Below are 72,089 nucleotides of genomic sequence, written 5' to 3' on the forward strand. Positions count from 1 at the left end.
GGTAAGAGCACTGGGGGGTAAGAGCACTGGGGGGTAAGAGCACTGGGGGGTAAGAGCACTGGTGGTAAGAGCACTGGGGGGGAAGAGCACTGGGGGGAGAGCACTGGGGGGAAGAGCACTGGTGAGAGGGGGGGAGCAGCACTGAGGGGAGAGCACTGGGGAGAGAGGGGGGAAGAGCACTGAGGGGAGAGCACTGGGGGGGGTAAGAGCACTGGGGGGAGCACTGGGGAGAGAGGGAGGAAGAGCACTGAGGGGAGAGCACTGGGGGGGTAAGAGCACTGGGGGGTAAGAGCACTGGGGGTAAGAGCACTGGGGGGTAAGAGCACTGGGGGGAGCACTGGGGAGAGAGGGAGGAAGAGCACTGAGGGGAGAGCACTGGGGGGGTAAGAGCACTGGGGGGTAAGAGCACTGGGGGGTAAGAGCACTGGGGGTAAGAGCACTGGGGGGTAAGAGCACTAGGGGGGAAGAGCACTGGGGGGAGAGCACTGGGGGGAAGAGCACTGGTGAGAGGGGGGGAGCAGCACTAAGGGGAGAGCACTGGGGAGAGAGGGGGGAAGAGCACTGAGGGGAGAGCACTGGGGGGGGGGGTAAGAGCACTGGGGGGGAGCACTGGGGAGAGAGGGAGGAAGAGCACTGAGGGGAGAGCACTGGGGGGGTAAGAGCACTGGGGGGGAGAGCACTGGGGGGGAGAGCACTGGGGGAAGAGCACTATGGGGAGAGCACTGGGGGGGGGAAGAGCACTGAGGGGAGAGCACTGGGGGGGGGGGGTAAGAGCACGGGGGAGCACTGGGGAGAGAGCACTGGGGGGAAGAGCACTGGTGAGAGGGGGGGAGCAGCACTAAGGGGAGAGCACTGGGGAGAGAGGGGGGAAGAGCACTGAGGGGAGAGCACTGGGGGGGGGGGGGTAAGAGCACTGGGGGGGAGCACTGGGGAGAGAGGGAGGAAGAGCACTGAGGGGAGAGCACTGGGGGGGTAAGAGCACTGGGGGGGAGAGCACTGAGGGGAGAGCACTGGGGGGGGGGGGGGTAAGCGCACTGGGGCTGAGCACTGGGGAGAGAGGGAGGAAGAGCACTGAGGGGAGAGCACTGGGGGGGTAAGAGCACTGGGGGGGAGAGCACTGGGGGGGAGAGCACTGGGGGAAGAGCACTATGGGGAGAGCACTGGGGGGGGGGGAAGAGCACTGAGGGGAGAGCACTGGGGGGGGTAAGAGCACGGGGGAGCACTGGGGAGAGAGGGGGAAGAGCACTGGGGGGAGAGCACTGGGGGGGAGAGCACTGGGGGAAGAGCACTGAGGGGAGAGCACTGGGGGGGAGCACTGGGGAGAGAAGGGGGAAGAGCACTGAGGGGAGAGCACTGGGGGGGAGCACTGGGGAGAGAAGGGGGAAGAGCACTGAGGGGAGAGCACTGGGGGGGGAGAGCACTGGGGGGGTAAGAGCACTGGGGGGTAAGAGCACTGGGGGGGAGAGCACTGCGGGGGAGAGCACTGGGGGGAAGAGCACTGAGGGGAGAGCACTGGGGGGGGGTAAGAGCACGGGGGAGAGAGGGGGGGAGAGCACTGAGGGGAGAGCACTGGGGGGGTAAGAGCACTGGGGGGAGAGCACTGGTGAGAGAGGGGGGAAGAGCGCTGAGGGGAGAGCACTGAGGGGGAGCACTGGGGAGAGAGGGGGGAAGAGCACTGAGGGGAGAGCACTGGGGGGGAGCACTGGGGAGAGAGGGGGGAAGAGCACTGAGGGGAGAGCACTGGGGGGGAGCACTGGGGAGAGAGGGGGAAGAGCACTGAGGGGAGAGCACTGGGGGGGGTAAGAGCACTGGGGGGTAAGAGCACTGGGGGGTAAGAGCACTGGGGGGTAAGAGCACTGAGGGGAGAGCACTAGGGGGGTAAGAGCACTGAGGGGAGAGCACTAGGGGGGTAAGAGCACTAAGGGGAGAGCACTGGGGGATAAGAGCGCTGAGGGGAGAGCACTGGGGTAAGAGCACTGGGGGGGGTAAGAGCACTGGGGGGGGTAAGAGCACTGGGGGGTAAGAGCACTGGGGGGTAAGAGCACTGGGAGCACTGGGGAGAGAGGGGGAAGAGCACTGAGGGGGGGGGAGCACTGGGGGGGAGAGCACTGGGGGAAGAGCACTGGGGGGAAGAGCACTGAGGGGAGAGCACTGGGGGGTAAGAGCACTGGGGGAAGAGCACTGAGGGGAGAGCACTAGGGGGGGTAAGAGCATTGGGGGAAAAGCACTGAGGGGAGAGCACTGCGGGGAAGAGCACTGGGGAGAGAGCGGGGAAGAGCACTGGGGAGAGAGGGGGAAGAGCACTGAGGGGAGAGCACTGGGGGGAGAGCACTGGTGAGAGAGGGGGGGGAAGAGCACTGAGGGGAGAGCACTGGGGGGTAAGAGCACTAAGGGGAGAGCACTGGGGGGTAAGAGCACTGGGGGAAGAGCACTGGGGGGGGGGAGAGCACTGGGGGGGGAGAGCACTGAGGGAAGAGCACTGAGGGGAGAGCACTGGGGGGGGTAAGAGCATTGGGGGAAAAGCACTGAGGGGAGAGAGGGGGAAGAGCACTGAGGGGAGAGCACTGGGGGTGAGATCACTGGGGGGGTAAGAGCACTGGGGGGGAGCGGGGGGGGAAGAACACTGGGGGGAGAGCACTGAGAGGGGGAGAGCACCGGTGGGGAGAAGCACTGGGGGGGAAAGCACGGGGGGGAAAGCACTGGGGGGAGAGCAGGGCAAGAGCACTGAGGGGAGAGAGCACTGGGAGGGAAGAGCACTGGGGGGGAGAGCACTGGGGAGAGAGCACTGGGGGGGAAGAGCACTGAGGGGAGAGAGCACTGGGAAGAGCACTGAGGGGAGAGCACTGGGGGGGGTACTAGCACTGGGGAGAGAGGGGGAAGAGCACTGAGGGGGTAAGAGCACGGGGGGAGCACTGGGGAGAGAGGGGGGAAGAGCACTGGGGGGGAGAGCACTGGGGGGTAAGAGCACTAGAGGAAGAGCACTGAGGGGAGAGCACTGGGGGGAGAGCACTGGTCAGAGAGGGGGTAAGAGCACTGGGGAGATAGGGGGGGAAGAGCACTGAGGGCAGAGCACTGGGGGGGGTAAGAGCACTGGGGGGAGCACTGGGGAGAGAGGGGGGGGAGAGCACTGGGGGGGGTAAGAGCATTGGGGGAGAGCACTGGGGGGTAAGAGTACTGGGGGAAGAGCACTGAGGGGAGAGCACTGGGGGGTAACAGCACTGAGGGAAGAGCACTGGGGGGAGCACTGGGGAGAGAGGGGGGAAGAGCACTGAGGGGAGAGCACTGGGTGGGGGCCAAAAGCACTGGGGGGGGAGAGCACTGGGGAGAGAGGAGGGAAGAGCACTGAGGGGAGAGCACTGGGGGGGTAAGAGCACTGGGGGGGTAAGAGCACTGGGGGAGAGCACTGGGGGCAGAGAGCACTGGGGAGAGAGGGGGGGAAGAGCACTGAGGGGAGAGCACTGGGGGGGAAGAGCACTGGGGGGAGTGGAGAGCAGTGGGGGCAGGAGAGTGTGGTGGGGGAGCAGAGCACTGGGGGGGCAGGGAGCACAAGGTAAGGCAGTAAAATAAGTTGGATAGGAGGATCGAGGGGGGCTGCATATAGAGGAAATGATCTTTCTATATTCCTCCATGCAGCCGCTGAATGCTTGATTCTCTTCCTCTCATATCTGCCAGAATTCAGCGGCTGCATGGAGGAATATAGAAAGATCATTTCCTCTATATGCAGCCCCCCTCATGTGATAGTAGATAGAATCAACGCTCTGCCTATCACACGAGCAGGTCTGGGGGGCGGGACTGTGATACATCACGGCGGCCGAAAACACAGCCAGCCTGCACTGTGTGATCCATAGGAGGAGAGGGGGGAGCAATGCAGCCGAAACCAAAAGCGGCCCCAGGGCAGACGGCCTACCGGGAAATCTCCCGGTATCCCGATAGGCCAGTCCGGCTTTGCCTATTACCTTAGCATCCGGGCCTGGTCATATAATTTGCACCCTGCACTGGCTTCAGGGAAGAGGAGGGGCAACTGACAACAGATGCCCCATATTAAGCCTATGGGTGACCCCACTGCCCAGGCATTGCATTTGTTGTTGGTGATCAGAGATCACCCCTCTCCCCTTAAGCTAGTGCTGGGAGCCAATTACATGAACGGACAGGATAGTTTAAGGAATAGGTAGGTATACAAATCTTTCTTCTACAGGCTTCTTAGTACGGGGCTAATGTTGGGGGTGGGAGGAGATTAAAGATTAGATTTAGACTGGTTATGAGGACCTACTAAACTATCCAATAAATTTGTATCCAATCAAGCAGGCCCTTGCACTACATAGTTGTTGGTAGATCTAAAGGACATTGTACATTCAGTTTGCTGTGAACGTTAGTCTTGCACACTTTACTGCACCCTAAACACCCAAAAATCTACAAAAAAAACAAACAAATAAACATAATCAACAAATAGCAGTTCATTTTACTTTACTTTATTAACATGTTTACAATGTACATACTGTATAACATATGCCTATATTATTTCCCTCTATGCCTATGTGTCAGTTGTTTTAGAACTTTTCTAAACTCTTGGCTCCTGAGGCTATATAAAAGGGGATTAATAAATGGGGTTATCACTGTATACAATAGTGACCTCCATTTGTTTTCACGTAGTGAATTACCTCTTGCTGTAAAAATATATATTGTAACTAAAGCTCCATAATGTGTGCTGACAGTGGCCAAGTGGGAACTACAAATGGAGAATGCCTTTTTCCGTCCAGCAGCGGTAGAGATATTCATGATTGTAATAAAAATACAGATATAAGATAAAATAACAAATAGAAATGGAAGAAATATAAGAAAGACAGAGATTGTGAAATCTTGCCATCGTATTATATTGGTGTCTGATGAGGAAAGCTTGAGAAAAGGGGCAAAATCACAAAAGAAATGATCAATGACATTTGAGTCACAAAACTGTAATTGGAAGATTAAGAGAAATTCACTTGGAATAAGAAAAAAACCAGCTGCCCAGGACCAGAAAGCCAAATAGTGACACAGCTTAGGGTTCATGACAGAAGAATAACGCAAAGGTTGGCAAATAGCCATATAGCGATCAAAAGACATTACAGAAAGTATTACAGATTGTGTATAAATTGCAATACAGTGAATATAGTATTGTATAAAGCACCCCGTTATAGTAATATTTCCCCCTTCCATCAATATAATATATAGCATGTTGGGTACAATGTTGGTGGTGAACATGAGGTCCACTAGTGCCAAATGCTTGAGGAAGTAAAACATGGGAACTTGGAGTTGATGACGTGTTGTCACCAGTATGACAACTAGAAGATTTCCTATCAATATCATTATGTATACAAGGAGGACCAGTATGAAAACCAATACTTTTAGGTGGGAAATGCTTTGAAATCCTAGCAATAGAAATTCAGCCACGTCCGTTTGATTCTTCTCACACATTTTTTTTAACGATGTTTAGAACTTTCGTTCAAGCCTGAAACATAATGGAATTGGGTTAATTGAGAGATCACATTTAAATAATCAGGGACTATTCCTGTGTCAGGACAAAAATCATCAACAAATTAAAATGTATGTCCAGGTTTTTGTTATTATTCCCAAATATCAGGGGTAATGAATTAAAATGTATTGAGGTCCACTAAGTCAAATGATCTAGGCCTACTAGCGGTCAAACATGTTATTTGACAACCTTACAATGGATTTTGTAAGATCCATTGCACCCAAACATGAAAAATCAAAAGTGCCCATTTTGAAGGCTTGTATGCATGTTATTGGCCACAAAAAGGGCATGGGGGCACAGGGGCATGGGGACTACCCTGAGAGACATGTATCAATGCAAAATAGCTTTTTAAAAGAATCGTTTTTTAAGGAGCAGTGATTTTAATAATGCGTAAAGCGAAACAATAAATATAAAAAATTCCTTTAAATATAGTGCCTGGGGGTCCCCTTAGTCTGTCTGTAAAGTGGCACACCGCTACCATGTATAGAACCTGCTGCAGCAAAACTAACATACCGTATATACTTGAGTATAAGCCGAGATTTTCAGCCTCTTTTTTGAGGCTGAAAGTGCCCCCCTCGGCTTATACTCGAGTCATCGCCGTCTGTCTGCGCGAACAGCGTGTCGAGCAGACAGACAGCGGCCATTCTAACTTTCAAAAGCCGCGCCTCCCTGTCTGTGATAGGCGGAACACAATTTCCCAGCAGTCTGTGTTCCGCCTATCACGGACATCCGCTCATCCTCATACTACGGACGAGGATAAGAGGATGTCCGTGATAGGCGGAACACAGACTGCTGGGAAATTGTGTTCCGCCTATCACAGTCAGGGAGGCGCGGCATTTGAACAGGGGAATGGGCGCCGACGAAGAGCGGTGATCCTGGGACGGGACCGGACGGAGGCTCGGCTCGGGACGGGACGGGACCGGACGGAGTCTCGGGACGGGACGGGACCGGACGGAGTCTCGGGACGGGACGGGACCGGACGGAGTCTCGGGACGGGACGGGACCGGACGGAGGCTCGGGACCGGACGGAGGCTCGGGACACAGGTAGGCTGGACACACAAGGCCACACACACACACACACACACACACACACACACACACACACACACACACACATGGATGGACACACACACACACAGGGATGGATGGATGGACACACACACAGGGATGGATGGATGGATGGACACACACACACACAGGGATGGATGGATGGATGGACACACACACACACAGGGATGGATGGATGGATGGACACACACACACAGGGATGGACAGGCATATCTCACCCTCGGCTTATACACGAGTCAATAGGTTTCCCAGTTTTTTGGGGGTAAATTGGGGGCCTCGGCTTATACTCGGGTCGGCCTATACTCGAGTATATACGGTATATAAAGAAAAAAAAAGACATTTAAATTGATTTTCCCTGCAAGCTTTCTTTATTTTGTAAACAATGGCTCGAGGAGCCAGTCTGTATGATGAACTCACAATTTAGTGCACTCAGAACAAGATTTGAGATTTTTGGATAAATGTTGGTGTCTCTTTGGCAGACTGGGTGGAAATAACACAATTTTTCACCACAGTGAGCAAGCCTTATGTGAAGAAGCCAAATTATAGCACACTCAGGCCAAGATTACCCATTTTTTTAGTCTGGTATCTCTTTCGCAGACTTTGGATAGAAGTAACAGGTGTGGAAAATTTGGGCTTTGGGTGTTGGTGGTGCCTTCATACCATAACCCTATAGAGGTACGCTTGAAAAAATTCAGTTTATTTTTCTTCACAAAACATACTAAAACAATGTCCAACAATAACCTCAAAAGAGAAGTTTCAAAATAAATGTACAAAACAAATTTGGAAATTGCTTTATTCTCTTGCCATTTTCTTCCTCCTCTTTTACTCCTCGTATATACAATACATTATTACACCTTATTAGAACTTCTCCAAGATGTCCAGACAATGCCCCATCAATATACTGTTTTGCATTGGTGAGCTGCATTTTCATGTAGCCATCAACAGAGACCAGGTATTCCTTTTATTCCATATCCCACTTCAGTTTCGCCATTACTGGCTTACCAGTAAGGCCATTAGGGAATGGTTTTGGGTTTAGTGGCAAACTCAATCTTCCACTGAAGCCACTTACCTACAGACCAACGAAAGGAAGAAAGAGAATTTCCCTGCAGAATACTCCGAGAAGACTCCGCCGGAGAGAGCAGGAAATGGCTAGAGATAGGCACTCTTGATGAAAGCAAGAATTGGCCTTGCTGTAATAAAAATTTATTATTTGCACCTGTCAAACAGATGCAGAAAAATTGGTCCTTGGGTGTTAATTGTGCAAGTTCTGGCCAGTGGTCTATTCTCATGACCCAGTAACCCACTGGATCGTCTACTGGAAAACTCTCCATGTCTGCTTTCAACCCTAGATAATCTTCTACCATATGATACAGACACTGTCAATGGAATGTGGAAGCTAACAGCCATTGGCGCCAAGGACTAAAACATTTTTTAAATGCATCATTTAGGTGGCCCCCTTCTCCACCACTCATCCTTTGACTAACAGAAGCCTCAAAACTACCTTTTCCATGAGACTGTAACCTACCAGAGTCTGGAAAGGTGTTACAAAAACTCCTCTATAAGGTACCCTTAAGATATTTTATCCTGTGCTGCGAAGGCAGGATGAGTTCCGAAACTTTACCCTTGTAACGATGGTCATTGAGGGTTGCCAACAAATTAGGATCCTTCTCTTTCATAACACAAATTCTTGGATCCTTTCGCAGGCTTTGAAGAATAAGGAAGTCCATGCACCATAAGTTTGCAGAGACATGCGAAGCAAAGTCCTCGGGGTCACTGAGGATTACACTATCTGGAACTGCCTCCTCCCAACCAAATACTGCTCCCAAGGGGATGGAAAACCATCTCTTAAGGTTTGACATACAGTATGTCTTCCTCTGCTTCAATGCCTCCAAAACTGCCAGAATCCTCTTCCCATTTTGCCTTGAGTTCCCTATCCATAATGCCACGCAGAGTATACTCCAGCAGGAACCCAAGAGGGATAGTGTCACTAATGCATGCATTTTCACAGCTCACCATCTTTGTTGCCTCTTCAAATGGTGACAGTATAGTGCCAGCATCCTTTTTTAGCAGCCATTGGCGTGGGGAAAAAAAGCCAAACTCTCCTGAGCTTGTCCTTATGCTTTACTCAAACAGGTAGTCATTGATGACCCTTTGTTGCATGTGCAGCTGCTGAAGCATTGCCAAAGTTGCCCTGGTGGGCATGTCACAAATCAGGCGGTTTACAGGCAGGTGGAATGCCCGCTGAATTTCAGCCAACTGAACACTGGCTGTGTATGACCACCTGAAATAGCTACAGACTCTTCTGGCCTGCCTGAGAAGATCTTGCAAACCTGGATACTTGTTTAAGAAATGCTTCACCACCAAACTGAGGACATGTGCCAGGCATGGCACATGTGTCAACTTTCCCTGCCAAAGGGTGGACAGAAGGTTAGTGCCATTATTGCACACTACCATTCCTGTCTCAAGCTTCCATGGCATGAACCACCCCTGGGCCTGTCCCTGCATAGCTGAAAGAATCTCTGCTTCAGTGTGGCTCCTGTTCCCTAGACAGACCAGCTGAAGCACTGCATGGCATTTTTAGCCTGACTTGTTGAATAGCCCCTTGATGCTTAAGGGGTACTGGTGATTCAAAGGACAATTCAGCAGAGGAGGGCATGGAGGAGGAGAAGGTGGAGCTGACAGATCTCACATCATTACCACCAGCTGTATAGAGAGGCGGTGGCAAAACAAGCTCCAGCACTGAGCCCTGTCCTGTATTTTTCCTAGTTGCAAGCAGAGTCACCCATTGTGCTGTGAATGATATATATCATCCCTGAAAATGCTTGCTGGACCTTGTGTTAGCAGGTGGACCATAGGTGTGCACAGCCTATTGCATTAGAGTGTGCACCCCAGTGTTTAAACACATATGTGTGTGTGTGTGTGTGTGTGTTTATTTATATATATATATATATATATACACACTCTAACACACTCTAAGGCTGCTTTCACACTGGGGCGGTATTCAGGCGTTACAGCGCTAAAAATAGCGCCTGTGTAACGCCTGAAAAAACCGGCCCCTTTAACTCCAGTGTGAAAGCCGGAGGGCTTTCACACTGGAGCGATGCGCTGGCAGGACGGTGAAAAAAGTCCTGCTAGCCGCATCTTTGCAGCGGTGAAGGAGCGGTGTATTCACCGCTCCTATACCGCTCCTACCCATTGAAATCAATGGGACACCGCGGCAATACCGCCGGCAAAGCGCCGATGCAGCGGCGCTTTGCGGGCGGGTTTAACCCCTTTTCGGCCGCTAGCGGGGGTTAAAACCACCCCGCTATCGCCCGCACACCGCCGCTAAAACGACGGTAAAGCGCCGCTAAAAATAGCGGCACTTTACCGCCGACGCCGACGCAGAGATTGGTGTCAGTAGTTTTTATTTTTATTTTACTTATTTACTTACTTTACTTAAGGGGCTTTGGTGAAATATCAAGGGTAAAAACAGGGGCAATCTGTGCCACACGGGGTGATTAGGGTGTGCACACGCCTATGAGCGCACGCCTATGAGGTGGACATTGCTGATGACTGCCAAAAATTTGCCATACAACTGATGCTACAAAGATGGAATGGCCTTACATGCAAAGAAATAGCGATGTAGCAGCTGGGACAGAGAAATTTGCCTGCTATGCTCTACAGTTGGTGGTGTGCTGCTGGCAGATGTGTTGAAAGGACCTGTAACATCCTTTGCTATACCATCATCCCTGTCAGTGGAGGCTGCTGAGAGGTGTGACTTCCAGGTGCTCTTGCCAATGGGCTGAGTGGTGAGAGGTTAATTGCCATTGCAAGCATGTGATACCCAAATGGCTGGTGTTTTTGCCACGCTTGATCTGCTTGTAGCCAGTCCACAGTCTGAATGCTGTAGTTAGATAACATGGGCAGCATCACTAAACTATAGACACAGATGCTGCTTGCCCCTTTATAGTGGCATGGGGACATCTGCCTCTCCTTGTTGGCCTTCCAGACATGATGTGGGGCTTATTACCCAAATTGAATAGATACTAGGAATGTGTAATTGGATGCACTTTATTCAATAAATAGTGGTGTTTGATGCACTTTAACCGCCCTAGCGGTAATCCCGAGTCTGGCTCGGGGTAGGAATATACTGATAGGAGCGGTAACCCCGAGCCAGACTCGGGATGGCTTCGCTCGATGCAGGGGAGGTTACATGGAGAGTTACTTACCTTGTCCCCTGGATCCAGCGATGTCCGCCGCGCTGTGTGATCGAGCCGTCCTCTGCTCGATTCACAGTGCCGAATGCCGCCGAGCTCCGTTCCCTGCGGCGTTACGGCGCACGGGAGCGGAGAACGGCGGCAAATTCAAAAAAGTAAAAACACACAAAACACACACAGCACTGTAATCTTACAGATTACAGTGCTGTATTAAAAAATACACACCCCCTTTGTCCCTAGTGGTCTGTGCAGTGCCCTGCATGCACTTTTATATTATAAATACTGTTTTTTACTGCCTGGAATTTGGAGATTGTCCATAGCAACCAAAAAGTGTCAATTTTTCAGTGTTTTAGGATTTGATTACATTATTGAATATTTTTTATTATTCTTTATTATATTATAAAATTTATCATACCCGGGATGTCTGCTAGACTCTGGTTTGAACAGATTTAAGAGCGTTATTCCTAAGAATTACAGGACTACAAAATAAAAGCCAGATTTCCGTGCAAAATAATTGTACCGCTTTCAGCACCTAATTCCAGACTGAATCATACCGCCAGGGAAGTTAAATTGAGGACCGCCGCTAACAGAATTGTAAAAATTATTTTAAAAATCTAAAAGGGGAACAACAGCTACGCAGTCACAAAAGGTGTGGCTGACAATTTTAAAAAAGGGGGCAGCATGAGGGCAGGCAAAAAGCGCAGCACCCAAAAAAAAGGGGGTATAGATGCACTGTATGCAGAACTAAATGTTATATAATGCTGTGTTAAACACTGCACTACACTACACTATACTGACACACTATACTATACTCACACTATACTAACACTACACTGACACTCAACACTCAGAGTAACAATAACATACTAAGGTGTCCTTTTATGAAGCAGTGAAATCTATTCACTGCTTCATTCTCTGGCATTCACAGAGGAGATTTTTCTCCTCTGTATGCCAGTTTATAAAGCGGAGTAGATCGCTTCACCCTTGGAGAAGTGAAGCGATCTACAAACGCTTCTAACACTGGAGAACGGCCCCTAATACTGGAATCTCGTGAGACTTTACGAGATTACAGTACTAGAAATTCACTGATACACAGAGATGTCAATTTATTAAGCAGTGATAAATTATCACAGCTCAATACACTGACACACGATATGCAATTAATGTTAGTAAAATAAAGCGTCCCCCTACATAATATATACATGTATACACACACAGACATTATATATACATGTATATACACATACACACATTATATAGATATATATATATATATATATATATACATACGCATTATATATATATATATATATATATATATATATATATATATATATATGTATACACATAAATATGACAGGGGGACATGGTTACAGTGTTGGGGGGTCTGAACGAGGCATAAGGAAGTTAATTATCTTCCTCTTTCCTCCTCATATCCCCCCACATTCCCTCTTCACTCCCCGGTTCTCCACCTCTGAGCTGGTGAATCGGGGAGTGTGAATTCTGACACAGATTGCCAGTGAAGCGCTGAGATCCCAGCTTCATAAACTGGCCGTTACTGTGTCAGTCTATGAGGATTCTCAGAGTGTGGAGATAATCGGCGGGAGAATAAGTTCAAACACTTCTCCCCCGATTATCTCTGGTTTATAAACTGTTTATGGGCTGTGATCAGCGGCGATCCTCTGGATCTCCACTGATCACTGCTTCATAAACGGACACCATACTCACTAGTAGCAAACAGAGCCCTGCTCTATCTCCACTCCAACAACACACTGCAAAAGTTTCCTGTGGGAAGGAACCTTTTATAGTGTGTGGTGGGACTATGAGCACTGAGTCACGATTGGGCAAAGTCATCATGATGACCAGCGGTCAGGTGCATTGCTTCATCCAACTAGGACTCTAGAATGCACTGAACAGGCACACAGGAGATGGTCGGGCCGAACTTTTGCTCGGTTCAAACTGTTGGGCCAACTCTAGTGCTCAGCCTGCTCACATCACAGTCCTCAACCACTCCACTTTAATGTCCTCAGCCCCCTCATATCACAGTCTTAACCCCCTGAACTACTTTTATGTTCTCAGCCCCCCCATCACAGTCCTCAGCCCCCACTTTAATGTTCTCAGCCCCCCTTTATTGTCCATGCCCCCCCCACATGACAGTCCTCAACCCTCCTCGTAATGTCTTCAGCCCCCCACTTTAATGTCCTCAGCCCCCCCCCCCCACATCACAGTCCCCAGCTCTCCCCACCTTAATGTCCTCAGTCCCACTACATTAGTGTCCTCAGTTCCACTACATTAATGTCCTCAGCCCCCTCCACATCACAGTCTTCAACCCACCACATCACAGTCCTCAGCTCCCCAATTTAATGTCCGCAGCCCCAATATCACAGTCCTCAGCCCCCCCACTTTAATGTCCATGCCCCCCCCCCCCACATCACAGTCCTCAGTCCTCCCCTAATGTCCTCAGCCCCCCACTTTAATGTCCTCAGTTCTCCCACTTTAATGTCCTCAGTTCTCCCACTTTAATGTCCTCAGCCCCCCACATCAGAGTCCTCAGCCCCCCACGTCACAGCCCCCCCTCACATCACAGTCATCAGCCCTCCCATACATTATTGTCCTCAGCCCACCTCATTAATGTCCTCAGCCTCCCCCCCCCCCCCCACATCACAGTTCTAAGCTCTCCCCACGTTAATGTTCTTTCTTCAAGGCCATGGGTCAATTATACGATGATCCTCAGTGCACTGCTACAGCAGAAGCTGCCCTGCATACCCTTTCACAAGGGAGGAGACCGGTGGAGGACTATACAGTTGAGTTCCGCAAGTGGTCACCTGACACTGTCTGGAATGAGGCGGCCCTTCGCTACCAATACCAGCTAGGACTTTCTGAAAATTTAAAGGATGAGCTGGCCCAAGTAGAGACCCCTGACTTAATCCAAATAGCCACGAAGCTAGACAGGTGGATGCATGAGTGGCATTCTGAATGCCTCCAGGCCCCTCGGCCCAGCTGGATGCTCCCTAAGGCCACTGCTCCTTACCCACCAATTCCGGTTCCCTCTGGCCCCTTGGCTCCTGAGGGGGAACCAATGCAGTTGGGTCTGGTTCGTCCTCGTCTTACCCCTGAGGAGCGACAACGAAGACGCCAGGCCAACCTTTGCCTATATTATGGGGGGCTCATACACTATATTCGTAACTGCCCTGTGAGACCCTGTAAGTTGCCCCCATGGTGTATTATGAACTATCAAGCCACAGGTCTTGCTCAAACTTATGTGACTCTCTCTGTTTCTCTACAGCTGGCGGAAGAGAAGATCCAACTGCCAGCCGTGATTGATTCAGGGGCATGCAGCTGCTTCCTGGACATCTCTGTTGCTCAACGGCTACTTATTCCTTGCTAAAGAAACACATCTTCTTGTGCACTTAGCGGATGGGTCTCTTCCACGCTCTGGTCCAGTGACACAGGAAACCTATACTTACCACCATGGATTCCGGGCCATCGAGAGTTTCTACGCTTCAACTTGATATCCTCTCCTATGTTTCCTATTATCTTGGGACTTCCCTGGCTGCAGGCCCATGATCCCCAGATCAACTGGGACAAGAAGGAAGTTTTCTTTACATCCCCCTACTGTACTCAGCATTGCTTTGTTCCTGTTCCAGCTCCATACCTGGCAGTGGTCCCGGCATCTCATAACCTGCAGCACATTCCTCCAGCCACTTAGATTTCAAAGGTGTATTTGATAAAAAGAAAGCTGATTGCTCACCAACCATATGACTGTCCCATTGAACTACTACCCGGCTCTGAAATTCCTTTCGGGTGAATATTCCCCTCATCTGAGGCTGAACTAAAGGCTCTCAAAGCTTATATTTACGAAAACCTAGAAAAGGGTTTTATTCGGCCATCTTCATCCCCAGCAGGGACGGGTATCTTCTTTGTCGGAAAAAAAGATGGTTCTCTCAGACCTTGCATTGATTATAGAGAACTCAACAAGATAACAATCAAATACCGTTATCCACTCCCACTCATCCCCAAATTATTTCAGCGCTTCTGGACTGCAAAAATATTTTCCAAACTAGATTTCCGGGGCGCCTATAGCCTCATCCGATACTGACGAATGGAAAACAGCCTTCAGACCCAGATTTGGCCACTACGAATATTTAGTCATGCCTTTTGGCCTGTGCAACGCTCCGGCCACATTTCAGCACTTAGTCTCTGAAGATATCGTTTACTATCTTGATGATTTTATAGTAGTGTACTTTGATGACATCCTCATTTTCTCAGCCTCTCTTGAACTTCATCAGGTTCATGTAAGAAAAGTTCTCACCATCCTTAGACAACATTGGCTATACCTCAAGGTAAAGAAATGCAAAGTTGAAACAACCACGGTTCAATTTCTAGGGTTTGTCATTTCCACTGAAGGCATTTCCATGGACCCCCAAAAGGTCAAAGCAATTCTAGAATGGCCTGCTCCAGGGGACAAGAAAGCCGTACAATGGTTCATAGGCTTCACTAATTTTTACCAAAGATTTATTGTTGGGTTCTCGTCCATAGTCACTCCCATCACGCAGCTAACCCGCCAACATGCCCGATTCCAGTGGTCCCAAGAAGCCCAGGAAGCGTTTACTAAATTAAAGACCTTGTTCACTTCAGCGCCCATTCTACAGCATCCTGACCCACTGCTACCCTTTGTATTAGAAGTTGACGCCTCCGAAACGGCCACTGGAGCCATCCTCTTGCAACGTCGAGGGTCTAAAGCCCTGCTACATCCGGTGGCCTTTGCATCTCGGAAATTAAGCCCCCAGAGAGAAATTATGATGTGGGCGACTGAGAGCTACTGGCCATCAAGTTCGCTCTGGAGGAGTGGAGGTATCTCTTCAAAGGAGCCACCCATCTCATCACAATATTCACAGACCACAAGAATCTCGAATACCTCAGGACTGCCAAGCATTTAATCTTTTCGAGATTTCACTTCCATATTTCGTATCGGCCCGGGTCGAAGAATAATAAAGCAGACGCACTTTCTTGAATGTTCCTCCCAGGTGACAGAACCCAGCACCATCTTATCCCCTCAAAATTTCCTCTTACTCCCGCAACCTGACTTAATCAAGGCCATCAGAACAGCTTCTGCCCATTGTAACAACCCCTACTGTCTACTTTGGAGAATCGTGACTACCTGTTTTGGGCCCGAAAAACGTTGTCCTCCCTGAAGCTAGGACTCTGGTTCTAAAGACTCTCCATGACCACAAATTGGCCGGCTACTTTGGAACACAAAAAACATCGGAACTGATCTCTCATTCCTTCTGGTGGCCAGGTAGGAGACGGGACTGCCAAACCTATATCTCTTCTTGTGTAACATGCCAGCGTAACAAGGGCTCCAAGACCAAGCCCTGGGGATTATTGAGGCCCTTGCCCATCTTTGAGCGGCCATGGACAGACGTCTTGATGGACTTCATCGTCGATTTACCACCCTCTGAAGGCTTCACCAAGATCCTGGTGGTGGTTGACTGCCTTTCAAAGATGTCTCCCTTTCTGCCCATGGTTGGTACCCCTTCTGCCTTGGAAACTGCCAACATCTTCATTAAGGAGATTATCAGGCTCCACGGTGTCCCCAACAGTATTACCTCATATAGAGGTTCCAAGTTTACCTCTAAGGCACTAGAAATCAGTATCTGTCTCTCATCCGCATACCACCCCCAGAGTAATGGACAGACTGAGCGAACAAATCAAACCCTAGAACAGTACCTTTGTTGTTTTTGCTCAGGCTCCCAAGACTATTGGTCGTCCCTTTTACCATACGCGGACTTCGCTTATAACAATTCAGTACATAAAGCCACTAACCAGACGCTCTTTTGGACAAACTTTGGATTTCACCCTTCGTTCCTCCCCAACTCCATTCCAGAATCTACTGTCCCTGCTGTCCAAGAGGTACCATGATAAAGGAAGAAAAGAGAACCCTGCCTTTAAAGTTGCAGAAAAAGTCTGGCTACCTGCTGCTAATCTCGGGCTTCCTTGCCACTCACGCAAGTTGGGTCCCAAATTCATAGGGCCATTCAAAATCAAAAGAATAATAAACCCCGTAGCCTTCGAATTAACTCTTCCTGGATCATACAAGATACATCCTATATTTCATGCTTCCCTCTTGAAACCGCTGGTCCCTAGTCCTTTCCCTGGAAGGGAGGAGCCTCCGCCCATCAGGATTGATGGAGAAGATGAGTTCGAGGTGGAAGCCTTACTTGGTTGCAGGAAAGTGGTAGGCAATTACAGTACTTGGTAAAATGGAAGGGGTATCCCCCAGAAGACAACTCCTGGGAACCATCCAAAAATCTTCATGCCCCAAGACTAATCAAGACCTTCCATCAGGAATATCCGGAGCTGATGGGTAGCTTGGGCATTCGGAGGCCGCCCCTTGGGGGGGGGCACTGTCATAGGAATAGGCCGCACCAGTTGCGCATTCCCGCACGCATGCGCATTGGGACAGCGCTCTGGCGCACATTTGTGCGCAACAGAAATGCGCTACAGTGCATGCGCGGCCCCACCCAGGCCACTTATAAAGGAAGCATTGGCACTCAAGCAAACTGCTGGTTCGTCTTCAGCTACCTGTGATCCCTGCCTTTGATCCTGTGACCTGTCTTACCCGTTGTGACCCAGATTGCCTTTTGACATTGCTGATTCTCTCCTGGACCTGACCTCTGGCTTGCTCCTCGGACTTCCGCTCTCTCACGTGTTTGACCCTCGGCCTGTACCTGGACTTTGCCTCTTGTCTCCTGTGATCGACCCCTGGCCTGTTCTTGGATTACCCCTTTGTCTCAGCGTTCTTGGTTCCTACTGATTCCTGATCTGAACTGTGTTTGACCCTTGGCCTGCCTCGTCGACTTTGCTCTTTGCCTGATGGACTTGTTGCTGCTGTTCCTAAACCCGCCCGGTCGCTAATTACCTGCTCTGCTCAAGCTACCTACTGATCTCCAAGCAAGTAACGGTCCCACTGGTAGCCTGTGCCTCTTGGTGCCAACCACTCTCTGTGTCACCTTCAGGGGCGATGTGCACCGAGTCGCAACAGCGACCGCTCTCGGCATCTTGGCCTCGGTAAGTATACCTTTTATGACATCTATTCTGTCAGGGGAGTAGAGAGTGATCGTCTGTTCCTAGTAGTTAGGAACAGTGATCGGTCTCCTCCCCTAGTCAGTCCCATCCCTCCCCAGTTAGAACACATACCGACAGAACACATTTAACCCCTTGATCACCCCCTAGTGTTAATCCCTTCCCTGCCAGTGACATTTATACAGTAATCAGTGGCTATTTTTAACTCTGATCGCTCTATTAATGTCAATGGTCCCAAAAAAGTGTCAAAGGTGTCTGATCTGTCTGCTGCAATGTCATATTGCTAGTAAAAAAATAATAAAAATCTATCCCCTATTTTGTAGACGCTATAACTTTTGTGCAAACCAATCAATATACGCTTATTGCAATTTTTTACCAAAAATATGTAGAAGAATATATATCGGCCTAAACTGATGAAGACATTTATTTTTTATTTTTTGGGGGATATTTATTATAGCAAAAAGTAAAAAAGTGTTGTGTTTTTTTTTCAAAATTATAGCACAAAAAATAAAAACCACAGAGGTGATCCAATACCACCAAAAGAAAGCTCTATTTGTCGGAAAAAAAGGACATACATTTTGTTTGGGTACAGCGTTGCACAGACGCGCAATTGTCAGTTAAAGCGATGCAGTACCATATCACAAAAAAACCTGGTCAGGAAGGGGGCAAATTCTTCCGGGCTGAAGTGGTTAATGTCCTCAGCCCCCTCTACATCACAGTCCTCAGCCCTCCAGTTTAACATCCTCAGCCCCCCCCACTTAAAAGTCCTCCACATCAGTCTTGCCCCCCCCCCTCCATTTTTCTGTCCTCAGCCAACTACTCCCACATCACAATACATGGGCTCTTCCAACTTTAATGTCCTTATGATAGACCCAACTAGGACAGGGGCTTTTGGAGGGGACTACAGGGTAGCTTCTTGCTTACTGACTATGGACCCTGGCCTTTGAGGGAGCTACAAGCACTCAGGAAGATGCCCTGTTATATAATGCAGAATGACATGGTATTACCACGTCAAGAAAACCATGATGGTCTCTGCTAACTTAAAACTCAGTGAGAAGATGGATGTCTTGGAGCCCAGCTGTTAATTAGCTTATTGGGTAATTAGTTAGCTGTTGATTGGATTGCAGTTTGATAAGTTCACTGTTAGCTGCTAGATTTTCATTTGATGTACTGTTAGATTTACTGATGATAATAGTGTTTAACCTTTGCATTGTTTAGGATAATGTGATTAACCTCTTATCTGATTTTGTGTGCTTCAAATTCTGTGCGTTCCAGTTTGCACCTAAGCTAGTGTTGTCTAGTTCTTGGGGGAAATTCTAAGCTATAATACCTGGCTCCTAGTTCCAGAGTGGAGGAAGCTGTATCATGGCCAAGGCATCAAAGCGGGTGCCACGCAGTGCGTCACTTTTAGTGGCAGCAGTGGGATCTGCTTCTTCCCTAAGGGCAGTCCAAGCCACCACCAAGACCCAGTGTTGGTTGATATGGAAGAAGTGTTCCAGGAGTCAGTCGCCATGGAAGTGGAGTTCCAGTGGCAAATGCAAGAGACATTTACCCAGTACAGAGATACTGGTTATGCCTGGGACATGCTGGAATTTAAAGGGCGATCCGCCAGGAGCCCTGGAACGAGGCTCTCTAAAAGGAGCAAAATTATTATGGAAAGGTCCTCCCTATGTCCATGGATCAGTACTGGCTGCAGCTGGACTTGCGTATACCATTCCTAGGACAGAATCCTCAGAAGGAATGGCTGACAGAGCTGGATAGGCTAGTCCAAATGGAAATGTTGCTGGACGATGGGTATAGTGCACTGCAATGGTATGCAACCCAAGTGTGTCCATGGCTGAAGAACAGCAATCCCATAGAGGATATGGTGGCCCGGGATTGATATTTGAGGCGCTTCAGGAGGATCCACAGTTTGAAAGTTTGGTAATGAGTGGAAATGGGAGGATATCCGAGATTTTAGGGAGTTGGAACTGCCCAGTGAGCTCGGATTGAGCAGTGACTTGGACTTTATAGTCATACAACAATGGGAGCTGGAACAAGCATATAAAAGATGAAGCTCAACAGTATGCCCCAGCACCCATGGATGTTATGATTTATGAGTCACCCAACAAAAAGCTGGCAATGTGCCCAAGTGCCGCCAGCCCATGCCCTGGATTTTCAGCAATTCCAGAGACTGAGGATTTAATAGACTTTTCTGCTGAGGAGGACCAGCCCTGTGAGCCTCCAGCAGAAGAGCTGGCATCAGGGCAGAGCACCACTGGCCTCTGCCCAGCACCCACAGCACTTCCGAAGCTCCAGGGAGCCAGGGCTGGCAGCTCTGCTCCCAGCAACAGGCCAATGGAGAGAAGCTCGAACTCCCAGCAGAAGCACTGGCAACCGGACAGAGGGTCAAAGACTTCTGTCCCACACCCACAGCAGTTCTGTGGGCACAGGGTGAAAAGGTTGCAGTTCTTCTTCCCAGAGATGCAGAAAGTCAGAGATGCAGGGAGGGGAGGAAGCTTTCCTCACTCCTAATCGGGAGTCCAAAATTCAGAGGGGAGGAAGCCATTCCCATGTCCAGGGGCAGGCCATGGAACAGGGAGATCTGGTGGCCCTCCTTAGCAGCTAATCCACTGTCTGGGAGTGGTGGAAGCCATCCTCCCTCCCTAACAGTCATCCAGAGCAGAGGAAACTGTCTTCCCTCCGCAGTAAGTATCTGTGCACCTGGGAGACAGTACCAAAGAAATGTCTTCCCATAAGCTGGATAAGAGTACAGGAGATGGAGAAGCCGGCTCATCTCCCCAGCAGCAGTTCAGCATCAGGGCAGATTGCCATCAATCTCTGCCCAGCATCGACAACAACTCTGGGGCTACAGGGAGCCGGGGCAGACGGCCCCTCTCCCCAGTGACAGGCTGATGTAGTGAAGCTCCTACTTCCAACTGAAGCATTGGCAACAGGGCAGAGCGCTGCTGGCCTCTGCCTAGCACCTACAGTGTCTCCACAGCTCTAGGGGCCGGGGCAGTCGGCCCCTCCCCCCAGCTGCAGACCGAGGCCCCAAAACAATATAGGCCACTAAGATGAAGCTTTTTAGGCTTCCTTCGCACGAGCAATTACCTGCATCAACAGATTCTTATGGCTGGAATGTAAGATTTATATGAACAGCAGCAGTCACTCAACCTGTAGAAAGTAATGACAGTCTGACAGGAGCCATAACTGTTCACATGTATTTGCAAATAGTTACTTGCAGTTAGGGACAAATGTCAAGAACTAAATGCATATTTCTGGGTCACTCATCCTTCCCTAACGGCATGTAACCACTGAGTGTGAATAGCAATAACTCCTCTCAATGAGTTGCTATGTACAAGCTGAGCATCCACAGCCGCTCACATACGCTTGTCATCCCAACCACGAGAATCTTCTGGAATCTGGTGTATGCAGTTAATCACACATGTGAAGAAGGCATAGAAAACAAATATATTTTAAATTGGTTCTAAATTTGAAAAATTAACAAAGCATTTTCTTCTATAATGTGTACTTGCATCTAAAGCACCTAGTGTGATTTCTGTCTCCTCTCACATTCCTCTGTTATCTGCATGACTCACTTCAGACAGACTATGCCGACACCAGACAAGCCCAAAAGATGTCCCTGCCTCCAGCATACAGAAGGTGATTGACAGCCTCAGCTTTGCATGTTACCCTATGAGATTGTGTAGAGGGGTTGTTTATTCCCTCCACTCAGGTCTCAGATTACACTCAGCTATCTGCTCTATGCTGTGTAGTGTGTGACGTCAGATCCCCACGCCCTGAAACTCAGACAAGCAGTGTAAATTCTGGACATTGAGTGGATGTAGAAGAGCGAGGGCTGCAGATAAACAGGAAGATTTGTCATTTCTGTGTACCACCTGAGGCTAGTCACTTCATAGGGTTTATATAAGGGTTTACAACCACTTATAAAAAAAACAATCTTCCTATATAAACCAGGAAATAGTTGGAACCTCTGCCATGTGTTAAAGTGTATCTAAACCCATATCGGGTTACCAGTCCTTAGATGTGGTGGGTGAATTAGTGTTACTTTCTCAAGCTTTCTTTCCTTTATTTTCACTTGGTAATTCAGCCACGCATCTGACCTGCATTGACAATGCTCTTTCACCATACTGGAACAGGACAGGACCTCACAAACCTCCCTATCTTTTCCTATCCATAACCTGGACATGCAACGTCCTCAGAGAGAGCAGGAAACTAATAACAGATAACAGTCATCAGAGGCATAGGCACAGAATACTGTAAATTATCAGCTGACAAGATTTGTGGCAAGATCAACAGATATTTTTTACACTTATTAAACAGATATAACGAAACACTTTTAAAGGATTAGTTCAACTTTACAGAAACAATCAAACTGTTCACCCTCCCCACCACCCTGCCTCTGGTCCTCATTGTACTTGCCTCCAGTGATCCTGAGGTGTCGGGGCTTCCACAGCCAGTCCAGTGGTCCAGGGATTTTATACCCCCACAATGACCTTCTCGTACCACACTCGGATCACTGATGATGAATGTGAACAAACTGGCTAGTGATGCTGGCTGAGGTCACTGACAAAATATTTGGTCAATGACATTACCCATAATGCCTGGCAGCTTGTTTGCAATTTGAAATAATACTGCCACTAAATAAATTGCTTTTAGTTGCAACAATCAGAGGTCCGGGAGGACGGGTGAACTGGCCAAATCTGGCCATTAAATAGGTTTTGCCACCTCTTATGCAGGACTAGAGAGGAGTCCTAGATGCCATTGCAGTGCTGGCGACATGGATGCTGAAGGAATCGCATCTCCTGATCAAGATGCTTGAACTCCATATGATTTGTTGTCTCAACAACACTAACACCTCTCAGCTGGAGGATCATTTGATCTGGATTTAGTTGGACAGTGCCACAACAGTGCTGTATATCAACCATTACGGAGGACCCAAAAGGACCCAAAAGTCTTGCTGCAGCAAGAGAGGTAGAAAAAATGTTGTTCTGCACAGAACTTCATGTTCCAGCCTTGTCAGTCATTCACATCCCAGGGGTGGACAATTGGCAGGCAGACTACCTCAACCAACAGTGAGATGCTCTGGTGACTCAGTGATCTACACCTATAGTTCCCCAAAAAACTCTTTACTTGTTTACTTTGTAAGACCAAGAAGGAGGACATTCCAGTTATACTCATAGCTCCAAACTGGCCCAGGGGAATGTGGCATTCCTACCTGATCAAACTGTTGGCAGATGTCCCATGAGCTTTTCCATGTCAAGCAAACCTTCTATTTCAAGGACTGGTTTACCACTCTGCTTCACAGTTGTTGGCTTTTTAATGGCATGGCTGTTAAAGCCCTGGTTTTGATAGACAGGGGCCACTCTGATTGAATAAGTCCCGTGCTGCTAAAAGCGAAGGAGTCAACGTTCTACAAGGTCTACTATTGTACATGGTAGCCAAAACTCTGTGGGACATATCCTGGCCTTTGTAATTAGGCCTTGTGATCTTATTCCAAATACCACTAGTCTCCACTTTCTGGGTTATGACTTTTTTATAGGGTATCTATCCCCCCGAGCAACCACCTGTGTCTCATGGGATTTAAATTTGGTTCTTGACTGTTTGTCATCATGACTATCTCAAAGAACATATGATCTATTTAAGTATGTACGTACAGTATGTAAGTTTTGTATGTTTTTAAGTATTTACTATACATGAACTGATATTGTTACTTGCACCAATCTGATTATATATACAGTATAATATAATAAAAGACTTTACCTTCCTTAGGCTTGGATTACTACAGATAATGCAAGTTATGATGTAGTGGTATGCATGGTGTTCCCTGGGCCATCCAGTTGAGAAATCAGTTTATCTCCTAGTAGATCACCTTCCCAAATCAGATCAAACATTACACGTGAAAGAAAGCAGTGGGCCATTGCTGACCTGTGATTTTAAGGCTGGCTATAGATGGGTCTCAGCAGGCTGATCGCAAAAAACGAATGGGTTCCCCCATCCACACAAGCGCGGTGGATAGAGGAATTCTCCCCACTGTGCCATTGGTTTCTGACTTATTTGGCTGCAGCTGCTGATCAAGAAAAAAATTCCAACAAGCCCATTTAACATTTAACAAAAGTTAATCATTGGATTAAATTCTGTCAAGCAGAAGTGGCTACACGTGAATGGAAATGCTGAATTTTCAATCAATTTATGGCCAGCTTAGACATGCTACTTACCTGACTGTTATGGAAAAGCTTTAATACTTTCTCAGTGACTATAATCTGGAACAAACATAAAGATGAGGAATTCTGACTCATTCCTGATCTTCTTTTGCTACATATTTGTTCTGGTGATTCTGTAATCCCAAAGTCAGACACAGCGAGGCACTTGGGAATTTTAGAAGAATATCAGAAATGACCTCCCACAGATACTTTTAAGACACATTGTTTTTAGAAATTAAGTGGTGGCCATCTCATACTACATAAAGATGTGCCTTGATTTCAAAGTTATGGAAATTAGCTGTTTAAATTATGCATTGATACAGCACTAAAAAACTGGTTAGGGCGAAAGTAGATTAAAACTCAATCACTTAAATATCATATGAACATGGGCATGGTAATGTAATTTGAAATGTTTTTCTTTTCAATATTTTTAAATCTGCAGCATTCATTAAAATAATACCTGTTGATCCTGCCATGAAAGTCCTTGTAGACATCACATTCTTACCCTATCTCTTATTTTCTTTCTTGCATTGCTACACTAGGTTTCAGGGGAGACTACAAGTAGCCATGTCAACAGCTGGCCCTGAGCAATAATATGCAACCACCATTTGAATAAAGGAAGAAAGTGGAAGAGAAAAAAGGGAGAGATGAGGTTCAAAAAAGGATGAAGAATAGTAAGCACAGTATTTCATTAAGAAATCAGCGTCTGGTGGGACAATTATACTGTATCTAGTTATGGTTTGGATACATGTATATTGGTTGACTGATAACAGTGGGATTGAAGTCAATGCTCTCAGTTATCTAATGATGAGCAGAAGATTAGAGCTGGTGAGTCTGAGATCCGTAAATCTAAGGCCGCGTACACACGCGGGGACTGTTCGCCCAACTTTGTCCGTCAAACAGTTTCGGCAAACAGTCCGCTCAAAATTAGCATGGACGGACATGGCCACACACGACGGACGAACAGTTTGCTGAAACCGTGCGCGATGACGTGAACGGCACGTACGACGGGACGAAAAATACGACGTCCTATACACTGCATTATAACTTTCGGCGTGAAAATCCTTTCTGAGCATGCACGCAACTTTGTTTGACGAACAAGCCTACACACGCGGGGACTGTCCGCTGAAACAAGGTTTCAGCGGACAGTTTTTCGGAATTTCCGAAAAACCTTGTTCAGCGGACTGTTCGCTGAAACTGTCCGCTGAAAGCCCACACACGAGCGGACTGTCCGCTGAAACTTGGTTTCAGCGGACAGTTTAAGCGAACAGTCCCCGCGTGTGTACGCGGCCTTACTGAATTTCTAAAATCACAGAAACAAAGCCGTCAGGTTTCCAGCTCTGGCTGGCAAGGAAATTAAATCAATAAAACCTTGTTAAACATGAGCTTCAGATTGTATATGAGCATTATGCACAGCAAGTTGTTATAAAGCATGTGTCGTGTTTTTTGTGACCTTAACCACTTTCAGACCGGACCATTTTGCTGGTAAATGACCAGAGGTCTTTTTACAATTTGGCACTGCGCTGCTTTAACTGGTAATTGCGCGGTCATGCAATGTTGTACCCAAACAAAATTTGCGTCCTTTTCTTCCCACAAATAGAGCTTTCTTTTGATGGTATTTGATTGCCTCTGCGATTTTTATTTTTTGCGATATAAATGGAAAAAGACCGCAAATTTTGAAAAAAAATGATATTTTCTACTTTTTGTTATTAGAAAAATCCAATAAACTCAATTTTAGTCATACATTTAGGCCAAAATGTATTCAGCCACATGTCTTTGGTAAAAAAAAAGTCAATAGCTGTATATTTATTGGTTTGGGCAAAAGTTGTCACATCTACAAACTAAGGTACGTTTTCTGGAATTTACGCAGCTTTTAGTTTACGACTGCCTATCTCATTTCTTGAGGTGCTAAAATGGCAGGGCAGTACAAAACCCCCCCAAATGACCCCATTTTGGAAAGTAGACCCCCTAAGGAAATTGATAAGTGGCATGTTGAGCCCATTGAATATTTTATTTTTTTGCCTCAAGCGATTTTTACACAAAGTTGTCACTAAATGATATATTGCTCACACATGCTATGGGCATATGTGAAATGACACCCCAAAATAAATTTTGCTGCTTCTCCTGAGTACGGGGATACCACATGTGTGGGATTTTTTGGGAGCCTAGCCGCGTACGGGGCCCCGAAAGCCAAGAACCGCCTTCAGGTTTTCTAAGGGCGTAAATATTTGACTTCACTCCTCACTACCTATTACAGTTTTGAAGGCCATAAAATGCCAAGATGGCACAAAACCCCCACAAATGACCCCATTTTAGAAAGTAGACACCCCAAGCTATTTGCTGAGAGGCATGTTGTGTCCATGGAATATTTTATATTTTGCCACAAGTTGCGGGAAAATTACAAACTTTTTTTTTTTATTTATTTTTTTCACAAAGTTGTCACTAAATGATATATTGCTCACGCATGCCATGGGCATATGTGAAATGACACCCCAAAATAAATTCTGCTGCTTCTCCTGAGTACGGGGATACCACATATGTGGGACTTTTTGGGAGCCTAGCCGCGTACGGGGCCCCGAAAACCAAGCACCGCCTTCAGGCTTTCTAAGGGCGTTACAGTTTTGAAGGCCATAAAATGCCAAGATGGCACAAACGCTCCCCAAATGACCCCATTTTGGAAAGTAGACACCCCTAAATTTAGGGGTACACTAGTGAGACTAGGTAATAAATGGCGGGTGCCCTGAAACTATAAAAAAATAACTAACCAACCAGCGTCACCTGTAACCGTTATATGGTGATCACTGGTGAAAGGGTTAACTAGGGGGCAATCAGGGGGCTTTATGCGGTAGCATATGGGGGTCCCTGGCGCTATAAAAAGCTGCGGCGAACCTAAATACCTACCTGCCTAACTAGCCTCACCTGTGACACTAATACAGCGATCAGAAAAACGATCGCTTATTAGGTTGGGTTCACACTGGAGCGATGCAGGAACGCCACAAATCCGCGGCGGGTTCCCGCATCGCATGCCTCCCGGCGGCAGTTCACACTGCCCTATGCGAACTGCTGGGAGTGTCAGTGAAATGTTAATGACACCCCCAGATCAGTTCGCATATCGCAGTGCGATCTGCAAACTCGGATCGCATGGTGTGAACACCCATGCGATCCGATTCTGCTGCGGACCAAAAAAAGGGTCCCGTGCGAGTTTGCGGCGGGTGCGACGCAAATTCAGCCATACTATCTGTATGGCTGAACTCGAATCGCACAGAGATCGGATGTGATTTGCACTGCAGTGCGGTGCGAATCACATCCGTTCTCAAACCGCTGCAATGTGAACCCAGCCTTAGTGACACTGGCGACGGGGGGTGATCACGGGGTTAAACCTTTATTGGGGGGGTTAGGGGGGTACCTTAGAACTAAAGGGGGCTAACCCTAACTGCCCTAACAGTTATTACAGTCACAAATGACACCCGCCGGGTGATCAGGGGGTTAAACCTTTATTAGGTAATAAATGGCGGGTGCCCTGAAACTATAAAAAAATAACTAACCCACCAGCGTCACCTGTAACAGTTATATGGTGATCACTGGTGAAAGGGTTAACTAGGGGGCAATCAGGGGGCTTTATGCGGTAGTATATGGGGGTCCCTGGCGCTATAAAAAGTTGCGGCGAACCTAAATACCTACCTGCCTAACTAGCGTCACCTGTGACACTAATACAGCGATCAGAAAAATGATCGCTTATTAGGCTGGGTTCACACTGGAGCGATGCGGGAACGCCACGAATCCGCGGCGGGTTCCCGCATCGCATGCCTCCCGGCGGCAGTTCACACTGTCCTATGCGAACTGCTGGGAGTGTCAGTGAAATGTTAATGACACCCCCAGATCAGTTCGCATATCGCAGTGCGATCTGCAAACTCGGATCGCATGGTGTGAACACCCATGCGATCCGATTCTGCTGCGGACCAAAAAAAGGGTCCCGTGCGAATTTGCGGCGGGTGCGGCGCGAATTCAGCCATACTATCTGTATGGCTGAACTCGAATCGCACAGAGATCGGATGTGATTTGCACTGCAGTGCGGTGCGAATCACATTCGTTCTCATAAACCGCTGCAATGTGAACCCAGCCTTAGTGACACTGGCGACGGGGGGTGATCACGGGGTTAAACCTTTATTGGGGGGGTTAGAGGGGCACATTAGAACTAAAGGGGGCTAACCCTAACTGCCCTAACAGTTATTACAGTCACAAATGACACCAATGCAAAAAAAATAAAATGCAATTGGTGTCACTGTGACGGGGGGGGCAGGGGTAATTGGGGGGGTGATCGGGGGGTAAAGGGGGGGTGTGAGTGTGCCTGGCATGTTCTACTGTACGTGTGGTGTGTTGGTGCAACTCACCGATCCTCTCTCCTCGGTGCCGGAACGAAAAATACCGACACGGAGGAGAGATTACATCACTTCCTCTCCTGTGAGGAGAGGAAGTGATGTCACAGAGCATTTCTATTCGTCGGGAGCGATCGCGAGGGGGTGGCCATGAATGAATGGCCGCCCCCTCATCCCGGATCGCTCCCGAACGAATGCCGACCGCCGCAGGCACCGGGGGGGGCCCGATCGGGCCCCCCACCCGCGGGAAGGCAGGGACTTATATATACGCCCATATGCCTGCCCGTGCCATTCTGCCGACGTATATCGTCGTGCGGCGGTCGGCAAGTGGTTAATATGGTAATTACTATTATAATAACGCTGGCTGTTACTTTAAACCAGGCCTCAACAAGCTTTCAACAAGTTTTAAGTAATGCAGAAACTTGGCTTGTCTACAGCTTGGTTAAAGGAAAAGTCAGCATTCGTATTAAAGCAAGGGTCTGAACTTTAACTAGATGACATTTCGTTTGCTAAACTGTGATGCATAAATAATTACCTTTTTTTCATAAAATGCTGCTTTCACATTTTTCATTTGTTTAGTATTCCAGTGCTCCTGATCTGCAACTTCTATAAGCTACTTCCTGTCTATTTGGTTTAAAGTCATTACAAAGGGCAAGGGGGCAAGGGGGTTCTCTTCAAATCTGGAGGAACTAAGTGTAGTGCCCACCACCTTTAGGTGGATGCTAATAGGAAAGAGTTAGGTAAAATTACCAGTGCCTTACCCTTTTTTTTGTTTAGGCCTGGTTGTTAATTTGTTTTGGGGAGGAGTAGTAGAATAGAGGGGGGTGTGACCACCTGTACTCTGCCCTGGAAAAAACCTCCCTTGCTTTCCCTAAGAAATGTACTGGAAAGGAGGCGGTCAGGGACTGGAGTGCAGGTAGTGTATATGGCCCTGGCTCAATCATTAATTTGTATGGGCAGGGGCGGGACTGATATATAAACTGAGGTCACATGCTTCCTGGGGAGGATAGGAAGAAACTGAGTCCAGAGAAGCAGCCACAATGTGACTCTAAGGAGCAGGCTTGAAGGCCTTGGGTTTCAGAGGCCCCAGCGCTGGAGAGCAGGAACCAAAACCTAAAGGTTCAGAGACCTCTGTGCTGGATGGTTCAAGCGCACCAAGTCATCCAAGAAACCCTGGGGAAGTGAACCAAGCATCCTGGCTGGATTGTTCTATCGACAAGAAGCCGGAAGTAGCTGCAAAGTGGACAGAGTAGACCGGGATGTTATCCGGACTTTCCTGAACTGGCCTGGGGAGGAACACAGGAGGCAAGATAGGCAGGTGAGGCCTGGGACTTCCAGCATCCATTTGCCAAGGTGCTTTTCAGAGGGGCATCGGTCAGTTCATTAAGGGAAAGGGACTTAGCTACTCAAAAAGGGAACCAGAAGGAGGAGGCAGCTCATATTTCCCACTATTACCATTACACCTGGACTGCAACAAGAAGAATAAAAATCATTTGTGCAACCTTTATTGACTGTGTCTGTTGTGAATCATGCAGTGTGGAAGAACGAAGGTATGTTAGCAGTACTATATGAACAACCCAGCAGCTCCCAAGGGAGTAGTGCGCTACATAAGTGTAACGCTGGCTCCTGACGAGCAGGCGCTATGGTTTTTTCAAAGTTAACTTTTCCTGAAACCACAGTTGGGTTTTGGGGCAAATTTTCAAAATTTCTGGTTTCAGTATCAGTCTAGCACTGGATTCTCCTTGACTGCAAGTGTTGCTGTCACCGGGGGCAAGGTTGAGAACGCAGTCTAGCTGGGTGTATTGAATGCCACTGTCCTTTTCGGAAGCAGCACAGTGGGAGTGTTCTCCTGCTGTGCATTCTGGGAGGTGGTCTTTAGGGTGCTGACATCAAGTGCTTCGGGGTTCTGTTCTGGCCTGTCCAGAGAATATTTTCTGTCTGTTTGGTTCTGGTCCTCCTGACCAGCCCCCATGGCCCTCCTGGCCTGGGGTGCAGAACCATGCAATTCGAGGCTCGGGGCTGGCTAGCCCGAGGCAACGCAACTGCAGGGACAAGCCTGGATGGATTTCAGCGGCCTATTGATCCAAAGGTGGTCCGGTGCCATCTCATACAAGGGAGAGGACCAGCAACTGGAGAAACCCCAGGGGAGGACTCTTCAGGAGAAGGGCGTGTGCAAGAATGGCTTCTCTGAAGGAGCCTGGAGGCTTTGTTGAAGGACACTACATGGATCTACACGCATATGTCCCTCAGTATCGCTAAAGTCTCAAATATCCTACACTCAAGTCTGTGGCAGAGACTTTGATTGGCACCCTACCGGCTGATAGGCCTAGTGAGGTCTATCCGGGGGTTGTAAAATCCAGCTGTGAAACTTTTGCTACTCTCTGGATTTTTCCTATGTGAGGATTTCCATTTTTGCAGTCTAAAGTACCTGAACTTAATCCTAACCCTCTACCATTGTCTAAAGACTCTGTTTCTTGTTCAAATAAATAACCCAAAAGAAGATTCAGTGTCAGTTTCCACATTTCTTTGGGCTATCTACCACGGGAACCCCTAGACGGAGAAGAAGTCAACCCAATCAAACCAGCAGCTCCTTTGGGGGTCAGTGCTACATAAGATTTAACCTCCACATACAGAAAGGCTTCTTCACAGTAAGAGCTGTGAAAGTATGGAATCGACTCAGTTCAGTAGATTGTTTTAAAAAGTTCACAAGAAATAAAAAGATGTTAATAAGTATAGGTAATAACACTAGAGATTGTTGATCCAGAGAACTCTGATTGACTAATGGGGGATCAGAAAGAAATATATGTTACCCCTGCTGGACCAAATTGAATCATGCATTAGGCTGCTTTCACACTGATCAGTTTTTTTTCTGTTTTAGCCTTACCAGCGGAAGAAAAAAAGAAACATGTATGACCATTCAATTCTATGGGACTTGTGGCAGCACGCAGGTAAAATCACCTGGTTGTATTCAGGATGGGAAATATGTGTGTCCTAGATTCAGGCTTTATGCAGACTTTTACAATTAGAGGGGAAGAGTTAATGAGCCCAGCTGTAGTAAGTGGGCTCATTAAGACCTCTACAAAAAACCCCAGCATGCATAGGGAGATGCTCCATCCTGGAACCAGTTTTGTGTGTATAGACTGGGGAGTCTGAGATCTGTTCTGTGCGGTGAGTTAACGCCTGTGTGGCAAACCCCTACAATAGAGACAGGGACTGGGGCAGCACAAGGCTGCACCCAGTTGTTAGACAGGGAGTCTACGTGTGTAGTTAGAGGTCAAGCTGACCAGGATTTATTTTCTTGTTTTATTTTGTTTGGCTGTTATATGTATCACTGCATGTAGCCTAAATAAACCGGATCTTTTGTTTTTTGCACCTACACCGCTGTCTGCTGTGCCTGACTTTGTGTTGTGAACCCATCCAGGGGGTCACACACACCCGCTACCGAGCTAACCCCCTCACAGTTGGTGGAGAATTTTGGCAGTTTTTTTTTTCAATTTTTTTTTAAAAGGCCAGCATGGAGGAGATACTGAGACAGCTGGCTCTAGCAAATGCAAATCAGCAGCAAGCAAATGCAAATCAGCAGCAAACAAATGCGGCTTTACAAAAGAGCCTTGCAGCCCAGCAGAAAGCTCATCAGCAGAGTATGGAAGCTCAGCAACAAGCCCAGCAGCAGACAAATGCAAATCAGCAGCAGATAAATGCAACTTTGCAGCAGAGTTTGGAAGCTCAGCAACAAGCCCAGCAGCGATCTGAAGCCCGCTTCATAGACCTGTTGCAGAAGCAAGAGCAGAGCTTTCAACAGCAAATAGAGACATTGATACAGCAACGTCCGCAGACCAATGAAGCAAGTGGTTACAATAATACCGCATCCTTTGGTGTGAGCCGTTTATTGACAAAAATGACTGGAGAGGATGATCCGGAGGTGTTTTTGACCACATTTGAAAGGACTGCTGAAAGGGAAAAGTGGCCTAAGGAGCAATGGGCTGGACTGGTGGCCCCTCTGTTAACTGGGGAATCGCAGAAAGCTTATTATGACCTAGAGCCTGACCAAGCAAAAGACTATGTGGTACTAAAAACAGAAATATTGGCACGGCTGGGTGTCACCCTGGCCGTCCGGGCTCAGCGTGTGCATAATTGGACTTTTCAGGTTGGAAAACCCCCCAGATCTCAAATGTATGATCTCATTCACCTGAGCAGGAAGTGGCTGCAGCAAGAGATTTTGACCGCACCAAACATTGTGGAACGTGTGGTTATGGATCGTTTCCTGAGAGCTCTTCCTACTGCCATCCAAAAATGGGTAAGCCATGGAGACCCAGAAAATGCAGATAAACTTGTGGATCTGGTTGAGAGGTACTTGGCTACAGAGAACTTGACCACCTCTTCCAGGGACTCACGGACTTTCCATCCTAAGACCAGATCATCCCCAGTGGCGGGTAAGATGACTCCAAGGGGTGAGGGTGGAGAGAGTGAGGGGATGGGAGTTCTACCTAAGGTCTGGCGGGAGCAACCCAGGAAGCCCATGCTGCAAGACGCAGCGAAAAAGATTATTTGCTACCGCTGCCGGCAAGAGGGACATATTGCAGCCAATTGCCCAGTTGTGGATGAGCCTATGCCATGTGACTTTATAAGGGAGAGACGTCAGTCGCTGTTTGCGACAGTTGCATGCACTGCCATTCGGGGGGACCTGAGAAACATTTATGTAAAATGTGTATTAATGGTAGAAATGTTGATGTGTTGCTGGATTCAGGTAGCCTGGTAACGTTGATAAAAGCTGAATTAGTTACTACAGAGGTCTCTGGGAAGAACAGGGTGGCTGTTATTTGTGTGCATGGGGACACCCGAGAGTATCCTGTAACTTCAGTGTTTTTTGAGACCCCCAAAGGTAACCTTTCTCATCAGGTGGGGTTAGTGTCTCACTTACCACATGATGCTATTGTGGGAAGGGATTTTCCAAAATTCTGGGAACTCTGGGATTGTCCTGAGCCCCCCACTGGTGCCCCTATAAACCAGGAAGATGACCAGAATTCCTCTAGGGGTGGTGAGGACTCTCCTGAATTTCCCTTGTCGGTATTGGCGGGGGAAACTCGAGAAACTGGGGAGGAGCCAACATCCTCAGATGAAAACATGCCGTCTGTGGAGTTTTCGGATCTTGAGGTTCACAGGGAAAATTTTGCCACAGAACAGTTAAAAGACCCCACCCTAATAAAGGCACGGGAAAATGTGGTGAAAATAGATGGCGAGTTAGTGAACCCAGATAAGACTTGCACTTATCCTTACTTCACTATGGAAAGGGACCTGCTGTATCGAGTGGCTCAAAGGGCAGAAGAAACCATTGAGCAACTTGTAGTGCCCAAACCTTACAGGAAGTTGGTGTTAGAATTGGCCCATGGGCACATTCTGGGAGGTCATCTGGGGACAGAGAAAACCAGAGAGAGGGTATTGCAGAGATTCTATTGGCCTGGGGTCATGAAGGAAATAGAAAATTATTGTTCCTCCTGCCCTGTGTGTCAGAAGTCGGCACCTATGCCACATTTCCGTAACCCACTGGTACCTCTTCCTATCATTGAGGTCCCCTTTGAGAGGATCGCAATGGATTTGGTAGGTCCGATAATGAAGTCTGCTAGGGGGCATCAGTACATTTTGGTTATATTGGACTATGCCACCCGTTATCCGGAAGCAATTCCTCTCCGAAATACCTCGGCCAAAACCATAGCCAAAGAGCTATCTCTTGTTTTTAGCCGCGTGGGTATTTGTAAGGAACTGCTTACGGACCAAGGTACACCCTTTATGTCCCGGGTTATGAAAGAATTATGCAAGTTGTACAAAGTGAAGCAATTGCGTACATCTGTGTATCACCCCCAAACAGATGGGTTGGTTGAAAGATTCAACAAAACCCTAAAACAAATGTTAAAGAAGGTGGTGGATAGAGATGGAAAGAATTGGGATTGTCTAATACCCTATCTGATGTTTGCCATTAGGGAGGTACCCCAATCCTCTACGGGTTTCTCACCCTTCGAGTTGCTCTATGGGAGACACCCAAGAGGGCTGCTGGATATCGCCAAGGAAACTTGGGAAAATGAGAGTTCTCCTCACAGGAGTGTGATTGAGCATGTCGCCCTGATGCAAGATAGAATTGCACAGGTAATGCCAATTGTAAAGGAACATTTAACCCAAGCGCAGTTAGCACAGCAGAGAGTGTACAACCGTGGGGCCAAGACCCGTACTTTTTCCCCGGGGGATAGGGTCTTGGTGCTAGTCCCTACGGTTGAAAGCAAATTTCTGGCCAAATGGCAAGGTCCATACGAAGTAATTGAAAAAATTAGTGAGGTGAACTACAGGGTTAGACAGCCAGGAAGGCGAAAGCCAGAGCAGATCTATCACGTCAAAATGCTGAAAGCCTGGAGGGATAGGGAATCCCTAGTCGCGGAGACTTTGTCACAAGCACAGCCTGATTGCTTAGTTCCTGAGGTTGGAATAGCAGACACCTTATCGAAACCCCAACAACAGGAGGTTAAAGAGTTTGTACTTCGTAACAAAGAGATTTTCTCTGAGCTTCCGGGACAAACATCTGGCGTAGAGCATGACATTATCACCCCGCCAGGAGAAAGGGTAAAACTAAAACCTTATAGAATACCAGAGGCCCGACGGGAGGCAATACGTGGGGAGGTTCAAAGGATGCTGGAATTGGGTGTGATAGAGGAGTCCCAGAGTGACTGGTCCAGTCCTATCGTACTAGTGCCCAAACCTGATGGGAGCTGGCGGTTTTGTAACGATTTTCGACAATTAAATAAAGTTACAAAATTTGACACCTACCCCATGCCGCGTATAGATGAGTTGATTGACCGGCTGGGAACAGCCCGATATATGACAACTCTTGATCTCACCAAAGGGTATTGGCAAATTCCCCTGGCCGAGTCGGCCAAGGAGAAGACTGCGTTTGTAACCCCAGATGGGGCATTCCAATATAAGAGAATGCTGTTTGGGTTACAGAATGCACCGGCAACATTCCAGCGGAAAATGGATAAGATTCTGAGGCCCCATCAGAAATATGCTGCAGCTTACCTGGATGATGTGATTATCCATAGCAGAGACTGGGTCTCACATTTGCCAAAAGTACAAGCAGTCCTAGACTCTATCCGGGAAGCTGGGTTTACGGCCAATCCAAAGAAGTGTACCATTGGACAGGAGGAGGCCAAATATCTTGGGTACACTATTGGGAGGGGGGTGATAAAACCCCAAGTCAATAAAGTCGAGGCCATACAGAGTTGGCCACGTCCCAACAGCAAGAAACAGGTACGAGCCTTTCTGGGAATCGCTGGCTATTATCGACGATTCATTCCCCATTTTGCTTCTCAGGCTGTGCCCCTCACCAACCTGACAAAAGGGAAAGAGTCTGTTATGGTTAAATGGTCCCCAGAGGCTGAAGAAGCATTTCAGTCCTTAAAAACAGCCTTATGTAGCCAGCCAGTGTTGTACTCACCAGACTTCTCTAAGGACTTCGTGGTACAAACTGATGCATCAGACGTTGGGTTAGGAGCAGTGTTATCCCAGGTCTGGAACGGGGAAGAGCACCCAGTCATTTACCTCAGCAGGAAGTTGAAGTCCCATGAGGTAAATTACTCCACGATTGAGAAGGAATGTTTAGCAGTGAAGTGGGCTCTAGATTCTCTTCGACCTGGTGACTGATCACGCTCCTTTAAAGTGGATGGCTCAAAACAAGGAGACCAATAGAAGGGTAAATAGGTGGTTCCTGGCCCTACAGGAATTTAACTTTACAGTTAAGCATCGCCCTGGTGTTAAAATGGGGAATGTGGATGCTTTGTCTCGGATACATGCGTGTCTGGCTGCTTGTGTTACAACCCCAAGGTTGAAACAAGAGGGGGGGGTATGTGGCAGCACGCAGGTAAAATCACCTGGTTGTATTCAGGATGGGAAATATGTGTGTCCTAGATTCAGGCTTTATGCAGACTTTTACAATTAGAGGGGAAGAGTTAATGAGCCCAGCTGTAGTAAGTGGGCTCATTAAGACCTCTACAAAAAACCCCAGCATGCATAGGGAGATGCTCCATCCTGGAACCAGTTTTGTGTGTATAGACTGGGGAGTCTGAGATCTGTTCTGTGCGGTGAGTTAACGCCTGTGTGGCAAACCCCTACAATAGAGACAGGGACTGGGGCAGCACAAGGCTGCACCCAGTTGTTAGACAGGGAGTCTACGTGTGTAGTTAGAGGTCAAGCTGACCAGGATTTATTTTCTTGTTTTATTTTGTTTGGCTGTTATATGTATCACTGCATGTAGCCTAAATAAACCGGATCTTTTGTTTTTTGCACCTACACCGCTGTCTGCTGTGCCTGACTTTGTGTTGTGAACCCATCCAGGGGGTCACACACACCCGCTACCGAGCTAACCCCCTCACAGACTCTTCACACCAGTCAGTTGCAAGTTGCCTGTTTAAAAGTCTGGCTTGCTGCATGTTTGGTGCATGTTTGCTGTGGTAAAATAAAGGCGGCTACAATAGAAATTAATAGAAAACGCATAAAAAAACAAGGCAAAAATCTACTCACAGATGCGTTTTTGGTGTGTTTTTTTATTGTCACATGTCCTGTTTTCACAGGTGCAAAGTGCACCAGAAACACATTTTTGCAACAGAGCAATTGTGGGTATATAATTCTATTATATATATTTTTTCTATTGATTGAACTGAATGGACTTTTTTCAACCTATCTGTGCAATTATATAACTATAAATGCTCGCTCCTGCATTAGCTGCGCATCATTTCTCTGTACCAGAACTGTGTATCAGTTCAACTACTTGTAGTGTCCATAGGGGACTATTTGACATGGTGACAATGTAGGAACATAAGTCAGTGTCACCCTATATCAGAAATCACTTGCACAGATACCTTCATGATAAGATCACCAGGTATCTAAATGAAAACTGCGGATTTAAGAAGATTAACCACGACGGCTCATGTACATATACGTAGGCAGTTTGAAGATGGATATCTCGGTAACAGCAGCAGCTGCTGCCACAACCAAGCTATCCATCTTTAGAGCCGGTGGTTCTGTTTATGATAATGGTGGTCTCTGTGGCGGATTCGCCGCAAGACCACCATTATTGCCGGCGGAATTTGTGTCTCTCACCCTCCACTGCTCTCCTGCGCCCTCTGCTGCTTACCGGAGACCTGTCGGCAGCGGCAGAGGCAATGGGGTCCTTTCCGTGGCTGGGCATGGAGACGAGTGAGGTTAAAGAGGAGGGCCGATTTTGAAAAAAAAAATGTAAAAGTCAGCAGCTGCAAACACTGTAGCTGCTGACTTTTAATAAGCACACTTACCTGTCCAGGGCGCCCACGATGTCGGCCGCCCGAGGCTGACCCGTCCCTCAGTCTTGGGTCCCGGCGCCGCCATTTTGGGTAAGGGAAACAGGCAGTGGAGCATTGCGACTTCACTGCCGTTTCCTACTGCGCATGCACGAGTCGTGCAGCGCTTTGTGAATGGGACGCGCTGTGTTCTAGGACACACAGTTCCCAGAACACAGCGCGATCCATTACCCAGAAGACGCCGCACGGAGGAGAGAAGAAAGAAGATCTCCGCGGAGGAGGTAGAGGCAGATTAGGATGATGTGCCTAGCAAAAGGCATTTCTGGTAAGTAAAAAAAAAAAAAAAGTTTTCATTTTTTTTAATGATTTTTTTCTAATTTTTAATGTATTTTATGTTTTCAGGGTGGCCCTCAACTTTAAGATGGTCCCCACCCATCTCCATACCATAGCAGGGCAGAAGCGACGTCAAAACGTCACTTCCGCCCTTACCTCTTAAAGGCACATTTTTTTGTTGTCATATTTTTCAAACGACAATTTTTTTTTATTGCATTTAAGTCCAAATATGAGATCTGAGGGCTTTTTGAACCCAGATCTCATATTTAAGAGGACCTGTCATGCTTTTTTTCTATTACAAGGGATGTTTACATTCCTTGTAATAGGAATAAAAGTGACCCAAATTTTTGTTTTTTTTTAAAAACTGTGTAAAAAAATAGGTAAAATGAATAAGAAAAAAAAATAAAAAAATGTAAAAGCGCCCCATCCCGATGAGCTGGCACGCAGAAGCGAACTCATACGTGAGTAGAGCTTGCATATGAAAACGATGGTCAAACTACACATGTGAAGTATCGCCACGATCGTTGGAGCTAGAGCAATAATTCTAGCTCTAGAACTCCTCTGTAACTCAAAAAATGCAACCTGTAGAATTTCTTAAACGTTGCTTATGGAGATTTTTAAGGGTAAAAGTTTGACGCCATTCCACAAGCGGGCGCAATTTTGAAGCGTGACATGTTGGGTATCAATTTACTGGGCGTAACATTATCTTTCACAGTATAAAAAAAATGGCCTAGCTTTACTGTTTTCTTAGTTTTTCATTCAAAAAAGTGAAATTTTTCCAAAAAAAGTGCACTTGTAAGACCGCTGCGCAAATACAGTGTAACAAAAAGTATTGCAATGACTGCCATTTTATTCTCTAGTGTGTGTTAGAAAAAAAAAATGTATAATGTTTGGGGGTTCTAAGTAATTTTCTAGCAAAAAAAGTGTTTTTAACTTGTAAACACTGAGTCTGAAAAAGAGGTCTGGTCTTTAAGAGGTTAAAGGACTGAGCCTCTTTTTGAGATTTGTTATTTACAAGTTAAAAACATTTTTTTTCTGGAAAATTACTTAGAACCCCCAAAGATGAATACATTTTTTTCCTAACACTCTAGCGAATAAAATGGTGGTAATTGCAATACTTTCTGTCACACCGTATTTGCGTAGCGGTCTTACAAGAGCTTTTTTTAATTAAAAAATAAAACAACAGTAAAGTTAGCCCAATTTTTTTATATTGTGAAAGATAATGTTACACCGAGTAAATTGGTACTTAACATGTCACGCTTCAAAATTGCGCCCGCTCGTGGAATGGCGACAAACCTTTACCCTTAATAATCTCCATAGGTGACGTTTAAAAAATTCTACAGGTTGCATCTTTTGAGTTACAGAGGAGGTCTAGGGCTAGAATTTTTGCTGTCGCTCTACCGATCGCGGAGACAACTCACATGTGTGGTTTGAACACCATTTTCATATGCAGGTGCTAATCACGTATGCGTTCGCTTCTGCACGCGAGCTCGGTGGGACGGGGTGCATTTAAAAACATTTTTTTTCTTATTCATTTTACCTTTTATTTTTATTTTTTACACTGTTCTTTAAAAAAAAAAAAATTGTGTCACTTTTTATTCCTATTACATGTAATAGGAAAAAAAAAAGCATGACAGGACCTCTTAAATATCTCATATTTACACTAAAATGCAATAAAAAAAATAAAAAAAATTGTAATTTAAAAAAAAAAAATGACCCTTTAAGAGCTATGGGTGGAAGTGACGTTTTGACATCACTTCCACCCTGCAATGATATGGAGACGAGTGGGGGCCATCTTCCCCTCACTCGTCTCCATACCCAGCATGTGAAAGGATCCAATCGCCATCGCCGCTGCCGGCGGCTCCGGTAAGCGGTGGAGGGCACTGGAGCGCAGTGGGAGGGGGGCCCCTCTCCTGCCGCCGATAAAAGTGATCTTGCGGCGAATCTACCACAGAGACCACTTTTATCTGAAAGCTGACCACACGCCGAAGAAGAAGCTAGCTGCTGCCATAACAGCAATATTGCTCTTCAAAGTTAGGACGTATATTGGCATGCGGCAGTCTGTAAGTGGTTAAAAACAACTTTTGAAATAATATTAAAATGTTAAATTTCATATGAGATTTTATTGATTGGATTTAGATAGACTTTAAGATTACAGGGCCGGCTAATTTCTTCATATCAGCCTATATACAGATTATTAGTGACAGTGGAATTATTTCTAACAGACTAACAGAGGATTAATACTGTATATAACAATGGTGTTTTACTCTTTTACTTCATGTATCTATAGCTAGGACTTGTAATAATGTTCTTTCCATCCAGAAAGCTATTACAGATTAGAGTCATCCGGGCTTTCATTTTGTAGTTAATTAAATGCCATGACAAGCTATTGAAGGATTACATTTAATTACAAGACAATAATACTACACAATTATAGCCAATTTTAAATCAGTAAACTCCATTGGGTGCTACTGACAAATTGCTAGAAGACAACGTACAGTATTGTGCAATATTAGGTTTCATCATAGTCCATTGAGATCACAGTTCCGTCAGCTTCAGCAATGCTGCTGTTTTATTGGTCCCATTGAATCAATGCTGCTGACCATGTTTTGCCTTTACTGGTTTATTAACTTGGAAACTAAAACAATATTTTACCCATAACTACGTGATTATCAGGAGCTCTCCCTTCTTACTTTTTCTATTTTATGTCCTCTTCTAAAAGCTTTCAATTACATAAAAGAGACAACTGTGTATGGGTTACATTTTCACACAATCCAAACGCTTGCAGAAAAAATATATGACAATGTCATGTTTTCCATTTAAATATAATCAATATTCCCCATTAGTGGGTCATTGATCAGAACGGTAGGGAAATTGTAGATAATTCCTTTTGCTCTTTGCTATAAAGGCAGATGTTAACCAATTTCAAGTAAGCCATTTTAAATATTTCAACTTACATGCATAGTCAAGACGATGGGTCTGCGGGTGAAAAGTGATCTTTCAAAGATTTAATAGTTCCTGATGATAATGCCTACAAACCCTTTGCCCAGCTTAAAAGTAATAAAGGCAGCAATGAGTTTATTTTAATTTATTTTTAACTTTGAACTGTGTAGAAAAAGGCCACCCAGCTATTACAGAGAGCAAGGCCATTTTCCTTGAGCTCTCAACACTTAAGACATCTATTCCAGAATGTTGATGCTGCAGTTTGTGTTGCTGTTTTTGATTTTTGTGTGTATTTGCTTGTTTTTATTACTTTTCAACTGTTAGCTTTCTTACTGATATAGCCTGATGCCAAAGGACAGTGTTGCGAAATTTCATCTGGGACTTATTATACTTCTTTCATTGACATAAAATGTGTTAAACTTTATCCATCCTCATAAGCCTAAAATGACAGAAGAGCCCCGGGGCAATCCTAAAATGTATTTAAAAAAACAACATTCTGAGTTAGCATTCTGAATTTTTAAGTAGAAATTCTGAGGATGCCCCTAAGTTATCTCAGAATTCTGACTTTGAAAATCAGAATTTTATTTATTACATTTTAGAATGGTCCCAGAGTAGAAATTCTGAGGATGGCCCCAAGTTATCTCAGAATTCTGACTTTGAAAATCAGAATTTTGTTTATTACATTTTAGGATGGTCCCAGAGGTTCAAGAAGCTGACAAGAGAAGGAAAATGGATGGGGAAAAAAACAATAGTGCTGTAGGAAAGGATATGTCTCCTGTTCTCATGGGCTAATAATAGGTGCATGCCTTATAACTATGGTTAAAGGTGCACATAACCATTCATTTATATTTGCAATATATCATCAATAATTTATCCTATGTATGACCCTCATTACAAGAAATATCTAGAGACAATCTAGCTGTAATCCAAACATAAAAGCTAAATTGTAATTAGTATTTTTACACATTTGGAAAAACTGTAAAAATAAAGTCAAGACAATGTACTTACAATGTTATGGATCCTTAATATAACTGAAAATTATGCTTTGAATGTATGACCTGCTCTTTTAGAAGTTTTTTATAATAATTACTAAATTATGTATTTGCATGATGGTCTTGAATCCCAGTGTCTTCTAGAGGTGCTCAGTGCTGGGAGTTGATCATTGAGAATGTCCTGCCCTTTTATATGTCCCAGAAAAGCCCAGACAATCCCAATTGTATTACCAGTCCACAGTTGTCTCTAAGGTATAATTAGATCTTAGAACACAAAACAATAACATCCTTTTCTAATTAGCAATTGAGTATGGCAAAATTAAATGTCTGTTAGATGTCACTGAGTTGTAAATAATACATGGAGGATTCACACTAAATGCATTATTATCTTTCCTCAATATTTATTCATATTTCATTATGTACATCTAATATATACTGTATGTGTATTATTTAGTATTTACCCACTTGCCTATTGGGCACTTAACCCCCCCCCCCCCTGCCCAGACCAATTTTCAGCTTTCAGTGCTGTCATACTTTGAATGACAATTACTCAGTCATGCAACACTGTACAAATATGAATTTATTGTCTTTTTTTCATGCAAATAGAGCTTTCTTTTGGTGGTATTTAATCACCACTGGGTTTTTTATTTCTTGTGTTATATATGAAAAAAGACAGAAAATTTGGGGGAAATTTTTTTTTTCTATGTTTCTGTTATAACATTTTGCGAATTAGTAATTTTTCTTCATAAATTTTGGCCATAATTTAACTGCTACATTGCTTTGGTAAAAAATAACCCAAATAAGTATATATTATTTAGTCTCTGTGAAAGTTTGAGAGTCTACAAGCTATGGTGCTAATCATTGAAAATTGATCACACCTGATGTACTGACGGCCTATTTCAATTCTTGAGACACTAACAAGCCAGGAAAGTACAAATACTCCCCAAATGACCCTTCTTTGGAAAGTAGACATTCCAATGTATTTAGTAAGAGGCATGGTGAGTTTTGAAGTTGTAATTTTTTCTCACAATTCTTTGCAAAATGAAGACTTTTTTTTAAAGTGTCATATTAACAGGTTATTTCTCTCACTCTAGGTCAGTGATGGCGAACCTTGGCACCCCAGATGTTTTGGAACTACATTTCCCATGATGCTCATGCACTCTGCAGTGTAGTGGAGCATCATGGGAAATGTAGTTCCAAAACATCTGGGGTGCCAAGGTTCACCATCACTGCTCTAGGTTATTTTGTAAAGGGCTTGCATGCTCAGACCTGACCTTTTTACTGTTAATATATTGGAAGAATTTTTAGGGATTTGTCCTACTATCTTTTTCATTCATTTTGAATTTTTGCGGCCTTGATTTACTTTTTATATATTCTGTTACATTCTTTGTAAAGCCCCATACACACTATCAGATTTTCTGCAGATTTTTGTCTTCAGATTTACCAAAACCATATAATATGAGGTCAAAAATTAGGAGTTTAAATTTGTATGCAATCAGGCAGGCCCTCGCCTACATGATTTTGGTAAATCTGAAGACAAAAATCAGCAGAAAATCTGATAGTGTGTATGGGGCTTAACATGTAAACGATCATTTTATGATCATCCATCATTTTATATATAAATATATTTTCTTAAAAGCTTTTTTCCTATTATTTTTACCTTTTTTTTCAAGAAGTTTGGTTTTCAAAAGACATATAACAGGATTAAAAATGTGTAGAAATTGGAATGGGACTTTAAATGAGGCAAGTCAATGATTAATCAGCTGTTTCTAATGCCTAAATATTAAGGTCATATTGTAACATATTCCAAAGCATCACAACTATATCAATAAATTAATAATACATATAATAATACTGTAATCACAAGATTTACATAGTAATATTCGTATACAATATTTAATATAATTGATCATTGGACATAATGGTACAGTCGATAGAAATAATAAATCATACAGAAGGCAATTAATGTAATTAATACAGCTATATATAGATAAAGGATCAACAGAACAATACATTTGATAATTATATGAGGAGATTAAAGCATTCATTAGGTTCATGGTTTTGTACCAATCTTCAGGAGTCAGATGCATGTCAATATAGACTGGATAAAAAAATAATAATTATTATGTTAGCTTAAGGGATCCTCTACATAAGTAGCGGGTGAATATAAAGAAATATATAGTTTCCATAATACTCACTAAACACCAAAAAATTATCAGTGCTCCTAGGGTGAAATTTAATGGTGGTCTGGATTACATTTGGTCTCAACCGGGGTTGAGGCAGAGAACATCCCCCAAATAGGTGAACCCCGCACCAGGGAAAACCAGCCGATATAATCACCGGAACACCACACTGCACCATCACTCGGGAATGTGCAAACATACCACCGTGAACTTCCAATTCTAATAATAAAAAATGGAAACTATGTGTAGTGGTTAATGAGAAAAAGTTTTTTAATTGATATGTGTAAGCTAATGATACAATTAGGATTAAATGAAAGTGTTAGTGCAGTGAAAGTGTAAATGTAGTAGCAAAAAAGTGTAGATAACCAAAGTGTGACAAATGTAATTACCTGAGGTTTGTGGTGAGTTGTGCACGTTGGACATTTCCAGCCAGTGATAATGCAGGGACTGAACCGGCAAAAAAAAAACGCCACTGAACAGGATTAATAGTAGTGGTCACAGCTGCTTAAGTCATAAAGGACAGCAAGGTATAACAGAACCAAAAGCAATATTAAGATCCGGTATAAAGACAGCTTGTTGCTTGTGGCATATCCAAAGAAGAAGGCCAGTAACAAAGCATACATCAACTAAAGAAGAAAATGTAACCATTGCTTCCTGAGAGGTAATTTACAAAGGGCAACAGAGCACTGGGAAAGTTCTAAACTGTTCCACATCTAGCGGTGGAATATGACAGAACAGTATGTTTAGCCTAGTAGGTAAGTATTAAACTGTCAATGGGTCGACTATAGCTGGTCATGTTTAGAACTAGGATGCAGGAAGGGAAAGAGGACAGGGGGAGGAGGGGGATGGGACCAAGGGACAGGGTACTATAGGGGGGAAGGGGGGAAAAGGGTAATGATTATCTTGGATGTGAGGGGGGGGAGAGAGGAGTGGAGAGACGTTGAGAAAAATAAAGAGCTGAAATAAAAGGGTAAAGTGTTCTTCCTTCTCCCCGAGAAAAGGTATCTTTTAGTTGTTAGGGTTGTTATTAATGAGTACCCAGGAGGAATCTGCGGAATCCGCAAAGTTCATCCAACAATCCCAGATTTTTTAAAATTTAGATGGGGTTTCTCTGGTCTGGTGTATGAAGTCCTCCATCTCTGCCATTTTCTTAACTCCCTGAATCCATTCAGCAATGGTTGGGGGGATTTTTTCCTTCCAGTGTAAGGGGATGCACATTTTTGCCATGTTGATTAAGTGGAGGGGTAGAGACTTCCAGTACTGCATTTGAGGTAAATAGGTATGGTGTAGGAGGTATTGAGCAGGGGTGTATTCTGGTGTTCAGATTATGATACTAGAAATGAGATGATGTACCTCTGCCCAGAAAGACTGTATATCTGGAAATATCCACCATATGTGGAAAAGTGAGCCAGTTTCTTTATTACAGTGGCAACACAGATGTGAGACGTTAAGGTAGAATTTATGTCATTTATCAGGTGTTCTGTACCATCTCAAATAGATTTTAAACCCATTATCCTGAGCAGATACATTAATTGAGCCATTGTGGATGTGATCCTCTGTCAGTAGGTTCACCCTCCCATTGTTGGCTAGCTTTAGTCAGTTTAGGGTTACAAGAAGAGAACATGATTGTGTATAAGTCAGAGTTTGGCCGCGTACACACGCGGGGACTGTTCGCTCAACTTTGTCCGCTGAACAGTGTTTCGGCGGACAGTCCGCTCGTGTGTGGGCTTCAGCGGACAGTTTCAGCGGACAGTCTGACGAACAAAGTTTTTCGGAAATTCCGAAAAACTGTCCGCTGAAACTTGGTTTGAGCGGACAGTCCGCCCGTGTGTAGGCGTGTTCGTCAAACTAAGTCTCGCGCATGCTCAGAAAGAATTTACACGCCGAAGGTTGCATTGCAGTGTATAGGACGTCGTTTTCTAGTCCCGTCGTACGTGCCGTTCACGTCATCGCGCACGGTTTCAGCGGACTGTTCGTTCGTCGTGTGTGGGCAAGTCCGTCCATGCTAATTTTGAGCGGACTGTCCGCTGAAACTGTTTGACGAACAAAGTTGAGCAAACAGTCCCCGCGTGTGTACGCGGCCTGAAGGTGTATTTAAGGCTCCATCCTGGTGCATAGTGCTTCAAACGGGGTATGTTCCCTGTACCAGATTGAGAGAGGTTTGGTGCTAGCTAGAAAGTGCCTAATTTGCTTATATGTTAACCAGGAGAATGTTTGTCTTGGTAGTTGGGATGGGAGAGCGTTGTAAGGTAGAAAGGACCCTTCATCAAAAAAGGGAGTGACGTCAGGTCTGCATCTGCGTTCTGCAAGAAATTATTCTGCGAGGCCAGGGGGAAATCAGGATTTTGCTTAATCAACTCAATCCATACACCAGGTCCACTCACAGATGCCAAGGCTCAATGCGTCCCAATACACTCCAATGCAACAGTAGTAAGAAGAGCCGGCAACACTGTAATCCTTGAAGTGTCGTTCATTGGTACATCAGAGTGACAGTAAAACAATAAATATGGCGCGTTTTGGCAAAAGCCTTAGTCGTAGCTACGACTAAGGCTTTTGCCAAAACGCCTCAGCTTTATTGTTTTACTGTCACTCTGATGTACCAATGAAGGACACTTCAAGGATTACAGTGTTGCCGGCTCTTCTTACTACTGTTGCATTGGAGTGTATTGGGACGCATTGAGCCTTGGCATCTGTGAGTGGACCTGGTGTATGGATTGAGTTGTCCCTGCAGAGAGCGCTGTTACTTTTCTTCTTTTCCAAACATTACAGTATAACAGTAAGACTTACCATAACTGCAAAGCAAATAAAAATAAAACATTTTTTAACGCAACCTGAGCCTAAAATATATATATGCCCAAGCATGGGGGCATCTGCCATAAAAGTTAGGAGCAAATCGCTCCTCCACCCCTGCTGCCCATATGCTTCGGGCATATATGCTCTTTTTTTTAACTGTGGTGGTGAAATCACCTCCAACAGCACTGGAGTTATGGCTTTATGGATCGTGGGAGCAAACCATGTTGCTGCCTAGATAAACAAATCCGTGCTGCAGCTGAATGGCGTACCTGAAAACAAAAAATGGTTAACAATAAAACACAATAAAACATTTCAGAATAGAATACAGTAAAAAAGAGCAGAACAATAGAGAGAGAACAAAAAAACAACAACTATTTTTGTTTTTTTTATTTTATATTATTTTGTGTTTTTTTTATTTTTGACATTTTTTTTAAACTTTTATTTGTAAATGTAACTGTAAGGCCGCGTACACACGCGGGGACTGTTCGCTCAACTTTGTCCGTCAAACAGTTTCAGCAAACAGTCCGCTCAAAATTAGCATGGACGGACTTGCCCACACACGACGAACGAACAGTTTGCTGAAACCGTGCGCGATGACGTGAACGGCACGTACGACGGGACGGAAAATACGACGTCCTATACACTGCATTACAACTTTCGGCGTGTAAATCCTTTCTGAGCATGCGCGGAACTTAGTTTGACGAACAAGCCTACACACGAGGGGACTGTTCGCTGAAACCAAGTTTCAGCGGACAGTTTTTCGGAATTTCCGAAAAACTTTGTTCAGCAGACTGTTCGCTGAAACTGTCCGCTGAAAGCCCACACACGGGCGGACTGTCCGCCGAAACACTGTTCAGCGGACAAAGTTGGGCGAACAGTCCCCGCGTGTGTACGCGGCCTAATAGTTTGGTTCCAGGTTTGGGTCTCTTAAAATGCTATGGCATCTTAGGAGACCCTGTGATAGTGTGCCTAGTCTGTGAAATGCTGTACCCTACGCTAAAACTTAACTAGTGTATGGTAGCGTTCAAAATATTCACCAATGCAAAGACCAGGATTGTCAGAACAGGAGGGACAAAAATATCCTATATCCGTGCTTTCTTTAGACACATTTTCTTTGGGGGGCTCATTGGGTAGGGGTACTCAAGAGGACATATGGAAAATGCTTCTCATGCATATGGCTTACTGCATTTGGATTGGGAAGGTGAGGTGGAGCACCGTCTGGAAACAGAAGGGCTCTGACGATCTCTTCCTGGAATTTAAGGAAGGATCCAGTCTGTCCTGAAGCTCTGTATAGCACATGAGCGTTCAGCAAAGCCAATTGAAATAAGTATACTTTCTTGTACCAGAGTCTAGCCTTACGGCAATTAGGTATGGTGCCAACAACTGGTCGTTGAGGTCCACCCCTCTCATATTAAGGTTGTATTCATGGAGACAGAGGGATTTTTCCACAACATCAGTCGCCGTAGGAATTTGGACTGTGGCGTCTGCATGAAGGGAGGAAAGAACGAAAACATTCTTATTATCCCTCCACTTCACAGTGAGCAAATTATTACACTTGAAGCAGGCTCTCTCCCCCAGCCTAAGACGGGAATCTACAAGCCTCTGGGGTAAGCCCCAGCAATTAGATTAGAGATATTGGCGATTAGAGATCTTCGGTGAAAAACAATGAATAAAAATTAAGTGATGTAAAATCAACTGTTTCCACCTGAATGACGGGTTGGCCGGTGAATGGGGGAAGTACGGGTGCTGCAGAAGTGGTGGACTCCCAATTAGGATTGGCGAATTCTGCAGGAAGGACACTATGGGCAGGACGGGCCTGTCTTTGTCTTCTTGGTGGCAGCGGGACACTACTTGTGCTTGCCACCTCGCCAGCTTAAACTTCCCTTATGGGACTCGCCACGTCACCACGTGTTACTGCAGTGCTGGATTGACTACGGCCAGGGTGTACTAGGCCGCTGGTGCTTGCCAGTTCACCAGAAGGAATAGCAGCACTAGTACTTCTCTGCTCCATACAAGAGCCTTGCAGTTCTAGCACCTCAACAGCAGAAGAAGATCGGGGTCTGGTACGCCCGACCTTGGCAGGGACCACAACTCCGTCATCAGGGCTATCTGTCATGGAGCCTCTGTCGTCTACAGGATTGTATTCTGAGCCTGAATCTGACAGATGAGTGACCTCCTCTTCACTATCTGTCATGCTCAGAAACGTGTAGGCATCTTCACTAGTGTACCTTCGATTTGCCATTTTGGGCTCTAAATTTACTGGTACACTAGTGAGTTTCACAGGTAAAAAAGCTCCTACGCTTTCAGCAACTGAATCAAAATGCTACCAAAAAAACTGTTAGCGATTGCAGGGATCAGGCCTGACTCTGCGAACGCTGCAGTTATGTGTGTTTTTTTTTGTAAGTGACAGTGATTGATCAATACTGCACTTGGGTGGGCTGGGCTGGGCAGAGGGGCAAAATGCAGGTGCTAGCGGGTATCTGGGCTGATCCCGCTAACACTGCATTTTTGGGAACCCTAAACTACTGCGGACGCTAGTATAGATCTGATCAGATCAAATATTGATCCGTTCAGATACTATACCACTAAGGGAGGTGTATGGTGCGTGCGTGGGTGTTAGCAGTACTGGCACTGATCTGACACTGCCTGGAGTGACTTAGACCCCATCTGGCGATAAAACCTAACTGACATCACCTGCCAAGCGATCGGGGGTTAAACCTTTATTGAGTAATAAACGGCGGGTATAGAAAAACAAACAAATTAACCAGCGTCACCTGTAACACTTATATGGTGATCACTGGAGAGAGGGTTAACTAGGGGGAATCAGGGGGTTAAAACCTTTATTAGGTAGTATATGGGGGGTACCTGACGCTATAAAAAGCTGACGGTGAACCTAAATACTTACCTGGCTAACTAGCGTCACCTGTGACATTAATACGGCGATCAGAAAAAAAGATTGCTTAGTGACATTGGCGACAGGGGATGAAAGGGTTAACTGGGGAGTGATCAAGGGGTTAAACCTTTATTGGGGGGTACCCTAGACCTAAAGGTGCCTAACACTAACTGTCCTAACACTTATAACAGTCACAAATGACACCAATGCAGTGATCAGTAAAAAAATAAAAACTGCTATTGGTGTCACTGTGACAGGAGGTGCAGGGGGGGTTATCGAGGGGTGATTGGGGGGTGATTTGTATGCCTACGTGTTCTACTGTTAGTGTAATGTGGGTGCAGACTCACATTGATGTCTTCTCTCCTCAGGTGCCGGAACGAAAAAGCTGCACGAAGCGAGATGACATCACTTCCTGTGCTTCTGTTTACATTACAGAAGCAGAGGAAGCTTCTCATTCGTCAGGAGCGATTGCGAGGGGGTGGCCATGAATCGGTGGCCTCCCCCTCAGCCCCCTCAGCACAGACTGCTCCTGGAAATATTCCGACTGCCGCAGGCACCGGGGGGGCCCGATCGGGCCCCCTGCCCGCTGGGGGGCAGGGACGTACAGGTACGCCCATATGCCTGCCTGTGCCATTCTGTTAATGTATATCATGCGGCGGTCGACAAATGGTTAAAAAACTATATCTGTAATTATCTATTTTAAATCTGCTCCAGCTTGGTCACATGATCCTGCAGCTCTGTGTAAGGGAGCACTTGACAATGGTTGTAAATTTCAGGAACATTGATGTAACCCATAGGCTTCTGTAAAACCCTCTAGTATATATAGTTGTAGTGTAAGAAAATTTGGCCTGGCTGAGAGCGAGGCCTGGGTGGAATCGGGGTCAGGGCTGAGTGACTTCCCCCTGCTTTCTAGAACTTTGGAGAAGCTTCCAGAAGTAGAGGGTGGAGACTAGGAGGGGTTGCTTGGAGTATTGATGAGGCCCCCAGCCAATCAATCCCCAGCAAATGGGGCAGGCAAGGGGAAGGCCACCAGTTAAATACTCTTAAGTCACGCCAGCAGGACCAGTTGGGTGGAAGGTGGAGACGGAGTGCTGTGAAGGCTGTCGGTGGCCCTTGAGGGTGCCCCCTAGTCTATGGGGTTGACCTCAGGCCTGGGGCTCAGATGTTGGAGGGACATTCTAAAACACACAGAGTAATCCTTCCTGGAGGGGCATGGGTGCCAGGGAAGGACAGCGGGAGCAGGGCAGCTCATCCAGGTGGTTCTCCTGAGAAGTCAGCCAGGTGGGCTGTTGAGTGATCATTCTGGGAGAACTGTGGAGAGAGAGAGAATGTGAGTGTCAGTCTGGGAGGACTGTGGAGAAGTAGCTAGGATGGCTAGTGAAAGGGGCAGCTGCAGCCAGGTGGGCTGGCAGTGCCTGAAGAGGTGGTGCTGCGATCAGTAGCCACAGGAGGAATGTAAACTGGACACTGGACTTTGCTACACAACCAAGGGGCCCAGGTCCATGCCTGTAAAGGGCTTTTGCTTTGACCGGACTGAATGTATGGTCAGAGTCGCTAAAAGTGTCCCAAGTGTGCTGAAGGAAGTAAGGAGTGTACATAGACTGTATATAAGAGAAGTTGTCCCTGAAGTTGTTTGAAGTCTAGTGGGCAACCCATAATTTCCCAATCCCTATCCAATCCTTTTTATTAATAAAAAAAAAATTATCAGATAAAATCTAGAATTTTTTTTATTGCTTGCTTTTCTTTTTGGCTGTCTCCTAGGTTCTTCTAGTGCACTTGTAGTGCCAAGTGGATTTTCCTTTTAGTAAATAAGCCCCATTACCACTGTAAACACAAAATTACTTACAAAACTGGTATTGAGCATTGAAAGAAGAAGCCACACATTGTTGTTTCCTGAAAGGCTCCATGGCAGCATACGTGTGGGTAGCCCCGCCTCCACGATTACCCAATAGGACCCAACTCCCATAAATCTTTGCTCCCGGCTACTATCAGTGTTCCTTTTTTGTCCTCCCCAGTAGAACCAGATGGTTTCTTTCCTGGAAACAAAACTTCACGACGATCGATTGGCTGATTGACTGAGAATTTTTCCTCCGATAGGCCCTGACTGTTAAGCAGGGTATGGAGAGTATTTGCAGAGTAGCGCTGAAGAAAGGATTTCCTACCTGAGTGCGCACGGTCTGTGTCCCGTTGCTATGGGTGACCATTATCTGCTTGGAGGTATGGCGTATGTGTTCCAGTCCGTTCGGCCAGGTGACCTTTTATCTATCCATGGCAGCATTGTATTTGTGTGTATTTTTCTTGTTTGTCTTGCGGTCTCCTCCATGCCGTTTGCGTTCGCTTCCGCGTTCCAGCAAACCTCTCTCCTACTTCCGGGTTATGCAGGCGTTCTGCGCATGTGCGAACCCGGTATGAGACCGAGGCTTGGTTCCCGCGCATGCGCGCGAGCGCCTCGCGTCTGACGTCGGCGATGACGTCACGGGCGCCAAATTTAAAAGGCTTTGGAAGCTGTCAGAACCCTGGGAATGTTTGCAGTGGTCGCAGCGACTTCCCGGGGCTGTCAGTGCGGCGGTTTAAGGTAAGAGCATGTCCCTTAGGCTGGGGAAATGCTTTAAAAAAAAATAAATGTATTTTTATTTTTCTCTTTGGTTGCAGTGTTTCTTAAACTGTGGGTTTATTTTGAATATGGACGCCTTACTGCCTCCTAGTGGCCAGCCCGCTCATGTTAGGTAGGTCTTTAGTATTTATGTTTTTTATATAATGGAGAGAGTGTTTGGCATAGGTAGGATTGACTGTGTATCTTTTTCTCTCTCTGTCTGTTTTACCCTTACAGCCCTTCTGGGTCTGATCCACAGCCTAACACCTCTAGACGCAGTGGATCATCAAGATCACACCGCCATAAATCCTCCTCAAGATCTAGCCAGCATAGGTCAAGGTCTGAACAGCGTGATAAGAATTATTCTCACCCCCCTGCTGCTCACTCCAGCAAGCATACGGAAAAATCATGCTGGGGGTGCAGGATGCCTGTTCCTTCAGACAAATCCTTATGCGATCATTGCTTCTCCAAAGCTGCAGATGAAAGGGATGGTGCAGACCAGCGTTTGGAGTCAATAGTAAGACGGGTTGTGAAGGAGTCTCTGCAGGAGAGGGACGCTCTACAGCTGTGTGAATCCCCGTCAGAATTATTGGCTCCTCCACCTGGAGAGAACCCATTGCAGGAGACATGGGAATCCTCTCAGCCAAGCCGCCTATCTGCTCCCATCTCAGACAGTGAATCTGACTGTGAGGATCCTGGTTTAGGATTTGACTATGGACTGGTGCCTTCATTGGTCAAAGCAGTGAGAGAGGCTCTGAAGTGGGAAGACCCTGTTACTTCCCCACCAAAGCAGAGAAAGTTCTTTAAACAGCTCAATAAGGAGCGACAATTTTTTCCCTTCCTTTCAGAGTTGGGTGACATTATTACCGAGGAATGGAGCAAGATGGATAAAAAGGGTTCCATGCAGTCAAAAATCCTGAAGTTATACCCTTTTAAAGAAGAGGATGTGAAGCACCTGGAGTCTGCACCACTGGTGGATGCAGCGCTCATGCGTTTGGTGAGATATGTAACCCTACCCTTAGAGGATACGGTATCCTTTAAAGATCCTTTGGAAAGGCGGATCGATTCAGACCTTAAAAGGATATATCTGACTTCTGGAATGGCTTGCAAACCAGTGCTTGCAATGGCAGCGGTATCCAAGGCCATAGAATCCTGGGCTGATTCTGTAGAAGAATTCCTGAGGGGTATTTCTATTGAATCAGCAAAAGACTCCCCTATTCAAGAAATCAGGATGGCGTCTGCCTTTTTTGGGGAGGCATCTATTGATGTTATCCGCCTGATATCTCGGGATATGTTAGCAGCAGTCTCAGCTCGCCGTGCGTTATGGCTCCGTCCATGGCTGGCGGATCCAGCATCCAAACAGGCCTGGTGCCGTATTCCCTTTGAGGGGTCATCTTTGTTTGGTAACAAGCTGGATACTGCCATATCCCGGGCTACAGGTGGGAAATCTGTGTTTCTTCCCCAGGACAGACGTCTTCAAAATCAAAGGCATCCATTTCCTAGAAGACAAGGCCCTGATCGTGCCAGAGAGGCGCGGAGCTATAGACCTGGTCGAGAATTCTCAAGGTCATGGAGATCCAGGCAATCTTCTTTCAAAAATACCTCAAAAGGGGGTTCGTCCGGCAAGCAGGATTCCGCGAAAATTCTTTTGAAATTGGGCCCGCTCAAACTTGTCAGGTGGGGGCTCGTCTTCTCCACTTCAGGCATGTTTGGGCGGCCTCATTTCGGGATTTTTGGACTGTAAAAACAATTTGCTCAGGTCACAAGTGGGGTTTTATCAGCGCCCCAAGGCTAAGATTTATTCCCACAAATCTTCCAGAATCAAAAGAGAAGAAACAAGTCCTATTGACCTACGTGAACTCTTTACTGGATCAAGGCGCAGCCGTTCCCATTCCAGAAGAAGAACGTGGAGAGGGCATGTATTCCCCTTTGTTTCTGGTTCAAAAGAAAAACGGCACATGGAGGCCGGTAATAGATTTGACCCATCTCAATTCCTTCATTCGCAAAGAGAAGTTCAAGATGGAATCTCTGCTTACCATCCAGCAGTCCGTGTATCTGGGGGACTGGATGATATCAGTCGATTTGAAGGACGCTTACTTCCATGTTCCCGTGGCAAAGGAGTTTCAACAATACCTCCGCTTTGCAGTAGGCAATCAACATCTTCAATTTACATGTCTTCCCTTTGGGTTAACAACGTCCCCACGGGTCTTCTCCAAAGTTCTTTTGGCAGTTGTGGCCTTTCTCAGAGTCAAAGGTGTTCGTCTCCACCACTATCTCGACGACCTTCTTCTGCTATCCCAGAACAAAGATCAGCTCTTGGAGCACAAAGACCTAGTCATCTCCACTCTACAGGAGTGCGGGTGGCTTCTGAACTTAGAAAAGAGTCACCTAGATCCAACTCAGTCTCTTGTTTTCCTAGGGGCGCAGTTCAACACAGTGGAAGGTACTATCGCCCTTCCAGAAGAGAAGGTTGGAGTCATACGAGACAGGATTCATGCAGCCCTTGCAGCATCCCATCTCTCGGCTCTCCAATGTCTGAGGGTGATTGGCACAATGTCAGCCACCATTCCCATGGTAAAGTGGGCCCAGTGGCACACTCGTCCCTTTCAGAAGGGGTTTCTACAACAGTGGGACTTATCCAGCCAGACACAGCGCATATTCCTCACTCCAGCCATGAGGACGTCTCTTCTTTGGTGGCTGCAGGGGAAGAACCCTGCGCAACCACCATTCAATCATTCCCATCTCATGGGTCACGGTAACTTCAGATGCCGGCAACCGAGGATGGGGTGCTCACTGTCTTTCGGAGGTCGCTCAGGGCAGGTGGACATTTCCATCACAAAGAGTCGTCTCCAATGTTCTGGAGCTAAGAGCGGCCTTTCAGGCGCTTCGGTCATTCCACCATCTGACAGCGAATGCCTCGGTCATGCTAAGGTTGGACAACACAACCGCGGTGGCTTACGTAAAGAAGCAAGGGGGAACTCGCAGCTGGTCCCTGTTACAGGAGACGGAGCCAATAATGAATTGGGCTCAGAAGAATTTGTCCAACCTTTCTGCAGTCTACATCCCAGGGGTGCAGAATGTTCAGGCGGACTTCCTATCGCGTGTCGAGTTGGACAACAACGAGTGGTCTCTACACGGGGAAGTATTCGATTGGCTCCTGACCTTAGGATTGTCCCTGGAAGTCGACTTGTTCGCTTCCCCGTGCAAACGGAAGCTTCCGAAATATTACTCAAGGTTCAGGGATCCTCAGGCATATGGGATAGATGCCCTCACAGAACATTGGAAGTTTCAGACAGCTTACGCCTTCCCTCCAGTTCCGGTGATCCTGCAATTCCTTCGGAGACTCAGGTCAGAGAAGGCGGAGATTCTCGCAGTGATTCCTTTCTGGCCCAACAGACCTTGGTTCCCTCTACTGCTGCTCCTCAGTTATCAAGAGCCAGTTCCCCTGCCTCTCAGGTCGGATTTGCTATCTCAAGGCACAAGGTTACATCCATGCCCATCATGTCTGAACCTCAAGGTATGGTTTTTGAGAGGGAAAGGCTAGAAGCTCTTGGTTGTCCGGAAGAGGTCATTCCAACCCTTCTCAATTCCAGACGCGGGAGTACTAATAGGGTATATGAGCGCATATGGTCCAAGTTTTCAGCCCATATGTCCTCCAGAGAAAATTCTTGCAGTTCTCCAACAATACAAGACATACTAAGCTTTCTCCAAACAGGCCTTGATTTACCTCTAGCTATCAGTTCATTGAGAGTCCAAGTGTCGGCTATTTCAGCCTTTACGGGTATTTCCTGGGCAAACCATGCACTGGTACGACAATTCTTCAAGGGAGCTACCAGGCTCAGACCCCAAAGAAAACCAAGGTTTCCTAAATGGGACCTCCCTTTAGTGCTGGATTTTCTCTCAAGCCTTGGAAAGGATTCTACGGAGCCTCTGTCCATAAGGGATCTCACTCTCAAGACCATCTTCTTGGTAGCTATAACCTCAGCCAAGAGAGTTTCTGAGATTAGGAATCTAGGTTCGGAAGAACCTTTTCTGACTTTCTTTCCAGATAGGGCAGTATTGATTCCCATGTTGGGATCGTATCCCAAAGTAACCTCGGTCTTCCATGAGAATCAGGAAATTGTGCTTCCTACTTTCAAAAACTCAGAGAGTCAGGATGTTCATCCTCTGAACGTAGGACACGCGCTTAAACAATATTTGGAAGTCACAGCTCCTTTTAGACAAACAAAATTTCTTTTTGTTCTCCCTTATGGCAAGAATAAAGGATTGCGAGCTTCGGCTAGATCTATCTCTACCTGGATCGTTCAGATCATTCAGAGGGCATACAGAGCAAAGGGCTTGGCTCCTCCTGAGGCATTAACGGCTCATTCAACACGGAGTATTTCAACATCGTGGGCAGCTTCTCGCCATGTGGCGCCTGAAGTTATTTGCAGAGCAGCCTCTTGGTCTTCTATTAATACCTTTGTTTCTCATTACTGTGTAGAGCCAGCGGCTCTGTCTTCTGTTAATTTTGGTTTGCAAGTTTTGTCGGTTGACAATGCAAAATAAACTTTTGTTCTTTGCTCGACATTTTGCCCACCCGGGTGTTTGGCGAGTTATTTCCCACACGTATGCTGCCATGGAGCCTTTCAGGAAAACGGAAAATTTACGTAATTTTCCTTTCCTGATAGGCTCCATGGCAGCAGGAGTTCCCTCCCAAATGTCTGGAGTTGGCTAGTTACGGAACACTGATAGTAGCCGGGAGCAAAGATTTATGGAAGTTGGGTCCTATTGGGTAATCGTGGAGGCGGGGCTACCCACACGTATGCTGCCATGGAGCCTATCAGGAAAGGAAAATTACGGTAAGTATTTGATATAAATTTTCCGTTTTCTCAAAATGTTTACTCTGTGCACACACGTGCTTTAGAAAATTAAAAACCATTTATTTTCTAAATATTTTTTTATTTTTTTTACAAACAGGCATGTTTTAAAACATAACATACACAACTCTGGAACTTACAAAGTTCAACATATAAAAACTGAAGGAATATCAGACATTATAGTGTCAAAAATGTCTTGATATTGCCTTCATCAGATGGGGTGATGACACCCCTGTACAAGCCAAATTTTGAAGGTGCACACAAATTGGGATTCCAAATGGGTAATGTCAATATGTGCTATCGCCCATCACGGGGGATCAATGGACGTGTTTTGGGGGTGAAACCCCTTCCTCTCACCTACTAGAGTACGAGGAAGGGGTTGTACCCGCAAAACGCGTACATTGAGATGCCCTGATGGCAGATCACACATGTTGACACACCGTGTGCATCTTCAAAATTTGGCTTTTAAAATGTCCAAAATATTTTTTTAGGGGGAATCCAAAAAAAGTTAAACTGGATGGGATTAGACAAAAATTTAGATTACATCTATCATGTTCTTCATTTGCTGTTCCATAATATTCAGTCTATTTTGAATATTGTTGATTTCCCCATTCCACTGCATGATGTTGTGGAAGAGCCTTTAGGTGCTGGCCCTAGTGAAAGGTTCTGCTTCCTGTTCCACAGCCAGCACATCACCTAAAAATTGGTTAAAAAACATGTATTTAGAAAAATGCAGGGATACATAGATTACCTGAAGCTGGGGTGTCAGACACTCACCTGTAGGGGTGACCATCTCGCCCACTTCCTCCACCCCTCCTTCCTCTAGGTCCTCGGGGGGGCTTGTTGGCGATGTGGGGGGTCCCTGGTGTCCTCTGAGTGGTATCCTCTGAGTCTTTTCTCCCCTATGAGAATGAAACAAAAGGTATACTTAGCACACAGATATTTGAGTCCAGAAATAGGAATATGAAGCATTGCTTGGAAGTGGTGTACAACTGTCTGTTTGGGCAGAGATCCAAGTTGAAGACATGATTAATTCCCTTTTAACCAAGCTGGAATGCTTACCCTTTTTGGCCAAGTTTCACAGATGGAGACACCCCAAGTATCCACTGGAGCACCTGTGTGAGTCACCCTAAAAAATTTGCTCTGGTGTCCCACACTAGTGCCCCTGAGTCCAGATGTGTAAACAGCTGCTGAGTGTCCTCTCCTTACATTCCAATGAATCAAGTTTGCAATTCATTCGAGTTTCAAAGACATCTAGACAACAACAGTGGCGGCCCGCCCATAGGGGGCGCCCGGGCACCGCCCCCCTTCTCCCTAGGTGTAAAAAAAAAAAAGTAAAAAAAAAAAAGTTAAAAAAAAACGGGCCCTTTAAGACATTTAAAAAAAAAAAAAATGTCATTTAACAATTTGACATAGTGTACTGTGGCGCCGGTCACAGTGCACTATGAGAAGCGCCACGTCGATGCAATCACAAGATTGCATCCATGGCGCTTCATTTGCGAGTTAAAAACCCGCCTTGCGGCGCACTGCAGAACGCCGACTAGCTTCCGCCCGTAAAATCACTGTGATTTTACGGGCGGGAGCATTGTCATTCTTAGACAGGCAGTCACTTCCGGCTTTCGGCTGCTTCACAAAACCCGGAAGTGACGTCGGCAGCTCCGTTCCTTAGCCCGAGCGGAGCTGCCAGACAGTGAGACAGGTGAGTCACCGCATAAAGGCTTTCTAGTTTCTACTTTGTTGAGAATGTTCATGCATTTAGCTGAATGAATGCAAAAAGCTTTCACAGCCAGAAAGGTTTCCCCAGGCCAGGCGACTTTTGCCGTGGCCAATCAGAGAATGAGCTCTGAAGGGGGAACTCCACACCAAATTTCTGAAAAAAATTTGACGTGGGTTCCCCTTCCGAGAGCATACCAGGCCCTTAGGTCTGGTATGGATTCCAAGGGGAACCCCCTACGCCGAAAAAACGGCGTGGGGGTCCCCCCCAGATCCACACCAAACCCTTATCCGAGCACGCTACCCGGCCGGCCAGGAAAGGGGGTGGGGACGAGCGGGCGGCCCCCCCCTCCTGAGCCGTACCAGGCCGCGTGCCCTCAACATGGGGGGGTGCCATGTCCCCATGTTGATGAGGACAAGGGCCTCTTCCCGACAACCCTGACCGTTGGTTGTCGGGGTCTGCGGGCGGGGGGCTTATCGGAATCCGGGAGCCCCCTTTAATAAGGGGGCCCCGGATACCGGCCCCCCCACCCTATGTGAATGAGTATGGGGTACAAGGTACCCCTACCCATTCACCTGTGAAAAAAAGTACAAAAAAAAACACAACACAGGGTTAAAATATTTTATTGCACAGCCCCGGGGGTCTTCCGTCTTCGGGGGTCTTCTCGCCGGACTCCTCCGCTATCTTCTTGTAGCTCTTTTGCTAGCGGAGGAGGCCGGCTTTCTTCCTCGCCGCCGGCCTCTTCTTCCGACTTCGGGGGTCTTGTCCCCCTCTTCGGTTCTTCTGCCGGGCCACCGCGCCTTCTTATAGCTCTTTTACAAGCGGTGGCCCGGTCTTCTATCGCCGCCGCCGCCGCCGCCGCCGCCCGTTCTTCTTCTTCTTCTCCTTCTTCTCCAGGAGATGTTGCCTCGACGATCTCCCTGGCCGGAATGCCAGGGACGCGCTGCGCTGCCACTTATATAGGGACAATGGGGTGGTGTCACATGGGTTGATGTCACATGGGTTGGTCACATGGGTTGATGTCACAGTCGCCATGTGACATCAACCCATGTGACCAACCCATGTGACATCAACCCATGTGACACCGCCCCATTGTCCCTATATAAGTGGCAGCGCAGCGCGTCCCTGGCATTCCGGCCAGGGAGATCGTCGAGGCAACATCTCCTGGAGAAGAAGGAGAAGAAGAAGAAGAATGAGCGGTGGCGGCGGCGACAGAAGACCGGGCCACCGCCTGTAAAAGAGCTATAAGAAGGCGCGGTGGCCCGGCAGAAGAACCGAAGAGGGGGACAAGACCCCCGAAGTCGGGAGAAGAGGCCGGCGGCGAGGAAGAAAGCCTGGCTCCTCCGCTAGCAAAAGAGCTACAAGAAGATAGCGGAGGAGTCTAGCGAGAAGACCCCCGAAGACGGAAGACCCCCGGAGCTGTGCAATAAAATATTTTAACCCTGTGTTGTGTTTTTTTTGTACTTTTTTTTCACAGGTGAATGGGTAGGGGTACATTGTACCCCATATTCATTCACATAGGGTGGGGGGCCGGTATCCGGGGGCCCCTTATTAAAGGGGGCTCCCGGATTCCGATAAGCCCCCCGCCCGCAGACCCCGACAACCAACGGCCAGGGTTGTCGGGAAGAGGCCCTTGTCCTCATCAACATGGGGACAAGGTGCTTTGGGGTGGGGGGGCCGCACGCCCCCCTCCCCCAAGGCACCCCCCCATGTTGAGGGCACGCGGCCTGGTACGGCTCAGGAGGGGGGGCCGCCCGCTCGTCCCCACCCCCTTTCCTGGCCGGCCGGGTAGCGTGCTCGGATAAGGGTCTGGTGTGGATCTGGGGGGACCCCCACGCCGTTTTTTCGGCGTAGGGGTTCCCCTTGGAATCCATACCAGACCTAAGGGCCTGGTATGCCCTCGGAGAGGGAACCCACGGCAATTTTTTTTTCAGATTACATAAGGGGCGTGTTTTATGAGAGGTGGGAGGGGCCAAAATGATGGGCGGGGTCATGATGGGCGGGGTCTGGCGCCCCCCCATCCAAAAACTTCACCAGCTGCCACTGGACAACAATATCATAAACTTCTTTTAATAAGACAAATTAGCATGACCAAAATTTAATTAAAACCCTGTATCAGCTAAAAACATCATATTTATTTGCAAAAGAACAATGTTTCCAACGAATGATTACTGTGCCTATGAACATGAAAGTAGCCATTTAAAACTGTACAACAGTAAAGAAAAGCACATGGAGCAGCATACAAGTTAATAATCATAATAGGAACACAGGACAAGTATTTACTTTTTTGAAGCACCTTCTTTATTCTTCTATACTGATCCGACTCCCTCAGTTTAAGGTTTCCTTAATTGGTCTTTGGAGCATCGTACCCCAAAATTCTGCTCCAAAGTCTTCACAACTGTTATGATTTTGGCCTTGCGTAAATTCGGCTGGGTGTACGGTCCATGTTTACCATCATAATCCTTCCTTCGCAAGATGTCCACCATCTCCACCATTTCTTCAAAGGCCATGTTGGAAGCCTTAAATCTCTTCCTTCTGGATCGGGACGTTTCGAGCTCCGGGCTTCCCCACTTGCTACTGGAATAATTTCCAACCACCTGTGTCTCCGACATGTTGTTCCTATTGTGCACCAAAGCGAGAAAGGGCGGGGAATATTTGTGAAAATGAAGTCAGGGGCGGGCGGAGTTTCAGGCATGCACAGTGTATATAAAACTAACATGCATGTGTTCTACATACGATCAGTGTGTGTGGAGGATGAACGAACGGAAGTGGCGAGCGTGCTAAACAAAGGTAAAATTTGAACTTGGCCCATCACAGTGGCCTATACTGCTTCAAGATTGAGGCCTATATTGGCATAAGATAGTGAGAGTTTAGGCTGACATTAGTGTTTTTGTCTTTTGTATTGTCTTACAGGAAAGATTAATCAGTTTAAGGAAACAGAATTCACGGGAAGTTTCAAAGACAGATACAGGGAGGTGAGGAATTTGTGGGAGGTGAAACACAGCTTATATTATAATAAACAAGCTAGGAGGTCATTGCTGGAGAAACTTCTGGAATTTGTGAAGACTCGGGTCCTCGAAGTAAACATAAAAATAAAATTGGGATCTTGAGGAACATAAGAAGGATCATAATAAGATCCAGAAATCAAAATCAAGAGCATCAGCAGAGAATGTTTATGTCCCCAGGCTGTGGTACTTCAACAAACTGCAGTTTCTGAATGACCAGACTGAAGACAGGAAATCTCGTTCGACCCTTCCTTGCAGCCTTCCCTCCACTGTTCCCTCAACCCCAGCAGAGGCTGACGAGGAACAACCTGCAAGAAGTGGATGCGCCCAGCTGAAGCCAGGCTGTGCCCAGTGTCAGCCAGGAGGTGGTCATCCCCAGTGTCAGCCAGGAGGTGGCTGGGTCCAGTAGGAGCCTCACCCAATTCCAGGTGCCTCCCCTCTGCCTTACCACCAAAAGGCCCAGGAAGGGGACAATGACGGAGGAGGCAGCACTGGGCCTCATTAGGGAAGCCAGTGGTTTCCTTAGGAGCCCCCCAGTGCTGAAGAGGCCTATGGCTGCTATCTAGCCACCAGGTTGCTGTAATTGGAGAATGACCAATGCCTCCTCTGTGAGGGAATTTTTTTACGATGACCTTCAGAAGGGGTTGAGGGGCCAGCTGACTGAGAACAGCCACATATCTGAGCAAGCCTATCCTCCTCCTCCTCCTCCTCCTGCCACAAGTCCACCACCAGAGCCACAGCCTCCAAGGAAGGCTGCAGGGAAGAGAAGAAAGTGATGGCCTGGGTTCAGTCTGGTCTGACAGAAGACGCAGGCTGTTGTAGTACCACAGCCTGGGGACAGATATGTCATCTGCTGCCAGGCCTGTACTGGCCATCGGGACTACCGGGAGTTTCCCGGTGGGCCGATTGGCTCAGTGGACCGGTTGTCAGACAGTGTGTCAGTGTCACTGACTCACTACACCTCTCTCTCTGTCGGTATTGTGTGTTACAATAACGCCGGCGGCGGCTCCGCTATTGCACCCGGCACACATGCTGCAGCACCATCCCCTCGTGACGCTGCCACTCACTCCCCCTAACATTACAGCCTCCTTGTCCCGGCGCCATGACGTCACTCACAGCGGAGGCGGCCCGGGGATATGGGAGGAGCGTAGCGAGCTGTTGTCCAAGCTCAGCTGCCTGTAAATACAACCAAGAGGAGCCAGCGCCACCGAGGAGAAACCATAAAATTCCTTGCTTGTCCAGACAGCAGCACAGACAGTGAGAAAGACAAGTCGATCAGAGGGATTCAAGTAACAAATAAGTACTAAATAAGCTAATCGGATGCTAAATGGGATGCAAGCTGTATGGCAGCATGATTAATAATAAGCTGAGTCTGTTACTGTCAGTGTCTGTGATTTCTGTAATATGCAGCATGGCGGGGGGGAAGGGGTAGGGGTAAATTTACTGCCACTGGTCATGGTAACTGATGAATAATTTAATGCCACTGGTCACGGTAACAGTTACCGTGACCAGTGGCATTAAATTATTCATTAGTTACCATGACCAGTGGCATTAATATTAATTTAATGCCACTGGCCACAGTAACTGATCAATAATTTACTGCCACTGGTGATGGTACCTGATGAATGAATTTACTGCCACTGGTCACGGTAACTGATGAATAATTTAATGCCACTGGCCATGGTACCTGATGAATGAATTTATCATGGTGCCACTGGTCATGGTACCTAATGAATGAATTTACTGCCACTGGTCACGGTAACTGATGAATAATTTACTGCCACTTGTCATGGTAACTGATGAATAATTTAATGCCACTGGTCATGGTACCTGATGAATGAATTTACTGCCACTGGTCACGGTAACTGATGAATGAATTTACTGCCACTTGCCACGAGATCACTAGAAAATAATTTTTAAGTAATCGTAAAATAAATCTTGATGAAATAAAAAATTATAAAAGATGAGTATAAAAAATAATTGTAAACATTATTTATGGAGATCGGGCTTTTAAAAAATAGAATATTATTCATGAGATGAGGATAAATAATGAAGAAATCAGTTTGTGAGAACTCTGTGTGAATATGAGCAGCAAAACAACTTCATACTTCTAGCATTATAAAGAAGAAAAGAATGCGCTGCATTAAAAGATCACAGAATTAGCAACACGAGGAATGCGCTAGCTCCAATACGAACACTAGTTTTACCACACCGACCGCTTCCGTCTCATACTTGCTTCAGAGCATGCATCGTTCTTGCTCTGTCAGAACAGCATACAGACAAACGGTTTTCCCAATAGGAATTGGTTTCCGTCGGAAATATTTAAAATAATAAAATATTTAAAACATGTTCTATTTCTAGGTCTGTCAGAATTTTTGGAAAAAATACTCGGATGAGGCATACACACAATCGGAATATACAAAGAAAAGCTTCTGTCTGACTTTTTCTGTCGGACACTCCGCTTGTGTGTGAGATATGAGATATGTTTTAAGTTGACAGAAAGAGCCCTAAAGGCTCTGTCTAGACAGTAAGTTAACCATAAGAGCAGAATCCCACCACTGTACAAATAGATTTTTTTTTCTGTATTTTTTTGTTCTGTATTTTGTAATTCCGGTCCTAAAAAGAACCCTACATATTGTTTTTAGGTATTTCTCTCTTAGAGATCTGTGGCACTGACTGATTCAATGACACATCACACCTATATCTAGACATCACATCTATAATGCCATGTAAAATAAATTTTGCAAACATAACATGTTAGAAGAGCTGGAGAATTATTCCCTGTTCTCAACCATTCAATTTTATGTGCTTTGCCCGACGTATGACTAAGCACGACAAGAGGATTAGTTGTTGCACATAATGCTCCTAATGTGTCTAATAAATGCATTAACTATCAGCCTCTGCTCTGTCTAGCAGCCATAATGTAGTATTTTCTTCAAATATTGTAATCCGGAAAATACAGCATTATGGCTACTAGATGAAGCTGACAATAAAAGAAAATGCACATGTTAAATACATTATGGGGATTATCCATTAAGGGAGTGTGAATGCTGAGGCAAAAAGGTTGCACTCTGGGTTTGTGAATTAAAAAACAGTATATGACCCCCCCCCCCATTTTCCTGACATGACATGCTGAGCACAAATAGCTGTCTTGGTAACAAACAATTACAGCATCAACCCTTAGGTATACTTGAGATTGCAGGCTACACCCCTCCCAAACGCTGTTTTCCAGATACAATGCAATTAAATAAACACACAGGATACCAATTTTGTTTGGCAAAAGAAATCTCTGCGACACTTAATTGGTTTTTCACATAAAAATATCCTTTAATACTCTGTCATTATCAACCAAAAGAAATCATGAATTCAAATAAACATCAGTTCTTACTGCTCAGTTTTTAGAACTCGAGCAGCAATACAACATATTTTACATAGAAATTAAACAGTCCCCACAAGCCAGACTTGAAAAACAAGGCCGGCCCCACCCCACCACCAAATACTGTACTGTAAGCCTAAATTGAAAATATCCACGCCTACATCTGAAAGGTGGACCCCGTTTCTCCTGTACAAACCTGGGTTAGCACCTTCCAGTTCCACTTGCCGATAGACTAACCCACCAATCATGGGCATGAACTTTTCCAAGGCCTCGTTAATTATTTTCTGCATCTTCTCTGTGACCCTCCTCTGAGCCGAGGACAGTCATATGAGACGAGGGACCACTTTAGAAAAGACAATCGTTGTACCTGGGGAAAAGACCGAAAAATTATGAAGATCCCTTTTTATCAGAAACAATAAGTCATTACCTCCTAAATGAATCACTGAGATAGTAGGCTGGGCCAAATTTGATATAATCTAGACAAATGAAAAAATTGATACCATTAAAGGCCTCTTATACCTTTCCAATATAACTGAAAGTATTCCGGCTGCAGGGAAAAGTTTGTAGTGTAGCTTCTCTGGGCCACTCTCTTACGCACCCAATATATAAACAAATGACCCAGAATCCATACTATATGCTGAAAACCTGAAGGAATTAAACAAAAAGGTTAGGTCTGACATATAACTTAAAACACTTAGATTTCCACCTCCCATCTCCATAATGGCCAATTCTTGTAACCCCTTCCAGGCCGTCTCTGAATCTGTGCCAATTCTAAAGGCGTTAGAGGAAAATTTTTAATTACCCAAGCTCATTCGCTCTAGGCATTTCCGCAATACCCCATCAAATTGGTACTTGGTAAGTGGAGCTAAATTAGCGTAAATAAGGAAAATGTCTTTCCATCGAGAGTCTAACCCCAATGAACAGCTGAACTGTCTCTATCGGGCAAACAAACCCCTTCAGCAAGGCCCACCTACCTCTCCCATCTTGGTCTATTTTCGATTTTTGTAGCAAAATATGCTCCCCTGCTAGGTCAATCACCACTTTACATCAAATTCCTGAAATACCTAGCTTATTACTAGGCACCAATTCCGTGATTCGAAAAGCCCCAAAAAAATGCGAGCACAAATGCAGCTCTAAAAATAAATGAATAAAGATAAAAGTAAAAATAAGGATAAGATAAATATAGAAATAAAAATTAAAATAAAAACAATAAAGTAAAACATAAATAAATAAAGAAACAAATGAGTGGAGTGAAGTCACCCTTAAATCATATATTATATATATATATATATATATATATATATATACAAAAAAATTGCTTGACGAACTAATAGATAAGTGATAAAGTAAGTAAATACTGCAAAAAATTGATACGTCTTAATAAAATGCAAAAAGTGTGAAAATATGGATAATATAAAATAAATAAATTAGATATATGGTGAATATCTATTTAAATCAATAATAAAGTCCATAATAGATTAACGTTCATAAGTGCAGTTCAATAAGAGTGTAGGTGCATAGTCTTCCAGTGCTGTGGTTTCTCTAAACTCTCACCTTCATAATCTGTATTAGGATTAGGGATGAGCTTGGTGTTTGAGTCGAATGCATGTTCAACTCGAACACCGGCTGTTCGCCCGTTAGGCAAATACCGAACGTTATGGGCAGTTCACGCCAAATTCGTGTGGCGCCCACAATGCACTGCGCCATTGCAGTGCATTGCTGGCTCATGATTGGCCAAGCATGCACTGTGACCCCGCATGCTTGGCCAATCACAGTGCTGGCCAATTATAGCTCAGGGGGTTTAGTACACGCCCCAAACTATATAAGGCTGCCAGCGTGGTGACCTTGTGTAGTGTGTTCCGGCGTGCAGGGAAAGAAGGATAGACAGGGACAGTGTGTTCTTTTCTCAGGCATCTGCAGGAGTTAAAGTGGGTGTTGTGTGCCTCCAGCACAGTATACACCTGTATCTACCCTTTATTGCTGGTGTTCTCTAATACAGGCATCTGCAGGAGTTAAAGTGGGTGTTATGTGCCTCCAGCACAGTATACACCTGTAGCTACCCTTTATTGCTGGTGTTCTCTAATACAGGTATCTTCAGGAGTTAAAGTGGGTGTTGTGTGCCTCCAGCACAGAATACACCTGTAGCTACCCTTTATTGCTGGTGTTCTCTAATATAGGCATCTGCAGGAGTTAAAGTGGGTGTTGTGTGCCTCCAGCACAGTATACACCTGTAGCTACCCTTTATTGCTGGTGTTCTCTAATACAGGCATCTGCAGGAGTTAAAGTGGGTGTTGTGTGCCTCCAGCACAGTATACACCTGTAGCTACCCTTTATTGCTAGTGTTCTCTAATACAGGCATCTGCCGCATTTACAGCGGGTGTTGTGTGCCTCCAGCACAATATACACCTGAAACTACCCTTTATTGCTGGTGTTCTGTAATACAGGCATCTGAAGAAGTTAAAGTGAGTGTTGTGTGCCTCCTGCACAGTACACACTGCCCAATTGCTGGTTTTCCCATCTCCCTGCAGGCCATTACTATGTCTGGAAGGCCAACAAGGAGAGGCAGACCGTCACAAGCCAATAAAAGAGGGCAAGCAGGCTCTGTGTCTAGAGACAACAGTGCTGGTCGTGGACGTGGTGCATTGTCATCAGCACGTGGCCATGGGACATGCTTGTCCTTATTTTCGGCAGCTGGACGTGTTGAGCCACATTATGCTGAAGACTTGGTAGAGTGGATGACAAAGCCCTCCTTATCCTCCTCATCCTCTCTCACCCAGGCTCAGGGTACTAGCAAAGCAGCTGCCAACGCGTCCTCTTCCCTCCTCTCAAGGTCATCAGTCACTCCTTCCCTAGACACACCATGTCCTCCTGAGGAGTCCCCCAAACTGTTTGAGCACAGTGTTGGGTACATGCTCCAGGAGGATGCCCAGCGTTTTGAAGGCTCTTATGATGATACCCAGCTAGAGGAAGGCAGTAGCGTGAGCGCAGAGAGAGGGGATGCTCAAGGAGGACAGAAATCTGGCAGTCATGTTCCACCAGCTGCAGCATACTGCCAGGTTTGCTCCAGTGATGAAGAGGGAGGGGATGATGAGGTCACTGACTCCATGTCGGTGCCTGATAGGAGAGAGGAGGAGGAGATGGCACATCTCCAAGGAGGCAGGATGCTCTCCGGGGGCCAGCTTAGGGGCAGCACACCGACTGAATCAGACCGAGATTCCGAGCACAATCACTGAATCACGCTCTGCCTGTGCAGGGCGCTGCCTCTGCGCGTTATTCCAAAAGTTCTTTGGTGTGGGCTTTTTTGAGACGACTGCATCAGGGGCACCACATGCTTGACCAGACATATGTTGACCTGCCATGCAGCTCGTTGGCAAGCGTGCCTTAAAGACCCACACAAAAGAACAAAGCGGACCTCTCCTTGCTCCTCATCAGCTGGGATCTCCAACCCCACTAGACCTTCAGTCCTCTCTGAAACCTGCACTGAGAGGAATGAAGGTGTAGAATTAGGTGTGTTACAGCCAAGTACTTGTGGGCACTCTGCTAGCAGTACACTCACGTCCGATTGTAGCAGGAAAATGTCCCTGCCCCAGCTGCTGGACCGTCAAAAGAAGTTCACTCCCAGCCATCCACATGCCAGCTTGGCTAAATTGCTAGCACTTCAACTGCTGCCTTTTCAGTTGGTAGACTCGGACCCCTTCCGTGAGTTTGTGCAATGTGCAGTTCCTCAGTGGCAGGTCCCCAAACGCCACTTTTTCTCACGGAAGGCGATTCCGGCTCTCTACCAGCATGTGGAAGGCAATGTCCATGCCTTGTTGGACAGGGTGGTCAGTGGTAAGGTGCATATTACAACTGACTCATGGTCCAGCAGGCATGGACAGGGACATTACCTATCTTTTACGGCCCATTGGGTCACTCTTCTGGCAGCTGGGAAGGATGCAGGACAAGGTGCAGTAGTGTTGGAGGTTGTTCTGCCACCACGCCTCCAAAATGCTACTACTGGTTGTGACACACCTCTCTCCTCCACCCCCTCCTCTTCTTCTTCCTCCATGGCCTCTTCCAGTGCTTTGTCTTTGGAACCAGCTTAAGCCAGGAATGGGTGTTTGCGACAATGGCACCAACCTCCTCTCCGCCCTCTGACAGGGACAACTGACCCATGTGCCCTGTGTGGCTCACGTCCTTAACCTGGTGGTGCAGCGGTTCTTGGGCAGGTACCCGGGCTTACAGGATGTCCAGAAGCAGGCCAGGAAAGTCTGTGTGCATTTCCGCCGATCATTTAATGCCAGTGCTCCGCTGGCTGAGCTCCAAAAGGAGTTGAACCTGCCCAAGAATCGCCTTATATGTGACATGCTCACCAGGTGGAACTCAATGTTGGCCATGCTGCAGTGGCTGCACATGCAGCAGAGGGCAATCAATGAGTACCTGTGCGACTACGGCACCAGGTCAGGGTTAGGGGAGCTTGATTTTCTTTCACCACGCCAGTGGGGCATGATCAGGGATGCATGCACTATCCTGTCACCATTTGAGGAGGCCACGAGGATGGTGAGCGGTGACAGTGCATGCATCAGTGACACTGTACCTCTTGTCCACCTGTTGGAGCACACACTGCGTGGAATAATGGACAGGGCACTTGAGGCAGAACAGAGGCAGGAAGAGGAGGACTTCCTTGCCTCTCAAGGCCCCCTTTATCCAGACAGTGTTCCTGCTGTCCCACCCATCACACAGCATGGAGGTGGAGCCTAGCCCTCAGCAGCAGCAGTCTTTTAGGGATGATTTACAGTCCCAAGAAACCTGTGGACTTGTACGTGGCTGGGAGGAGGGGGCTGCGGATCATGTTGTCCTTAGTTACCCAGAGGACTCTGGACCGAATGCCTCAGCTAACCTACGCTGCATGGCCTCCCTGATCCTGCAAAGCCTGCGGAAGGATCCTCGTATTCTTCGGATCAAGGACCATTACTGGCTGGCCACTCTCCTTGATCCACGGTACAAGGGTAAGGTTGCGGACCTTATCTTGCCATTGCAAAGGGAGCAAAGGGTGAGACATTCCGCCTGGGAATACCAGGTGCCGTAGGCTTTTTTCCAGTATGTTGTTGGCTTCGACGACCTGCTGTATTTTTCCTCTTGTTTGCCCGAGGTGACCACCTTGGCTTTTGTCAAGAGAGTTGTAAGTAGCGTGCAAGATCGCCTATGGCCACATCACCCTGAATGCGCTCGATCTCGTCTGATCTCGGATGCTAAGCAGGGTCGGGCCTGGTGAGGCTTCTGTGAGGCTTTGCAGAAAGGTCTGTGCAACGCATTCCCAGATACTGGGAGGTTCCAAACTCCTGGTCCTGGACAATGTGTTGCTGAGGCTTCGGTCAGTCACAGAAGGATCGGTGAAGAAGGTGGCCGTCTGACCGATGCGTTCAGACAATTTTTTTTGAGATGTCACATCCCTTCAGGACTGCCTATGCTGATGCTGAGTGACTGTCTTGTTATGTTGACACCACCAGCCCAATTTTTCAGCCCTTGTTTAACAGGGGTGTGTAATTACAATTTTGGACGCAATGCTTTGCAGCAGGGCTCATTTCTGCACTCCAACTAGAGTATATGGGATAGGTTGCAGTGTCATGGCACCAGTGCCTAAGGCCCAATTTTTCAGTCCCTGTTTAACAGGGGCATGTAATACAATTTTTGATGCAATGCTTTGCAGCAGGGCTCCTTCCTGCACTCCAACTAGAGTATATGGGAGAGGTAAGCCCTTGTACACACGGTCGGAGATTCCAACAACCAAATCCGTCGGATTTTGTCCGACGGATCTTGTCCGAAACTGTTGCATACATACACTGTCGGACAAAGTTGGCGGAAAATCTGATCGTTCAGAACGTGATGACGATGGGACTACGTTCAGGCTAGTAGCCAATAGCTTTAATGTAGGAATTTGATCTGAGCATGCGGGACACTTGGTCCGATCGGAATTCTCTACACATGATCGGAGTATGTCCGATTGGACTAGTTTGTCGGAAAATATTTCCCGCAAGTTGGAAAATTTGGTCCGACGGATATTCCGACGGAAACAGTCCGATGCATACCACACACAGTCGGATTATCGGACAAAACGGTCGATAGGACACATTCCGATGGATTCTCCGACCGTGTGTACAAGGGCTTACAGTGACATGGCACCAGCACCTAAGGCCCAATTTTTTAGCCCCTGTTCAGCCCCTGCAGCAGGGCTAATTCCTGCACTCAGTATATAAATAAATAAGAAAAATACCACGCTAGAAAAACTAGAAAAAAGGGGAAAAAGCTGCAACAAAACACCATCAAATATCACTTTGGAAAATAGACATGAAAATAAAAAAGTATTGCTGTGCTAGGTATATAAGTACTATAAACAATCCCAATTGAATTAAATATAACACAAAGTGAACACACATGAATCTTAGGAAGAGTCCATGAACCATATCAAGTGCTAAAGTGAAACAAAATGATAGTCCTGTGTATATGAATATTCGAAAAATAAAAAGAGTGATACATTTTTTTTTATATATTAGCCGTAAAAAAGTTCAAAATAGGCATTCAATCCATTTCCTTTGATTAAATCATGATGATACTCCCATATCTTAAACTGATGAGGCTTGCAGATATCACAAGTAAGTGTGGGT

General features: G+C 46.4%; 1 protein-coding gene and 1 pseudogene across 1 annotated transcript; both read right to left on the reverse strand.

Annotated features, from left to right (window-relative positions):
- Positions 1-4,453: 4,453 nt before the first annotated feature.
- On the reverse strand, positions 4,454-42,177 carry LOC143943296 (olfactory receptor 5V1-like). The gene is made up of 2 exons (XM_077464946.1): positions 42,046-42,177; positions 4,454-5,485 (listed from the first exon to the last, which is right to left on the reverse strand). Exon 2 carries the CDS (start codon positions 5,449-5,451, stop codon positions 4,516-4,518), a length of 936 nt encoding a protein of 311 aa, XP_077321072.1. The 5' UTR covers positions 5,452-5,485; positions 42,046-42,177; the 3' UTR covers positions 4,454-4,515.
- Positions 7,320-7,908, reverse strand: LOC143942239 (small nuclear ribonucleoprotein F pseudogene; annotated as a pseudogene).
- Positions 42,178-72,089: the final 29,912 nt, after the last annotated feature.

Source organism: Lithobates pipiens, unplaced genomic scaffold (assembly GCF_037356315.1).
Source record: "Lithobates pipiens isolate NorthernLeopardFrog02 unplaced genomic scaffold, aLitPip1_a1.2 Scaffold_30, whole genome shotgun sequence".
Lineage (NCBI taxonomy): Eukaryota > Metazoa > Chordata > Amphibia > Anura > Ranidae > Lithobates > Lithobates pipiens.

Excerpts from the sequence above, each read along its gene's own strand:
- LOC143943296 (XM_077464946.1), bottom strand. The coding sequence starts at position 5,451 with ATGTGTGAGAAGAATCAAACGGACGTGGCTGAATTTCTATTGCTAGGA.